This window comes from Artibeus jamaicensis, unplaced genomic scaffold (genome assembly GCF_021234435.1).
Source record: "Artibeus jamaicensis isolate MK-2021 breed Jamaican fruit bat unplaced genomic scaffold, CSHL_Jam_final contig_729, whole genome shotgun sequence".
Lineage (NCBI taxonomy): Eukaryota > Metazoa > Chordata > Mammalia > Chiroptera > Phyllostomidae > Artibeus > Artibeus jamaicensis.
In genome coordinates this window covers 7,246,367-7,311,321 of record NW_026521939.1, presented here as the reverse complement: position 1 = coordinate 7,311,321, position 64,955 = coordinate 7,246,367, and the positions used below count along the sequence as shown (strand labels likewise).

The 64,955-nt window shown below is 46.3% G+C and overlaps 1 protein-coding gene across 1 annotated transcript; it reads right to left on the bottom strand.

Annotated features, from left to right (window-relative positions):
* Positions 1-16,634: 16,634 nt before the first annotated feature.
* On the bottom strand, positions 16,635-52,743 carry EMP2 (epithelial membrane protein 2). Its single transcript, XM_053672167.1, has 5 exons — positions 52,598-52,743; positions 29,559-29,677; positions 27,329-27,419; positions 22,903-23,049; positions 16,635-20,225 (listed from the first exon to the last, which is right to left on the bottom strand). The coding sequence occupies exons 2-5, from the start codon at positions 29,634-29,636 to the stop codon at positions 20,038-20,040; spliced, it is 504 nt and encodes a 167-aa protein (XP_053528142.1). The 5' UTR covers positions 29,637-29,677; positions 52,598-52,743; the 3' UTR covers positions 16,635-20,037.
* Positions 52,744-64,955: the final 12,212 nt, after the last annotated feature.

Below are 64,955 nucleotides of genomic sequence, written 5' to 3'. Positions count from 1 at the left end.
TTCAGAAGCTTCCCAAGCCATTCTATAACCGAACACAGGTCAGGCTGTGAAAGCCAGCACTCAAGAGGCAGGTGCTGATGTACAGCAGAGTGGCTTACTCAGGTGCTGGCCATCTGGAAGACAGGGGACTTGCCCATCTCCTGGGGAAAATGGGGTCTCACGTCTCAAAGACCATCCTCCTATCTCAGTGGAGGCAGAAGTTTTTATAAGGTGGGGAGGGGAACAGAACAAAGAGCTCAAGGGAGGGGCTTGCAAAGTTCTCTTTGTGCAGCGGAACACAGCCCTTTCTGATAAGGCAAGAGATGTGCCTCGTCCTGCTTTAGTCGTCCCGGCTTCACTTCATCCCAGCTTCACTGTTGAAGGTCAGCAAATATCCCAGAGCCAGGATGCCTGAAGGCTGGAGTCCGTACCTTTTGAAGTTAGTTCCTAGGGTTCTTATACAAACATGCTGTTCATCTACAAGCTACATATTAGTCAGAGTCAGCACTTACAAAAACAATGTCAAAAGAATGGTGGAGTGGGTTACAACTGCCCATTACAATTTTCCCCTGTTACAGTTCCAGCGTGTGGTGAGGTTGAGAACCCAGGATTCAGAGTCAGAAAATCTAATTTCAAGCCCTGCATCTGCTACATACTTGGTAGGTGGCCTTGGCCCCATGATTTGACAATAATAAGGGATTAATAGCCCTCAATGAGCACTGACTATCTGCCCCTTGCCATTTCTGCCATGGCTATTCTCATTTTCCAGGGAGCAGAGGCCCAGAGTCATCAAACAATTTGCCCAAAATCACACAGCAGGGAACTGCTGGGACCAGATTTGAATGTAGGCAGCCAGCTCAGTGGGGTCAATGTTTCCTCACCATCTGGATATCACAGCTTATTCTGAGAAGGTCTGAGGGGCTTTCAGGGTCCTTCTTATCAGGACAAAAAGCTTTTCTGTAAGATGACAAAGAAGAAAAGCAAGCTCCAGGAAAACCCAAACCCAAACACAGCTAAGAGGACAGAGGTGTGGTGGTGGTCTTGTGTTTTGTTTGATTCTTTTCTTTTTTTTTTAAGAGAGAGAGGGAGGGAGAGAGAAACACCAATTTGTGTTTCCGCTTATGTATGCATTCATCGGCTGAATCTCGTGTGCACCCTGACTGGAAATTCAACCCTTGCCCTTGGCATATCGGGACAACACCCCAACCAGATAAGCTACGTTCCCCATGCTCAACTCCAGGTACGACCAGGAATGTGAGCGCTCTCCTGGCTGGGCTCTGGTCTCTCCATCAGCGCGCTTCCTCACCGCCATTCCTTTCTGCACCAGGTGATGGCGTGTCAGAGCAGTTTAACTGCCCTCCGGATTAAAAAAATTGTATGTTTAAGGTAACCCTGTGCCAGGGCCCCATTGTCACAGGTGGGCACAGGTAACCAGGTTCTTGGTGATCGGGACAAAGAAATGAACCGAACACCCACAGTTTATAGCAGAGAACATGGGAGCCGGCCAACTGCAAGCAGAGATTGGCCTCATGGGCTGGAGGGACTCTATTCTTATAGGGCGGATCCTCCCTGGCTAGTTTTGGCAGGCTTTTATTGCACACGTGCAAGTAGTTGTATTACTTTAAAGCTACTGCACATGTGGTCTCCCATGGTTTTCCTTAATTGGCTACCAGGGAAGGGGTTGCACAATGTTACCGAATGGACCCCCCACTTCTGGGTTAGGTTCTAGGACTAGGACCTACTAGGTCCTAGGTTCCCCTTGCTCCTAAATTTGCCTTGCCCACAGCCAGGTAATTATAGTTCTCAATGTTACAGATGGGTGAAAAGGAAAGGAATTATTTATTCAAACGTTATATAGACTTAAGAGTAAAGATTTAATGTCTTCATTAAAATCCCAGAGTCCCTTAAAACACCCACAAATGCACAAAGTCCTTCCTCCCCCCTCCTCCCTTTGCCTGGTCTGGGTTAACATCTCTCAGGAAAAGAAATAGAAGTCCATCGCTCAGGCAGCCCCCAGTTCTTCCCAGTAATCCGTGCTTGAATAGCAGACTTCCCTCAGTTCCCAGCACCTCCAGCTGTGTCACTGGGATCTCCAGTCATTAATCCAAACCCACGTGGCACCTTCTCATGGCCCTCCAGCATGAGTCCTTTCACCCCTTTCCTTCCTGCAGCTTCTCTCCTGCCTTCTTCCACACTGCTAAGAGAGAGCTCTGCATCACTGCTGCATCTTGCTTTCTGGCTTCCTAAACTGAGTGGCAAAGGGAGACCCAAAGCCTCATGGTGCTTCCTCTCATGGATGCCACACCTGGGTTTAAATCCCAGTGCCAGTCCTGGCTGGTATAGCTCAGTGGATTGAGTGCGGGCTGTGAACCAATGGGTCACTAGTTCAATTCCCAGGCAGAGCACATGCCTGGGTTGCAGGCCAGGTCACCAGTGGGAGCCACATGAGAGGCAACCACCCATTGAAGTTTCTCTCCCTCTCTTTCTCCCTCCCTTTCCCTCTCTCTAAAAATTAATAAAATCTTTAAAATTTAAATAAACTTCCCACCAAGATAGAGGCATAGGTAGACACACTGTGCCTCCTCACACAGCCAAAAAAAGGACAACAACAATTTAAAAACCAAAAACAAGCCTGGCTGGTGGAGCTCAGTGGATTGAGTGTGGGCCTGCGAACCAGGCAATCGCGGTTCCATTCCCAGTCAGGGCACATGCCTGGGTTGCAGGCTGGTTCCCTGCAGGCCAGTTCCCAGCAGGGGAACCACAAAAAGCAACCATACATTGATGTTTCTCTCCCTCTCTCCTTCCCTTCCCCTCTAAAGATAAATAAATCAAATCTTAAAAAACAAAAACAACCAGAACTGACCGAAAATGGAACTGTGCGAAGGTCCGACGACCAAGGAGTTAAAGAAGACACACTTATCCAGACCAGTAGGAGGGGCAGAAACAGGCAGCCGGGCAGAGAGGACTCTCAGCAAGGCAGCGGCCGGAGGACCAGGGCAGGCAAGGCTGTGGCTGGTGGACCCAGAAAGGTGGCGGCTGGTGCAGCGGGTGGTCCCACATTCGTGTGCCAATAACCAGGAGAAACAACTGGGGAGCTGAACAGTCTGCACAACCCAGGACCCCAGCTTGGAGAAATAAAGCCTCAAACCTCTGATTGAAAACACCCGTGGGGGTTGAGGAGCCAGCAGAAGAAACTCTCAGCCTCACAGAACAATTCACTGGAGAGACCCCACAGGCCCCTAGAACATACACAAACCCTCCCACAAGGGAATCAGCCCCAGAAGGGCCCAATTTGGTGGTGGGAAGCAGGGGAAGTGACTGAAAATGGCAGAGAGTGAAGCAAGCCCCTTGTTCCCTCCCAGACCCCTGCCCCACATGCAGCATCACAACCCAGCAACGTGGATTGCCCCTCCCTGGTGGACACCTAAGGCTCCTCCCCTCACTACATAACAGAAGTATCAAGACAAAAAAAAATGGCCCAAATGAAAGAAAAGATCAAAGCTCCAGAAAAAATACTACAAAGTGACAAACAGATGACCAACCTATCAGATGCACAGTTCAAAACACTGGTAATCAGGATGCTCACAGAATTGGTTGAGTATGGTTGCACAATAGAGGAAAAAATGAAGGCTATGCTAAGTGAAATAAAGAAAGATATATAAGGAACCAACAGTGATGGGAAGGAAACTGGGACTCAAATCAATAGTTTGGAGCAGAAAGAAGAAATAAACATTCAACCAGAAGAGAATGAAGAAACAAGAATTCAAAAAAGGAGGAGAGGCTTAGGAACCTTCAGGACATCTTTAAATGTTCCAACAACCAAATCATACAGGTGCCAGGAGGAGAAGAGGAAGAGCAAGAAATTGAAAACTTATTTGAAAAAATAATGAAAGAGAACTTCCCCAATCTGGCAAAGGAAATAGACTTCCGGGAAGTCCAGGAAGTTCAGAGAGTCCCAAAGAAGTTGGACTCAAGGAGGAACACACCAAGGCACATCTTAATTACTTTACCCAAGATTAAAAATAAGGAGAGAATCTTAAAAGCAGCAAGAGAAAAGGAGACAGTTACCTACAAAAGAGTTCCCATCAGACTCTCAGCTGATTCCTCAAAAGAGACCTTACAGGCAAGAAGGGGCTGAAAAGAAGTATTTGAAGTCATGAAATGCAAAGACCTACACCCACTACTGCTCTATTCAGCAAAGCTCTATTTAGAATGGAAGACAGATAAATTGCTTTTCAGATAAGGTCAAGTTAAAGGAGTTCATCATCACCAAGCCCTTATTATATGAAATGTCAAAGGGATTTATCTAAGGAAAAGAAGATAAAAAATATGAGCAGTAAAATAACAGCAAACTTACAATTGTTAACAACCACACCTAAAACAAAAACAAAAGCAAACTAAGCAAACAACTAGAAAAGGAACAGATTCACAGAAATGGAGATCACATGGAGGGTTAGCAACAAGGGAGCAGGAGGGGGAGGGAGGGGAAAATGGTACAGAGAATAAGTAGCATAGGTGATAGGTAGAAAATACACAGGGGGAGGGTAAGAATAGTATAAGAAATGTAGAAGCCAAAGAACTTATATGTACAACCCATGACCATAAACTGAAGGGGGGGAATGTGGGTGGGAGGGAGTGTTCAGGGCGGAGGGCCATAAGGGGGGGGCAAATAGGACAATTGTAATAGCCTAATCAATAAAATATATATCTTAAATTTTAAATAAATAAGTAAATCCCAGCACCAATTTTCCTGCCGCTCCACTTCCAACTCCCCCCACAATTGGCTACACTTGCCAGCATTCCCGCTTTTTCCAGCTTTTCTGGGCTGCCATAGTAAATCTGGGCAGGCATGGCCCCACGGCATGGAGCAAACCATCTCCGAGCTCTGACACAGGTGCTGTAACCAAGGGAAGTTGCCTACCAGTTACATCCCGGGTCAAAGTCACTCCCATTTCTTTGGCTCAAGGCATAGCCACAGCTATTTAACATATCCATGAAACCAGTTAAAAGTTATAGATATGTTAAATGACCATTCCTGAGGTTATTTGCAAAACTGTTGCTATGCAGAACAACTCTCAATGGCCCTGCACCAAGTGTCCCTTCCCCCAGCTCAGACTCGTGGGGGTGAGGACATCTTATATTTTTAATACTTCTCAGATACCCTGAGCTCTGGACCCCATTACAAATCTCTCTTTGGGGGGCCCCCTGGCTGCACCCTCTTACATCATACCTCCCTTTTCTCTCATGTGTCCAAGCCCCTGGCAAAATTACACTGTTGTCTTTCTACAAGGGAAGAATTTCTTTTTGGTTACTCAGGTCCTGCTTTGTTTTTGTTGATAACAAATATTGCACAAATGTACCGTTTAAGCTTGGGACCAGGAACATCCAGTGCCGTTCTCCTGAGAGTTCAGAGATGCACTGCGGCCTTCGTAGGGTAGGCCGTCACTGGCTTTGCCCCATTTCCCTCCAAAAGGCATGAGATGTTTTGGGCCAGCCACCTTCACTAGCAATTCCCAACAGCACCCTCTCAGGCCCCTGATGGTTGCCAGTTGCCATATTTCCTGGTCTGTAGAACTCTCCAGCCGTGGTCGCCCAAATGAGAACCATGTGCCTTCCCTCCCCAGGGGACACTTAGCAACGTCTAGAGATATTTTCCATTGTCAAAATTCAGGGGATTGTGTGTGCTCCTGGCATCTCCTGGGTGAAGGCCAGAAATGCTGTTAAATATCCGACACACACAGGACAGCCCCACGACAGAGAATTATCTAGCCCCAAATGTCAACTGCGCCAAAATTTAGAAACCCTGGTACATAATATGGAGTTCTTACAAGGAAGAAAAAAACTGAAACAAACATTCACAAGTACTTTTTATAATACAGTTATTTAAAGTGACTTCAAAATGCTTTTTTGCACTGAAAATATATTCTTTCTCTCAGGTAAGAATAGTACATTCTACTCTGACATCCAGCTGCAAACTGTAAGTCTGTCTTAATGTAGTGATACAGTATTATAGTAACTGAAAGCAAGGTTAAAAAAACCACATGGCTAAAAATTAATAAATTGAGCACAATGAAAATAGGTACCTAGAAATGTTTTGGTTATAATGAATTTAAATATAATGAGGGAAAACTCGCATTACCTTGTCAGCTGTGTCGAATTTGGCTAAATTGGATGTGACAGGATGTAACCTTGGCTGTTTTATATTGTTTTGCTGTGTGGCCACACAGCACCACTAGGAGGCGATAGCATTGCTTGCTCATTCACTGACCACTTGGCCTTCCAATGTACATAAAGCAAATACATTTGAAAGAGGATAATTTTTGTATACACAGTTTTTGGGAGTAGAGATCCATAGACATGTCTGGATACAAAATACTTCTTGTTCCAGGCTTACCACCAAAGGTAAAATGAAAATCCATCTGACACATATATATATAAGTCTGGTCCCTTGAAATGATGGTTTGCAAACTTTTGTTATCATCAAAATAAACTGAAAGGCTTATGAAATTCAGATTCCAGGTCATACCCTCAGAGATTTACGAGTTCCAGAATCTGCACTTTCACAAGTATTACACCTGTGCCCTAAATGGTTCGACTGTTGCACACACACACACTCCCTTCTCTATTTTATGGCCCTGGGTGGAAATCTGCAGTAATAGATTACATTCATGGCCTCAATCCTTTGCTCCCTCTCTCACCTCTGCACCCCCATCCTGTTGATATTGGGTAAACAGAAGACTGAATGGACTAGCTTCAGAGCTAAGCTATATCCCTGTTTTCCAGCTTGGAACATGGATTTTAGGGATTCTACGAGATATAGGCAGCTCGCCTAAGCCTCTTGGCTCCTAATCGCAGAGTTAGAATGGAGCTGAGGCCTATCTGGTTCTGAGTCCCATGCATTTTACATCATACAGCAGCCTGCTTCCCAGGGAGAGTTTGGCTGGTGACAGAAGTATGGGGCTGTGGCCTTGGGTGGGAGCAAGAAAAGCAGTGATCAAAACAGAAAAAGACCAATCAAAGCTCCTGCCCCACAGGCGATGAGTCAGAAACCTCAGCTCCTTAAAGCAGACACACTCTATAATTATTGCACTCCAGACACCTGTCAGAGACGTTGCTCCAGCAGCTGCTGGTGCCAGCTTGCACACGGCCTCCTCCAGCTCCTCCAGTCCTGGGCCGCTGCAGTTCCAGAAGCTCCAGCGGGAACTGCGGTCAGGAAGGGGTGAGAGTATGAGGCGTGTTGGGCTTTCTTGAAGGGATGTATTACAAAACCAACTTGAGAGAGGAAACCCAGTACAGAAAGAGGAAATATGGGGGAAATCTGACAAGGAAGGAACAAAACACACATCTGAATTCCTTTACACCAATGAGGACACTAGAGTTTAATTTTTAACTATTACTTGTATCCTCCCTGAATGCACCCATAGAAGGAAGACAAGATTGGAATGGGAGATGGACTCATGACCCCCCAGAGATGTCTACAAACTAAACCACAGAAGCTGTGTATATGTTTCCTTATGTGGCAGGTGTGATTAAGGATCTTGAGATGGGAAGATTATCCTGGATTATCAGCTCCTTGTAATCACAGCGTCCTTCTTACAGGCAGGCAGGAGTTCAGGAAGGAGAGAAGATGCTGTGCTGCCAGCTTTGAGGATGGAGCAAGGGGCCATTCGCCAAGGAGTGGAAGTGGACTCTGAATGTTGGGAAAGGCATATAATCTCCAGTGGAGGAAACAGACTCTTCCCCTAGCGCCTCCAGAAAGAACCAGCCCTGTTGACACCGAGCGAAACTGATTTGAGACTTCTGACTTGTGAGATAATAAATTCATGTTTTTTTAAGCAATTAAGTTTATATTCACAGTGGTGCCCAACTGACTTAGGTGGCACTTAAAGTCACATCAGATAGGAGGAAGTGACTGTCATCTCTCTTCTCTACTAGCTTTCTGATTACATCCAGCAGGTGTGGTCCTGATCATTTTTAATGCTTACACATCTGTTACTAACCTGCTTTCTTAATTAGGAAAGAACAATTCTAAGGCTCAAACCCTTCTGCAGACAACAGTTTGTAATAAGCAATAACATGCCCTGTTACTTTTAATCGTATCTAGTTTTGAATTGGGTCTCTTGTGACAATTAGTGCTGATTTTCTTTTTTAATTATTTTTTTTACTTTAAATAATTTTTATTTTGCAATTACAGTTGACATACAATATTATTACATATTAGTTTCAGGTGTGCAAACTAGTGATTAGAGAGTATATAATTTACTAAGTGATCTCCCTAATAGGTCTAGTGCCCATCTGACACCATGCATAGTTGCTAACAATATTATTGTCTGTGTGTTCTATGGTGTACTTTACATCCCCATGACTATTCTGTAACTACCAGTTTGTACTTCTTAATCCCTTCATCTTTTTCCCCCAGCCCCTTAACCCATCTCCCAACCTCCCATATGGCAACCATCAAAATGTTCTCTGTATCTGTGAATCTGTTTCTGTTCTGCTTGTTCATTTATTTTGTTTTTTAGGTCTATTTTTTGTGGTATAAGTATCGCTACCCTAGCTTTTGCTTGTTTGCTTGTTTCCATTTTTATGAAATATTCTTTTCTGTTCCTTTACTTTGAGTCTGTGTGTGTCTTTGATCTGAGGTGAGTTTTTTGTGGACAGCAAATGTGAGGGTTTTGTTTGTTATCCATTTAGCCTCCATATGTCTTTTAATTGGAGCATTTAATCCATTTGTATTTATCTATCAACAATTCAAGTGATTGTTGGTAGATATGTATGTTTTGCCAGTTAAAATGTTTTTATTTACTGATTTTTTAGAAAGAGAGAGAAACATCAATTTTTGTTCCACTTCTTCATGCACTCATGGGTTGCTTCCTGTATGTTCCCTGATGAAGGATTGAACTCTTAACCTTGGCAGATCAGGACGATGCTCTAACCAACTGAGCTACCTGGCCAGGGCCTTTATCACCATATTGTCATTTATTTTATTAATCTTTTCCCCCTTCTTCTTCTTAAAGAAGACCTTTTAACATATCTCGCAATACTGGTTTGGTGGTGATAAAACCTTTAGCTTTTTCTTGTCTAGGAAGCTGTTTATGTGTCCTTCTATTCTATATCATAGCTTTGCTTGGTAGAGTAATCTTGGTTGTAGATCATTGCTTTTCATCACTTGGAATATTTCTTGCTAATAACATCTTCTGGTCTGCCAAGTTTCTGTTGAGAAATCAGCTGAAAGTCCTGTGGGAGCTCCCTTGCGGATAACTAACCAGTTTTCTCTTGCTGCTTATAAGATTCTTCCTTTGTCTTTAACCGTTGGCGTTTTAATTATGATGTGTCTTGGTGTGGGCCTCTTTGGGTTCATCTTCTTTGGGGTTCTCTATGCTTCCAGGATTTGTATAATATGTCTACTTCCTTCACCAAGTTAAGGAGGTTTTTCATCATGTTTTTTACAAGATTTTCAATTTCTTGTTCTCTCTCTTTCCCTTCTGGCACCCCCATGATGTGAATGTTGGTGTGCTTGAAATTGTCTCAAAGGTCTTTATACTATGCCCATTTTTGGATTCTTTTTTCTTTTTGCTGTTCTGATTGGGTGTTTTATGCTTCCTTATCTCCCAAGTCTCTGATTTGATCCTCTGCTTCATCTACCCCACTGTTAATTCCCAGTAATATATTCTTCTTTTCACTTAGTGTATTTTTAATTTCTGACTGGTTCTTTTTATGTTTTCTAGTTCTGTTTTTATGTTTCCAATCTCTTTGTTGAAGTTCTCACTAAGTTCACCTACTCTTCCCCAAGTTCACTGAGCATCCTTATAACCAGTGTTTTGAACTCTGCATCTGATAGATTGTTTATTTCCATTTTGTTTACCTCCTTTTCTGGAGTTTTGTTCTGTTCTTTCATTTGGAACATGTTTCTTTGTCTCCTTATTTTGGCTGCCTCCCTGTGTTTGTGCCTATTATTAGGTATAGCTACTATGTTTCCTGGGCTTGGGAGAGTAGTCTAATGTAGTAGGTGTCCTTTAGGGTTCAGTGGCACAGCCTCCCTGACCAGTGGAGCTGGGCATTCCAGGTGCACACCCTGTGGGGGCTATGTACTCCCTCCTTTTGTAATTGAGCCTTGATTGCTGTTGGGATTTTCCCCCAGGGAGGGATTTTTCCCCAGGTCAATTGTCTGCAAGGACTGTCTATGACCACCCTGGAGGATCAGCTGTGCAAGGGCTGACCCCATGGAGCAGGACTTACTTCAGCAGGGCTCTGGTCCCTGCTGGGTTTACTCACTGAGAGTGTCCCTTGTAGAAAAGGTTGGGTGGTGCTTTCATGTGTCCTAAAGCTGTCTACTGGGCACCCTGGCTTTGGGGTCTCCTTGGAGGTCAGTTGCCAACTGTGGCCCGCACTGGGACACCAGCATAAGCTACAAAGCAATCTGCAGATGGCTGCTACTTGTGCTGGGCTTGGAGATTCCCAGGAGAGGCCAAGCTGCAAACCACAGCAGGCTGCTGCTAGTGCTGGGCCTGGGGCCACTTAGCAAGATGTACGTGGCACACTGAGGCCAGATGCTGCTTGTTTGAGAGATTTTAGGAAAATCCAAAGCATGAGCCAAGACAGTTTTTTTTTGTATGTAAATGACACTGAAAATGGTTTGGGTTGGGCCTACAAGTTGGGTGAGGCAGAATCTCAGGGAATCACCAGGGTGGGGTGAATATCGTGAGCCAGGCTGATGTAGTTTCAGATATGGTGCCTGCCTGCCAGCTCTTTGTGGGGGGGGGCTCTGCCAGCACTTCTGTCTTGGAGAAAGCTGCTCCTCCAGCTCTTGCCCCAATGCCAGACAACTCAGTTCCTCCTCATACATACATCCCTAGCACCCCAGTGCTGGCACTCAGAGGGAGTGAGTCCCAGTGTATCTCCATGGGCCCTTTAAGAGGATCTCCTGGGACACAAATGGTCCTCTATCTCACTCAGTCACAATCCAGTTGCTGGTTTTTAAAGGCAGAAGTCATTGGGACTTCTCTTTCTGGTACTGGAACCCTGGGCTGGGTGCCTGGTGTAGAGCTGGTCCCCTCGCTCCTCAAAGGGCACATTGTTATGTGAGATATTCCTCCAGATTTTTATCTACCACCTCTGGGTGTGAAACCATCCCATTCTATGCCCTCCTAGCAGTCTTGATGTGGCTTCTTTATATTTTTAGTTGTAGGACTTCTGTTCAGCTAAATTTCAGGTATTTCCGAATGACGGTTGTTCTGTACTTTAGTTGTAATTTTGTTGTGGTTGTAAGAGGATTTAAGTACCATGTTTAAATATGCCACCCCAATGCTGATTTTCAACTTACTTTATAGTTTCATTTTGAATAAATGTATATAACATTTACATAAGTGTTTATATTTGAAAGTTGATTTAAAGGAAAAATGTTCAGTAAATAATAGTGCAGGCTGTTCACACCTAAATAAAAGAGAATATAGGTGGGATGTGAATAAAGTTTGGGAAGCACTAGCTTAGCTGTGGGTAAGTAGGGAACTAACTTCTAATGGTATTAATGGGCATTTACATTCTGTTCAATTGCTCAGTATCTGAACTCCTTCCTTTGTTGAGGAATTCCCTTCCTTCTGAGTCTTGATGGGTGGGAACTTACCACCCACCACATAAATTTAAAATGCCCAGTCGCTGGGAACTTCCCTGCCTTGTTTCAGAAGCTGTAACCCTTCATGGCTTAAGGCTGAGTGAGCGACCTTCAGACCAAAAGCCACTAAGGAGACAAAGCTTATCTCCCTGGCAGGAGCACCGCTTCTGCTCTTTTTACTTCATCTATAACTGGCCCCCAGTGCTTGGTCGGTTAGCCAAGAGGGGAATGATTCCCCAAGAGGGGAATGATCTAAGACAAGCATGATCATGTGGAGGCCCCAGGGAAGGACTTGGGGGCTACAGCAAAAGGAGGTGATGGACCCTCACCCCTTGTCTTTGACATAGCCTGAGTCCTCATTCTGTCTGCAAAAATCTCCTCATCTCTTGGCTGCCTTACTATCCCTGCCTGCTTTAAGCCTGAGACAATGCCTTAAGCCTGAAAAATAATGCTAGTGGTGGGTATTGCCCTGTGCTGGAAAGGGTGGGTTCCCTAGGGCAATCAGGCCTAAGAAAGAATATGTAAAATCCTATGGAACCTTCTTTGTTTAGAATGCTCTCAATTAAATAAGGCTCCAAGCAAGAAGTGAGTTTTTTCCTCAAAGTTTTATAGCTCTTTAGCTATCTGACCCTGACTCAAAATAGGCCCTCAGAATTCTTTGTTATCTATCGTTTGATCCTTACTGCCCGACGATGATTAATGAGCTTTACCTGTATTTCTGTGCAAAACAAACCCAATAAAAGCCCATTGAGGAAAAGGCTCTTGGCCCATATCCTTTCAGAGATTGGCCACCTTTCCTCCCCAAAAGATCTTGTCTCAGTAGACTTATTCTCATCTGTGGCAGCCAGGGAGGCCCTGCAGGCAGAGCCCTTCCACACCCAGTAATCATTTTCCAGCCTCCTTTGCCACAAAGACATGGACACCTGACCCAGCCAGGTTTAGAATAAAAAAAAAGTAGAGGTAGCACAGGTGATTTCCGTCAGAGGTATGGGCTGTGTAACATCAGGTTCCTGGTGCATGTGGTACCATCTGGTCATGGCAGTCATCTCCTTACTAAACTCTTCTGTGAAAGACTCTGAGGCAATCGGGTGAAGTGTGGTTGGCTGCATACTTCCAAGCCTGCATGCTACATGATATCCTCTTTAAAAAAAATCTTCACCTGATAATATGTTTTATTGATTTTTAGAGAGAGGGGGAGTAAGAGAGAAATATCCATGTGAGAGAGAAACACTGATCAGTTGCCTCCCAAACGGGCCCCAACCAGGGATCAAACCTGCAACCCAGGTACATGCCCTGACCAGAAATCAAACCCACAACCTTTAGGTGTATGGGACGATGCTCCAACCAACTGAGTCACCTGGCCCGGGCTGATTTCCTTTTAGTAAATTCCTTTCCTATCTAAATCACCGCAGCCACTGTTGCTTGCAACTAAAAACCCTAATCCTAAATTTGGGTGCGACAAGCAACAGGCACTAATGTGGAATTGGCCGAGGGGAGGTGGCAGAGCAGAGGGCAGTGAAGACCTGTATTCCAAGCTGGGAAGCAGTGGCCTTCACAGTGCTATTGTAAAACATTTCGTTTACACCAAGGTTTGGCCAACTTTTTCCATAAAGGGCCAGGTAGTAAACATTTTAGGCTTAGTGATCCATATAGTTTGTTTCTTTTTAAATTAAATATATTTTATTGATTATGCTTGAACATTACAATTGTCCTATTTTCCCCCTTTTATTCCCCTTTGCCCTGCACACACTCTCCCACCCACATTCCCCCCTTCTAGTTCCTGTCCATGGGTCGTACATGTAAGTTCTTTGGCTTCTAGATTTCCTATATTATTCTTAACCACCACCCCCCATCTATTTTCTACCTACCATTTATACTACTTTTTGTCTGTACCTTTTCCCCCTCTCTCCCCCTTCCACTCCCCCACTGATAACCCTTTATGTGATCTCCATTTCTGTGAGTCTTTTCCTTTTCTAGTAGTTTCCTTAGTTTTTGTTTTTGTTTTAGTTCAGTTGTTAATAACTGTGAGTTTGTTGTCATTTTAGTGTTCATATTTTTTATTGTCTTTTTCTTAGATAAGTCCCTTTAACATTTCATATAATAAGGGCTTGGTGATGATGACCTCTTTTAAGTTGACCTTATCTTGGAAGCACTTTATCTGCCCTTCCATTCTAAATGATAGCTTTGCTGAATAGAGCAATCTTGGATGTAGGTCCTTGCTTTTCATGACTTCAAATACTTCTTTCCAGCCCCTTCTTGCCTACAAGGTTTCTTTTGAGAAATCAGCTGACAATCTGATGGGAACTCTTTTGTAGGTAACTGTCTCCTTTTCTCTTGCTGCTTTTAAGATTCTCTCCTTATCTTGAATCTTGGCTAATGTACTTTTGATGTGTCTTGGTGTGTTCCTCCTTGGGTCCAACTTCTTTGGGACTCTCTGAACTTCCTAGACTTCCTGGAAATCTATTTCCTTTGCCAGATTGGGAACTTTGCCAGAAGTTCCCCTTCATTATTTTTTCAAATAAGTTTTCAATTTCTTGCTTTTCCTCTTCTCCTTCGGGCACCCGTATGATTTGGTTGTTGGAATGTTTGAAGATGTCCTGAAGGTTCCTAAGCCGCCCCTCATTTTTTTGAATTCTTGTTTCTTCATTCTCTTCTGGTTGAATGTTTCTTTCTTCCTTCTGGTCCACACTATTAATTTGAGTCCTGGTTTTCTTCCTGTCACTGTTGGTTCCCTGTATATCTTGCTTTATTTCATTTAGCATAGCCTTCATTTTTTCCTTTACTGTGCGACCATACTCAACCAATTCTGGGAGCATCCTGACTACCAGTGCTTTGAATTGTGCATTTGATAGGTTGGCTATCTTTGTTGCTTAGTTGTATTTTTTCTAGAGCTTTGATCTTTTCTTTCATTTTGGCCTTTTTGTGTGTGTGTGTCCGTGCACTCATTATGTAGTAAGGGGCAGAGCCTTAGGTGTTCACCGGGGCAGGGCAATCCACAAGCTGGATTGTGATGCCGTATGTGGGGAAGGGGTCTGCAAGGGAACAGTGCAGCTTGTTCTGCTCTCTGACAGTTTTCAGTCACTTTCCCTCCTTCCCGCAATCAAATTGGGCCCTTCTGGTGCTGATTCCAGGGTGGGCTGGTTTGTGTACATTCAAGGACTCTGTGGGTCTCTCCAGTGAACTCTCCTGTGAGACTGGGAATTTCTTCCACTGCCACCTCAACCCCCACAGGTGTTTTAAGTCAGAGGCTTTAAGGCTTTATTTTCCCATGCTGGAACCCCAGGTTAAAAGGTCTGTCTCACTCCCCAGTTGTTCCTCCAGGCTTATCTGCACACAAATGTGGGACCGCCCTCTCTTCCCAGCTGCCCTCTCTGCCCCTCCTACAGGTCTGAATGAATGTTTCTTTTTTAACTCCTTGGTTGTCAGACTTCCATACAGTTTGATTTTCTGTCAGTTTTGGTTGTTTTTTGTTTTTAAATTTGTTGTTGTCTCCGATGCCTCCATCTTGGCTGGAAGTCCCATATAGTTTCTTTTGTAACTGCTCCACTCCGTCTCTGACAGCAGACAGGAAGAGTATGTAAATTAGTGGGTGTGGCTGTGTGCCAATAAAACTTTACAAAATCAGGCAGTGAGCTGACTTAGTCCATGGTCCACAGTTTAACCCGGTTTAAATTACCACCAATTTTACACCAACCATGTCCCTGTGGGTATTGTAGTAGCAGAAAAAAAGCTATAGAAACACATCTGAATGTTGCCATTTCCCTCCTACAAGAGAAAGTCAATCTTAGGGCAAACATGGTCCATCTAATGGCAAAATGGAAGAAAAGATGGCTCTACTGACATTCTTTCTGCCTGACGCTTACAATTTAAATGGATGGAGACTCCAAGGATTTGGAGATTTGCAAGGATGGGCAAGGCAAGTTCTAAACTGGACATAGAATTTCATACTCCAGAATAAATCATGCTAGGCCACAAAAATTTGGTGAATGAAAAAGATAATTTCCTGAATGGAAGAAATATGAAACTGAGTTGTCGGAAGTGCCTCCATCCACCTGCCACATGGACAAAAATCAAAAACCCAGAAATAAAGAATATGGACAGTGGCCCCTGGAAGTTTGAGTTTGCAACCCCTGTGTGGAGATAAGGACATGTTGGTTTCCTAAATGGAGAACTTTTATTACTTTTGGTATTCCTTAAATAATAATTAAAGATCTCTCAATCTCTATTTTTTTTGCTGAATTTTCCTTTTGTTCAGTGGAGTGTATGCTGTGCAGATAGTCATATTTTCTTCATCACTCAACCTTTTAAAGCAGAAGACTATTAAATACAAACTAAAGAACAAGACTGGCTAGGAAATATCAGGGGAAACACTTTGTAAAGTATGATCATCTAATCACTGTGCTATATACCTGACACTAATACAAAATAATATTGCATGAAAACTGTAATTGGAAAAAAAAAAACAGAACTAGCTCCGTAATTGGCAGAGACTATTGCAAAATGAGAATGTGAGGCTGTTTGCTGAAATATCATTAAGAATTTTAAAATGGCCCTGGCTGGTGTGGCTCAGTGGATTGAGCGCGGGCCTATGAAGCAAAGGGTTGCTGGATCAATTCCTAGTCAGGGCACATGCCTGGATTGTGGGCCAGGTTACCAGTAGGGGGTGCTCAAGAGGCAAACACACATTGATGTTTCTTCTTTTTCCCTCCCTTCCCATCTCTCTACAATAAGTAAATAATATCTTTTTTATTAAAAAATGTTTAAAGATGATAGCAGATCATTAACCAAGTGTGGGACCCTTTCAAAGCACAGGTTCTGTGCAGCTGCTGGTTATTCATCTAGGACCCCCCCCCCCACAACACCTCCCCTCACTGGAGGCAAAGGCAGTGGAGGTTGTCGTGTGATAAGCTGTCAGATATCAACTGCTTGCTGCAAAAACCACATTATCTCCTTGATTAGAAACCAAATGACTCCTCTGCCACTCAAAACGGCAGCATTTTAACTTAGACGTTGGCACAGTTGGGAACATTAGAGTCTGTTTCTCTGGGTTCTTTGGTCTTAAACTTTATTTTTCATGTACAGTTTCAGATTATACAAAACATAGAAAATGTACTATTTTTAAGGCACATTAAGTAGAAAGTATCTAACTACCCTAAGAATCACATTTGTCCACAAACCAAGATCCAAACTTAACCTCTAGGCCTTTCCCTGCATTTCCCGATCACCACCGCTCCCCCGGTATACAAAACTGTCCAATGCACTGTATGGTAAGTAGCCTTTGAATCATTAGCGAGTTTAGTAATTCCCCACCCAGGCAGATTTTAAATGATGCTACAGCTCCTATCTAACCTACTGTGTTTAGTGTGTCTACATACAGGCATGGGGGTCCAGGTGTCCTCATCATTAGTAATACAGAGCATCCCAGGACCCCAGCCTGTTGATTAGGGATGCACACAGGCAAATAACCTGTAGCAGAGCATGGAGGAGTGGGGGAAGTCTCCGATTTTCCTGTATTCAGGTATAAATATCTACATTCACTCAGAGCAACAAATCAATTTTCCAAACTCATTTGAACAGAGACCCAAAGTAATTTTAATGCAAATAACAAAACGAGTTAGTCTGTCTCCATCCATAGCCCCTCAATGAAAGAATTACAGTACTGTATAAAAATGTCCTAACATGCGCAAACTACAGCTCCTTCAAATACAGTTGTTACCAGTAATATATTTGGCCCTAATGTTTGCTTCTTGGATGTCTCAGTTAATTTTATTTGTTGTTCTTGAATAACTGATAGTAAGCACCAAGTGAGGGCTGATTCTGCCTACAGGTAAAAAATTTGGGTGTTTTCTCCCTCACAGCCTCACCTTCCCCACCTCCCCAATGCAGGGAGGCAGCGCTCACGTTTCACAAAATCTCAGCATCGCAATGACTGTGGAAGCTGAATGCTACACAGTAGTGGCAACTGGCCAGGAAAATCCACGGGGTCATTTCAGATTCTCAAGCACCCCTGAAGCTTTGGAGAAGGAAATTCATGCACTGATTAGGGATTAGGCTTTCCATATAGCTGGTTCTGAGGGTTGTTTGTTTTCCATTGTGGCCACCAGGAAACTATAGAAAAGCCCGCTGGGTAGAAAGCTTGGGGCATGAGAGACCCACCTTCCTCCAGAGGCCTCATGGAGCATCCTGCAAACCCCAAGGGTGTGACATGCTCCTAACCACCACATGCCTAATGAGTCTGCCAGGAGGTGGCCATCAGTCTTGTCATTGGCCCAGTGTCACCCTGCACTGTGCCAGTGGCCTCTCTGTGGAGAGGGTGTCCTGTCTCAGGGAGGATGTCTGGGTTTACTCCCTCCTGTGTTTTCAGAGCTTCACACAGTGCCTGGAGCATAGTAGGCATGGAGTCCTCTGTTGCAAATGAACAAATGATAAATGAATGAATGAGTAAATGGACAGAAAAATCAAATCCTGCACTGAAGAGGAGTCCACAGTGGCCCTAATACTATTCAAAACAGATGCCTCCCCAGCTACAGTGGAACTGGGCTGACATCATGCCACTCAGCAGGTCAAGTGCAGAAACATTGAAGTAGCACCCGAGCTCTGAGACATGGCCGAGGTCGCACGCCAGCCCAGGCATGACTCCTCAGCAGCATGCTCAAAACACCAGAGGGAAAAGGCAGTGAGGTGCAAACAGCTTCTTCAGTAGGGCACTTCCCAGGGTCCCCAACAGAGCCCCACATCTCATGGTGCTCTTACACCTAAAGACAAACTCCCCAAAGCTGACTTTCTCAGCATGGTCTCAGAATTGTCTGGAGTGTTCGCCCACCCAGACCCTGGCAAGGCTGATGCCCATTAAAGTGAGCACTATGGCAATACGAGTTCCTCTGCTTCAATGGCTGTCGGGACCCAGGGATGCTCCACGGAAGTAAATGTTCTCTTGGCAGAACAGATGATGCTGCCCAGCAAATGCCATCCGTAGGGGCTGAGTGAGTGCTATTTAGGCTGACCTCCATGCCTCCTGCAGAATTTAAAGATAGGCAGGCACGCAGCATGTTCCCTCCCACCCCACCAGCCTCGATTTTCAATCCTTGGTTGCATTCTTTGCAGCCTTCATCAGTTTTCAATTAGTTTTCCTAATTAGTTTTTAATCTCTCCTCCATTAAACAATGAGCCCAATAAGATTATCTCAACATGGTATCTCCATGCCTGGCACATACAAGCATTCCATAACTTTCGCTGATGAAGGAAGGAAGGAAGGAAGGAAGGAAGGAAGGAAGGAAGGAAGGAAGGAAGGAAGGACTGAATGAATGAATGGTGGATGGGTCCTCTGAGGCTCTAGAAAGGGGGTTAGTAAAGCCCAGCCAGTTTAATAGGCAGGGCAGGAAGAGAAGGGAGAGGTCCTCTGACTTAGGGTTATAAGAAGGCTGCGCTCCCCAGGGTGGCTGGCTATTGGGGTGTGTGGCCTGGGACTGGAGTTCTGGTGATCCAGATGAGAACAGCTGTGGAAGAGACAGTGAAGGATCAAGAGCTGATGGAGACCAGGACTTTGGTCTGCAGTGGGGTCTAGACCCACCTCCCTAGCTTGATATGATGAGATCCTTCACATTTGTTAGGCAGCTCTGCTCCCTTCGCCCAGGGGCTGTGGTCCTTGACTTTAAGGCATATGAGCATCACAGAGGAGCTTGTTAGAAATGTAGGCTTCCAGGCTCCATCCCTGAAGACTGTGATTTTGTAGGTTTGGGGTAGGGTTGGGGAGGGGACCTGATAGTCTGCATTTTACGAGATGTGCTAGTGATCCCAGGTTGAAAGTCTTTGCCTCAGGGTGAGCCCACGTCTGACCACTGCTCCCCTCACTTCCCTAAGGCAAGCAGGTGATGTTATCTGCAAATTTGGGTGGAGTTTTCTGGACCCAGCCCACTCTAGGCAATTAGGGGCTATGGTCTGGATATAGACAGAACAGCAGGGTCCGTACGTGTTATTCACATGGAACTTTGCTAAATACCTGAGGTTTCATCCCTCACCTGTTACCCCCCTACCACGGCCCACCTTCCACCACCAACACCAAGAGATTCGGGAAGGGAAGCTGAGGTGAAAGGAGCTTGGTGTGGCCCAAACCTAGGGGAAGACACGCCCCAGACCTGGCTTTCTTGGTCTCTTGTTACCCCATCACATCTCTGTGGTTAAGAAACATCCTGCTGAACATTTTTGGATTTGAGCACTGCTGGATTTTTGGCTTTGTGTTGTTGAGGCCTTAGGATGGGCAGGAGTTCTGAATTCCAGCTTTCATAGTCTATCCTCTGATCTCAAGAATGCAAAAACTCTTCTCTTTTTTTGGCTTTTAAAGGAAACAGTATGTTTGCTAGAAAAACCACAAAAAAAATGATTATATACAAAATGGTTATCTGAATGTGGATTTTGTACTGCGGTGAAATCAACTGAGCTTCTGGCGTCTATTTGCGCTTCCTCAGTATCAGGTACATGAGGCCGCTGATAAAGGTGAATGCAAAGGCCACCCACGCCAGGATGAAGGAGTAGCCATAACTGCCATCCGAGGTCTGGCTATAGAGATAGGCGTTTCCCTCGTGAAGATCTTCCCGTCGGTCTGTGTAGATGGAAGCTGCAATCATGACACACAGACCTGTCAGAGAAAGTGAAGACACCAGTAAGTCACGGACTGTGGTGTGTCCCAGGCACCTCAAAGGACTTCGGCCAGAGGGGAAGATCAATTTAAGCTCTTATTATTATAGGCATTTACTTTAGTCTGTTGGAAATACTATAACTAATATTTGCAGCAGATTATCACTGCCTCCCCTATTACCATTTTTCTTCCCATTCTTGCTTCGCTGAACCTAATTTTTATTTGGGCAGCCTTGTGCCCAGCCCAAAGGGTGAGTCATAATTGATCTAAGCCAGAGGTCAGCCTGACAGTAAATGGTTTAAGCTTTGTAGGCCCCGTACAATTTCTGCCCCAACTACTCAGCTCTGTACTTTCCCTGGAATATGACTTTAGATACTGTTAGGTCAGGATGGAATGTCTGGAGCTGTGGCAGCCTTTGTGGGCCATGAGAGTGTTATCAATGACACTCTGAAGATAATAACATAAAGGAATGAAAAGAATGGGGGGTTGTGATTCTGCTGTTGAGCTGCCAAACAAACTCTGGCACCTTTCACCTCCAGGCTATCTGTTGTACAAAAAAAAGCGAAAGTCTCTGCAGCTGATGTCATTGTTACCCGGATTTTTCTCTTATTTGCAGTCAAAAGCATCTTACTTGATTTACAGACATTAATGCTAGGATGAAGTTAAGTACCCTGATTTTCCTTGGAGGACCTATTGCCTCCGTGGCCAGAGGTAGGACTGTCCAACAGGGTGCCCAGCCTTTGTCTGGCTCAGGGTTGAGTGTATGACAATCTGCTGATCAAACTGTTGTTTCTGGAGATTTCAATCTAGAGCAAAGTCACACTGTCTTCTGATCTGCACTGATTCTGCCAGCATCTCTCTGAAGCGACTGCCCATCAGTTTCTGCTGCCTGGATCCTCTACACAAGGCCAGGTTTTCAGCTCTTCCTTTGCTTCTTGCAAGCTGCCCTAGCATCGCATCTCTTTGGGAAGTTAGAGCATCTGGTGCTCGCACAGGAACATCACTGATTGCTATGGTGTCTAAACACTGCAGGGTTGGGCAGAAGGAGGGGGGCAGGTCCTTGGACCAGAAAATGGTCAAATGAGTTGTTGTGGATGGAAAAGGAGGGTGTGACTCTTGTATTAAAACCAAGGAATTTTCCTATGTAGGTATATATTAGGTAACAAGTTTTCACTAAATGGCCTTAGTGACAAATAGACAAATAGAGACATGACTGAAAATAAACTTCAGTGGGTAATTCCCCAACTCCCCCTCTGCCTGTTAAGTGATGAGAATCACTTGCCTTTCATGGGGTGAGTAGTGGGGTATCCATGCCTCTTACTGGGAGATACAAAGAAAGTAAAGGGAGAGGCAGAGCAGACGTCCCCCACTGGTGTCCTTGGGCAGGTCGCATTGCTCCTCTGCCTCACTGGGTCTGGGTCACTGCTCCCAAGTGCTGGGCTTATGGGTGAGAATAAAAATCCTCAGGTTCTAACCTAGCAGAGTCTGATTCAAGAGGTCAAGATGGGGCTAGGGGCCTGCACTTTAGACAGGTGCGCAGAGGGATCCTTGCAGACTGGGGGCTTGGGGACCAAGTGACCTTCCAGGGTCTTTTATACTCAAAACGCTTTAATCCTCTGCCTGTGCCCTGGGTTGTCAGTCAACGTGCCTCAAGAGGATGTTGTGTGTGACCAATCACCCCACTCTGCCCAGGACTGAGGGTTTCCTTGGGATGCAGGACTCAATATTAAAATAGATTGTCCCATGCACACAGATTAGCCTGGTGTGCTGGTAATGTACTGAGGACTGGACTTGACCCTGGGATGCAAGCAGTGAAGTCTGGGAGGCAGTCAGGTAGGAGGAGGTGGGGGTTAGAACCAGGCAGCGGGCTGGTTCCAAAGCCCAGATTTCTCATCCTCATCAAGCCACCCATCGACTCCAGACTGGAAAGGACAATGGAAGTGGCTTCCAGTTTTGTCATCAGAAAGCTTTAACTCGTCACTGAGAAACAACAGCAAACGATGATGTGGCACAAGGCTTCTTCACCTGATTTCAGCCTCATTAAATTCATTAAGTAGAAAAAAGTGCTCTGAGACACCTTTTTCCTATAAGTCACTCCAGGATGGAGGCTATGTCTTGTTTGTTCATCTCTATATCTCCAAGTCCCCAAAGGCCTGGCCCACAGTGGGCACTTCTAACACCAACTAGCCTTAAAAACAGACAAACAAATCTGTTGATGGCTTCCCACCAGCTTGGAACAAAGACCCCCATCCTAGAAGGCTTGCAACATCCCAGGAAGTCCGGCCTCAGCTGCCTCTCTGGAGTGGTTTTGCAGCCCCCACTCCCTCTCCCACAGCTCCACACTCCAGCCCCACAGCCAGCGCTCAGTCTCTCCTGTCACAGGGCTTTGGCTATGCTGTTCCCTCTGCCTGACACACTGCTCCTTCCCCTCTGTACCAACACAGCACATTCTATAGCCAACTCCTACTCACTGGTGAGATTCAAACTCAGAAAGGATGATTTGTCTGACCCCCTAACTAACCTCCAAATTCTGAAATATAAAACGTCCCATGGTGGCACCATGGCACAGCAGCCAACGTCTCCTTTCCAAATCCTGACCTGCCATGCCACTCCTGGCTTCTTTTTGTGGGTGGCTGCGAAGGGAGTGCTTATTCTAGGATGCCGTCGTTTCACTTACATGACATGAGCTGGATGATGGAGGTTAAAACAAACCTCTCTCCCTGCTTGAGGCGGAAGAGCTGGAGCAAGAAGATCAGAAAGGCAATGCAGCACAGAATGGTGGACAGGATCATGGTGGCCTGGACTGCCTGCATCGTGGAGTAATCTGTGGGGAAGGACAAGAGCACACGACTGAGGACCACAGGCCGCCTGGGCCCCCGGGGTGCAGTGACAGTGACAGCTCGAGTGGGTGCGATGAGACAAAAGTGCAGGTTGTCAGGTTGTGGTCTGCACAGCACGAGCACAGGGTGTCCAAGAAGTCTACCCAACCCCTCTCCCTCCAGTGTCCATTCGCGCACTTGACCTGATGATACTGCGTCCTTATCTGGACCTTATCAAGAACCACCTGCACTGCATTCCCCCTGGGCTGGGTCACTGCTCCCAAATGCCAGGCTCTTCGGTGGGGGATTTTTTTTAAAAAAGTACGAATCCTCAGGTTCCAATCTGGCAGATTCCAGTTCAAGAGATCAGGGTGGGACAGGTCAGGACAGGGTGTCTGCACTTTAGAGAGACCTCTGGAGGGATTCTTGGGGCTCATAGGACTGAGCGACCTTCTGTAAGCACATTGAAGAGAGTGAGCCTTCCGCTCTTGCTATTTAAGAAAATGAAAGTTATGTTTCTTTCAGTTGGCCTTAGAGAGTGGGGCTGAGGGGAGGCAGGTTGGTACAGGGGAGTTTGACCAGAGAAAGGAGCCAGTCTTGGGGGAGGGCGCTGCACAGGGAAGGACGCAGCTGGAGCCCTGCAACACAGGTGTACATAGGGGTCAAGTACCAGGACTGCATGGGCCTCAGTTTACTCACCTGTGAAATGGGGATAGTAATAGCTTCTGCCTCAGCAGGCTGGGAGAGTGGGTAAACTTACCCATGGAAGGGTTTTAGAGGTGCCCCCCAAAGGAAGTTTTTTATAGAGGCCGGATGTTATCACCAGGAGACAGTAAGATGGGTGAAGGGACAGAGCCCAAAGCAGCAGAGGAAAATCTAAGGAAAACCTTTTTGTTTTCTTTTTTCAATCTTGTCTAAAAAGTGACTAGAGGAAGGCATAATTCCCAGTACTTAATGACCTTTTAGAGCAATGGCTCTTAGTGCATTCTGGCTGCACGTTAGGATCACGGGAGAGCACGGGGCCCCTCCCCCATTGCTTACAGTCAGAAACGAAGCCAGACCCCCCGCCCCCCTCATACCACATGATCGAATCATATGAAGTCCAAGAACAGGCAACCCGGAACTGTAGTGACAGAAGTCAGAGTGGTTGCCCTGGGGGCAGGGGTGGTGAGAACTGAGCTGAAAGGGGCCCAAGGGAACTTTCTGGGGTGATGGAATGTTCTCTATCTTGCCTTTGACAGCAGTTACATGGGTATATACATAATTGTCAGAACTCTTTGAACCGAAACCTTAAGAAGTCTGCATTTTCTTGCTTGCAAATTATAGCTCCGTTACAAAGCTATCCAGCAGACTACACTGAAATGAAATAAATGAGAATCTTTGGTGGGGTTGGGATCAGACATGCAGGGGCCTGTCAAGTTTAATGCACGGCCAGGAGAATGGCCCTCTGGCTTCCAACGCTGCTTCCTAAATTCGCCCAATTCTAGGAACCACCTGGGGGCTTATTAAAACTGCAGATCCCTGGGCCTGTCTTCCTGAGGTTGTGATGCAGGCAGTAGGGCGGGCACCAGGAGTCTGTTTTGAGCAAGTACCTCGGGTGATGGGACAAATATGGAAAACATGGCTGCTGTGGACTGAATGTTTGTGTCACCTCCCAAATTCATAGGTTGACATCCTCACTCCGAGTGTGAAGGTGGGGCCTTTAGGAAGTGATTATTAGGTCATGAGGGTGGAGCCCTCAGGAATGGGATTAGTGCCCTTAGAAGAACAGACACAAGAGCGTGCTTCCTCTCTCTGCCCTCTGCCAGGAGAGGACACGAGAACCAGGCTGTCTGCAAACTAGGAAGAATGTCTGCTCTTCCCAGACACCAGATCTGCCCGCACTTGTGAGATGTAAATAAATGTCTGATGTTTAAGCCACCCAGTCATTGGTGTCCTGTTACGGCAGTCTGGACATATTAAGACAATGGCTTTAGGAAAAAAAGGGCACAAGATCTTAAAATAGGGTTTCTCAAAACAGGGGGGCAGGTGCAGAAGATTCTGCTGGTGGCCAGTGAGCTTAGTATAGGCGGAGTACAATCAGCTCACCAACCCACGAAACTCGCCTAAAGAGAGGATGTTCACTTTGCCCTTGTTTGAATGTCTAAGGACCTGAAGAAAAAGTTTTCCAGCCGCCACTTTAGCACTTTTATAACACTCGATAATATCTGGGTTCAGTGGTTGTTTTGTTTTTAACAGGAAAGAACCAGAAACAATGTTAGGGCCTTCAAGAGGTAGGTACATCTGGTGAGGATTTAATAACATTTGGTTTTCAGTGTGGCATTTTAAAAATATTTTATTTATTTCTTTTTAGAGAGAGGGGGAGGGAAAGAGGGAGAGCTGCCTCTTGCACACCCCCAGCTGGGGACCTGGTCCACAACCCAGGCTTGTGCCTTGACCAGGAATCGAACCGGTGATTTTTCAGTTTGCAGGCTGGTGTTCAACTCATTGAGTTACACCAGACAGGGCCAATGTGGCATTTTTAATAAATTTTCCTTCCTTTAGAGTACCAGTGGTACTACAGAGAGTGGTAGGTACCAGATTACCATTTATGTGGGGATGTAAATTTCCTTTTGAAGTAGATGAATGTAAGGAAAAAGTGAACTATTGTAAAGTAGGGGTCGGCATGTTTTTTTCTGTAAAGATCAGACCAGTAAATACTCCAGGTTTTATGGCCATGTAGTCTCTTGTTGCATTTTCTTGTTTTGCTTTTTTGAGTTTTTTTGTTTTGTTTAAAAAGTTTTTTTAAAGAGCTTTTTTTGTTTAGACAAAAAAACTTAAAAAATGTAAAAGCCCCACTTATCTAATTGGACTGAACTGGGCTGGCAGTTTGCCAACCCCTGTTATTTTAAGGAAAAGTAACTGGGAATTAAATCATTCCAGGTAGAGACTATGGAGCACACATAATAGAGGCTTGGAAACACTGCCACAGAGCACAGCCAGCCCTCCCAGCTGACCACACACACTGGCGACAGCTGGGGCTCGCAGAGCACGGGGAAGAATGTTTGCTCCCAGGGTCAAGGCTTAGCATAGCAGATAGACTGATACGGGGAGGGTGTGGCAGGGACCACATGATGAGGTTTAAAATGCAGGTTGCAGAATCGATCACGTCTAGATTGAAATCCTGGCTCCATCGCTTATTCCTGGATATGTATCCTTGGGTTTCCAGTCTGCCTCAGTTTCCCCATCTAATGCGACCCATGGTCCCTGCTGGATAGGGCTATGAGATCACTTATGTAAAGGACTTAGCCCTGTGCCTTGCAGTAAACCTTTAGCAAATGATGCCTTCTGTTGCTATTTTTACTGCTTGTATAATGAGTGTTGACATTGTTATTGATGGAAGGTGAGACTTTAGGAGCCAGTGAGCAGGGTCCCTTGCCCCCTAAATAAGATTGCCCTAATTTGGCAAACAAGCAAAAACCAACACAAAAAACCAGGATGCACATTAAATCTGAATATCAGCTAAACAACAAATAATTTTTTTAGTATAAGTATGTTCCGTGCTAATAGTTAGGGCATACTTAAACTAAGTTACTTATGGTTTATCTGGGATATCAAATTTAACTGGACATCCAGTATTTTTTCAGGCAATAGGGCCCAAAGTGCCTCTTCCATCAGTTTTATAACAGAAAATTGAACCATCCTCTCCAGAGTGAAGGAGAGTGGTTGGCATATTTTGAAGTGGAATTTTCTGCATTTGCAAAGCCTTTTGGAAGTACTTCAGCTTATGTACAGAGGCAGGCAGGGCAGGTGCATTGCTATTACCTACACTTACAGCTGAGGATATTGATATTCTTAGTGCTCAGATGACCTGCCCCAAGTTAAGATCACACAGCTCACAAAGGAGCCAGCTCTCAAGGCTCTTAAGGTGCAGGGAAGTGACACAAATATCAGAGACAGTCTCCGAGTCTATGTAAAGGGGAGGCTTGGATAAGTGAGAAGGGGGACAAGATTCTAGATGAGGGCTGGAGTTCAGAAAGCATGAGAAAGGAAGCTCCACTTAGCCGAGAAACAGAGAAGGGTGGGCACGGCATAGGTGGGGTTGGAGTCCCCTGCAGCCCCTGCCTTCTCCACACCCCTCCTGTCTCCAGTCCACGCTGTCCCTGCTGCAGCCTGCTGAGCCCCCAGCCAGGCCCCTCCCAGAATGCCGGGTGAAGGAGAGGATGAGAAGTCAGACAACATGGGAAGCCTTTCTCCTGAGCATTCTCTTTTTCACCCAGCCTTCTCAATCAGCTTTACACTCACTTGAATAGTTGTCACCGATTTCTGTACAATTTGAGTTGTTGACGCAGACTTTCCAGACATCTGCAAAAAATCCTTCTCCTACCCACCAGGCCTGTAACACAAAATGGAAACAAAGGGAAAGGCTGATTGTTCATTATGAAAATACTGACTCCTGATAAAGTGTGAGGCACTGGGGTAAATGAATGTTTGGGACCAGTGCTTCTCAATCTGCAGTGTGCATGCAAGCCACCTGGGGATCTGGTTAAAATGCAGATTCTGATTCAAGAGGTCTGTGATGGGGCCTGAGATTCTGTATTTCCAACAAGCACCCAGTTGATGTCCACACTGCTGGTCTCTCCATGTGATGGAGGAGAGAAGATGAGGCTCAGTGGGTGGTAATAAATACACAGTGGTAATAAATTCCACAAGCCTTACAAGCCTGAGAAAAGGATGAAATTGGGGAGGGGAGAAGCCTGTCATGGATGCTCTCCCACCTTCAGAGAGAATGTTTCATTCTCTCTGTCCTTCTGCTGTCTCCACCTGCCCCAGAAGGCCATCCTTCTGCTTTCCATCCCCCCAAAGCCTGGAATCTCCCCCACCCATTCATCCAGTCAACAGAGGTTCATTGAGCTCCCACTATGTGCCCCACTACAGCACCAAGCACTCCTAACTCATGAATTCCCTGTGACTCAGGCTGGTAAGAAGACTGAGTCTTCTCAGTGAGACACTGTGACATAAATACACGGGAGTCTTCCATAGTATTAAGCAGTGCTGTGGCTTATAGCTTTTCTGCCCCTAATGTCCGTCTATCCTGTTCACTATGCCTGCAACCATTTCAGAACCCCAAAGGACCCAATGCAAGAAATAGAAAAAGGAAATTCTAAAAGAACATTCAGTACCATTTATTTCACTATGCATGGGCCTTTCGGATAATGGCAAGGTGCAAATCCTTTAACCTATGGCATCGATGTGATCCCTGCCCTACCCACTCAGGGCGGCTATTCAAGAACCTGCAGGAACCCAAACCTGATCGCTGTACTTATTTGCCCTTACAGGATATAAAGCCAGGAGGTCTGGAATGGGTCAAATCCCAGCTCTGCCACTCACTGCAGTGAGTGGCAGGTACCCTCACTGCCCTGAGGTCCAGTTCCCTCATCAGAAGCAGTGCTAGGAGAGGACCCATCTCAAAAACTTAAGGTGCAGATCAACCGAGATGCTGCATGTAGAAAAGGCCTAGCCTAGACCAGAGTAAACGCTTTCTAAGTGAAAGGAGGTCTAATGGTCTATGTTATTACTGTTAGGATGATTAACTGTATACAGGCAGAGCTGATGGCCACTTGCAAGGTGCATTTTTTAGCTTCTACAGCAGTGTTTCTGACTCCAAATGTTGCTGCAGTCTGAAATTATTAGGATTGACACCAGGCATTTGGATCGAGGTGTGGGCCATAGAGGACCTTTGGTAAAAAGCTTATTTCCTGCTGGGAGGGATATTAATGCCAATAGGTTACTTACCAAGTACATTCTTGCCATATAGCTGAGAGATTGATACTAAAGGGAAAGAGTTAACTTTTTCATAGGAGCATGGGCAGAGTCGAAGAAGTTCCCAGTGTGGGCTCTGCTAGGAGGGCATGGCCAGGTGGGCCAGCAACAAGGGATCCTGTCAGTAAGGACACATCCGAAGCAGGAGGACCAGAGATTGCCTGGGATGGGTCACCTATGGTGAGGGAGGGGTGTCTAGGGTATTGGTCCTCAACTAAGGATGATTCTGCCCGCCACAAGACATTTGGCAACGTCTGGAGACATTTCTGGTTGTCACAAGTAGGGGTGGGAGGGCTGCTGGCATCTAGCGGGTAGAGACCAACAATGAGGCTAAACCTCCAATAGTGCACAGGATGGCCCCACGACAAAGAATGATCCAGTGCAAAGTGGCAACAGTGCCAATGCTGAGTCATTGACCTCAGTTAAGAGGGCTGAAATTATGCTGAGTCCTCAGATGGCTTCCTACAACCATGGCATCATGCCAGGCTCTCTGGAGGAATCAGGGATGAGAGGACAACGTCCCTGCCCACCAATATATGGATGCGCCAGACCCCAACACTTAGGCCAGAGCCCTCAGGCCCAGGTTATGGGGACAGGCATGCCTTGGTAGGCAGGACAACCCCAGATTGTAATCACCTTGGGCAGTTCTCAATCCTGCTATTGACTGTAGGATGCAGGGGTTCTGGGATGGTCAGAAGTAAAGGGAACTTACATTGTCGATGGTGGCGATGAAAAGCAAGGCCGCGGAGGTGATGTGGAAGATGATGATGAAAGCCAGAAGCACCAACATTTTCACAGGGCACGGTAGGGCGAGGGAGAGAGAGAGATGTGCTAAAGAGGGTGTGAGAAATTCAGATTTGTCAACAGCAAAATTGAAATAAAAACATAAGCAACTTTGAATGGGGTTTTGGAAAATAAAAAACAGCTCTTTCTGCCTTTTCTTGCTTGCAGACTAAGGTCTAGCTCAGACAAAGTCTAGCTCTTCAAAGCTGTTCTTTGTTGCACCCAAACACCAAATATTCCCTGTGGAGGATCTGGGGTGAGGACCAGTTAGAATCCCTCATTCAGAAAGGCATCACTGTGTGTGAGCTAAAATGCTGTTTGGATCTCCCACCCACCAGGCAATGCTCTGGGAATTTTACAGCACCAGAGGAAGCTCACCCTCTGAGTTGAGTGTTCATTATCACAGTCCCTGCTGACTAATAAAGCAGAAGTGATCATGATACAAAAAGACTTCCTAGTAATCTGACAGTTTATATAATTAATCCCCTCTCAAACACCCCTCCTCTTAATATTTATTCTCATTAGAACATCTGACCACAAATGCACCATGTGGCAGACAGCTGCCATTCAACTTTTCTCCTTGGAGCATGGGAAGACTGCATTTCCCAGACCACCTTGCAGTTAGGTTGGACCTTGTGACTAATTCTGGCCAATGGGCTGCAAGCAAAGGGTGACATTGCTGGTCTGAAGCATTTCTGGGTTGAGAAGCAGGTGAGAGTTCTTCCTGCTCCCTCCCCCTGATGAAGTAGTTGGGATGGTGCAACCACAATACATTGAAGCCTCACACTTTGGACAGATACCATGATTGAGAAATAAGCCTTTAGATATTAAACAACTGAGATCTCAGAGTAAATTTTTTACTATGGCTGGATAGTCTAAATAACATACAACAAGAAGCAACTGTAAAAACTAAAAATCTTGCAAGAGAATTAGGGTTGTACCAAGTTGATGAAAGTGACACTAGAGAACCACTCAGAAGGCACTAAAGGCATTAATAAGCAAGGACTTGTCTGAGGTGGACTTGTTAGCAATAAAAGAAGAAAAAGATAAATATGGATGATGTTGGGGAAAAAAGCATTCAAAAGAATGATTTAGATATCAAGGAATTAAAAGTCACCCTTGGAAAAAGTGGCCAAGATTTCAAACATTTTCACAAACATTACTTTCATCTTGGCCGAACGACAGGCAAAGGTAAAGATGTCACATCAACCAGTCTAGTTGGAAAAGTGAACACTACCAAGCCCTGAAATCAACACTTCATTTCATTCGTTCTTCATTCATTCCAGTAATTTGTGATGAGTTACTATTACTAAAGTTTTATAGAATGTAACATTTTTAATTTCACTTACAAAAATATTGTCCAAATCAGACCTTGGTTTCATTATTTATGATGTCATAGTGATACCAGTTTTAAGTGGATTAGTTTTATTTTTTAAGTCTCTCTCCCTCCAAACACACACACACACACACATACACACTTATTCTGAATCTTTTGAGAGTAAGTTGCGTACATCATACTTCTGTGTGACTAAATATTGTGGTGTGACTCTCTCTGAAAAACAAGAATGTTCTCTTACATAACCACAATAGATATGCACGATTAAGAAATTTCGCATAGCCCAAACTGTTGTGGCTCAGTGGGTTGAGCACTGTCCCTCAAACTGAAAGGTCACCAGTTTGATTCCTGGTTAGGGCTTATGCCTGGGTCTCAGACCAGGTCCCCAGATGGTTCTCTCCTTCTCCCTTCCTTCCCCTCTCTCTAAAAATAAATAAATACAATCAAATTTTTAAAAAGAAATTTTGAATAGTATAATGCTATTATCTAACCTACAAACCATATTCAAATTTCTTCAATTATCCCAATAATGGCCTTAGCTATTTCTTTTCTGCTTGAGGACAAATCCAAAATGATGATGCATTTTGTTTTCATGTCTCTTTAATATAGAATGGTTCCTCAGCCCTTCCTGGCCTTTCATGACACTGATATTAAATAAGAGTACTGACCTTTATTTTGTCAAATGTCCCTCAATCTATCTGATGCTTCATAACGACTGGACTTGGGGTTTGCTCCTTTGGTAGGAATACTGCATAAGCAACGTGTCCTCCGTGTACGCTTATCCCACCAGGATGCACAAGATGTTGGTCTTCTCATTAGTCGTTATGCTAACTTTGATAAAGTGGCTAAGATCCACCAGATCTATCCGTTGTATATTTCTCATTTGTAATTAAAAAGCAATTTGTGTGTGTACGAGGGCATATGTTTTATTGAGGTAAAGTGTACATAATATAAAAGTTATCATTAGTGACCTTTAGTATATTCACAACATCCAATGGCTGTATATCCTTCACCATTGTCTAGTTCTAGAACATTTCATCACTGCAAAAGAAAACCCTGTACATATTAATTAGTAGCTTCTTATTCATCTCTCCATTTAGCTCCTGGCAACCACCGATCTACTTTCTATGGATTTGCCTATTCTGGATACTTCATGTAAATGAAATGATAAATACCGTCCTTTGTGTCTGACTTCTTTCACTTAGGACAATGTTTCATCCATGTTGGAGAGGTATTTTAAACAGCGTAGAGATTTGATCTCTCATTGAAATGTCACTCCACTAGTTTGAGCATCCACTGATACTTCTGAAATAGAAGCATGAAAAAAGCCTTTTCCTCATACTAGCTCTCCCACCTAGAGAGCTGCACTGCACAAAACCCTCCCCACTTTATCTGTTAACTCTCCTCCCTGACCTTGCTCACTCCCTCCTTCCCTGACCAAGGCCATTCTTTGAGACCCAAGAGTCACTAACAATGAGCCAAACCTGTGTGCCTGCAGAGCTCAGTCTGGGCAGTTGCAGCTGCAACTCGTGCATTGTCATTTGGAAGGACCCGGTGAACTAGCTCAGATTCTTCCAATTCTTTTAAAAAGAACAAATCCCCCTTTGTTTAGGCCTGCGTCATTCTTAGCTGCCAGCATATGCTGCCTCCAAAGAGATGTGTTTCTGACCCTCACAATAATAAGGGCTCATGTACCACAGCGTTGTTATTTTAATAACAGCTGGAACACCAAAATGCCAATCTCATCCGGCAAGGCCATAAACTTCAGGGTGATAATGGCCTCACATATTGTGCAGCTCAGATGACACAATACCTATGGACATATAATGAAGACTCAAGAAAAGGGGAAAAAAGGTTTTTAACTCAGTCTTTCCCAAAGTGTGGAATTCATGTGTTACAAGGCATAACTTTGGGTGGTACATTGGTATGGCATCAAATAACATAGAACCATCTGAGGAGAAAGTCCTCATTCTAAATTTTCTGAGTCCACCAAAGAGAAAGACCCAGTCTGGTGCTAGTCTGTCTCTAACATGTGCTATTTTGTTTTCAAACAACAAGAACAATACTGAGAACTTTGGGTAGGCCATAATGTGTACCTAGAATTAAACAATGTTATTTTGATAGTATAATGTTTTTGTTTTTGTTTATAAGATTTTATTTATTTATCTTTAGAGGGGAAGGAAAGGAGAGAGGGAGAGAAACATCAATGTGTGGTTGCCTTTCGTGCATCCCCTGCTGGGAACTGGCCTGCAGGGAACCAGTCTGCAACCCAGGCATGTGCCTTGACTGGGAATCGAACCGAAATTGTCTGGTTTGCAGGCCCGTGCTCAATCCACTGAGCTATACCAGCCAGGACCTGTATAATGTCTTTTTAAGGTTCTTTCTTTAGAAGTATCATTTATACTAGTGATATAAAGTCTCCTTAAAACAAATTTACTGAAAATTTTAAAGTCACTCATTTAAGAAAAATACTATGTAAATGAAAGGACAGGTGGTCTTTGGTGTTAGGAAAAATCCTGGGAGTGGTTCTCAAATGCCTAATGTCTGGAAAGCATTGCTTTAACACCAGAGAGTGATTTCAGTTGAATTCCACACAGTAGGCATAAGCTCCTGCACAGAAAAGGGTGAGTTTTTACAAGGGGTCAAGTTTTGAGGCCAGTGTAAGAAAAAGGCCTTGGGGCATACAAAGGTAGCTAGAGATTGGTTCAAATTGTTCAGCATCCAGGAAAATTGGGGACTAGGGAACTCCTCTCCCATGATGACTTCTGGAATTCAGATCTAGTGACCTCACCAGAGCTTTGGAGGAAATTATTCATAAGTAGAAGAGATTCCTTGAATCTTTAAGAGGGACTAGAAATGACCCTTTACTCTTGCATCTGTTAAGTCCAAGTAAGTCTCCCTGTTCCCTTTCTATAGGCAACCACTCTTCACAGTTTCCTATGACCCCTCACAAGAATGTTTGTTAGGTGGGAACACTTACTCCCTGCTCCTCATGTTTCCCTGTGGAGGAAGTTGCACCAGATTAACACTTCTGGCCTCATGCCCCACCCCTCACTCACTCTTTCAATCCTGATTGGAGGAGACATCCAGCGTTCACTTTTTGGATTGGTGGAATTCAGCCATCAAGGGGCCACTGTGCAGAGCTTTGCCTTTCCCTAGACCTCTTCTCTAGACTAGGGAGTGGGTGTGTCTGATCTTCCAGAATCCAAATTTCCCATGGTTGGCGGGGCCTGGAGGCTAGTAGGGAACAGGGGTGTGGAGCTGAGAGCTACACCAAGCTCATTTGGCCACAGTCTAAGCTAAGTCAACCTAGCCTTTCTCACTTAATAATATCCTCCAGAGATCATTCTTTTCCATATGAATCTACCTTATCCTTGGAGTGGCTACCTGAAGTTGCACTGTGTGATTATGCCACAATCTACTCAACTCGTTCCCTACCCATGCCCATTTTGGTCATTTCCAAATGTTTTGCCACTCCAAACTATACTTCCAGTGAGCATCCCTGAACTTCTTTGCATGGACAGATTCCTAAAAGTGGAGGTGCTGGGCCAAAGGATATGGACATTTAATTTATCTTATTTTTATTTTTTATTAAATTAAAATTTGATTTACTGCAAAGCACCCTGGCAACTGTTAGTGCTGTGTCAGCCTTGATCTTAAGAAAATCTTCAGTGGGTAGAAAGTATTGGACCAACTTGTGCATGACCTGGATGAGTGGGCAAGCCTTGATGTCATATCTTTGACTGATTAACATCCCTTATTTTCCCTGGAAGTACATTCCTGGCCACTATGGACCAGCCTCTGCCACCCCCGCCACTTTTCCCAGCAGTGCCCTTTCCTTCCCACATTCTACTCCTGTGCAGGGACTCAGTAGGCCCTCTCAGGAGGTACCGAAGAACAGACAACTCCCTGGGCTGGGTATTGGACGAAGGCTGGCCCACCAAACTCCAGACAGCATCAAATTTATCCTCGTCATGCACAGAAACTTATTTTCCCTTAAAAATTTTTGATTCTGAATGCTGACCCCATATCCCTCTCTTTGTCCTGGCAGGACACACTGCTCTGCCAGACTGGCCTGGCCTCAGTGCCTTGGACCAGAGTTCCCTGGAGCACTGTCTCCTGCCACCCCCCCCCCCAGCTGGCTCTCTCACACAGTTTAGGTCTCCACTCAAACATTCCCTCCCCAGAGAAGAGACCTTGGCCACCCAGGTAAAGTACCCATGCCCCTGCCAGCAATGCCTATCCTATCATCATCTATCCTACGCCAGCATCGTCTATACCACCCTCGTTTATTTTCTTGGGAAAACTCTCACTGTCTCAAAGAAGCTTTTTTTTTAATCCCCATCTGAAGATTTCTTTTTTCATTGCTTTCAGAAAAAGAGGAAGGAAGAGAGGATGGTAGAGAGAGAAACATCTGTTAGAGGTTAGAGAGAGACATCAGCTGGTTGCCCCACATATGCGCCTGGACTGTGAATCAAACCCACAATGGAGGTAAGTGCCCTGATAGGGAATCAAAACCCCAACCTTTTGGTTATGGAATGACGCCAACCAACTGAGCCACACTGGCCAGGGACCAAAGAATCTTATTTGTTCACTTGTCTGTTATCTATCTCTCCCTCTGTTCCTTGCTGTGCCCAGCGAACAGAAAGCTACTTGCTGTCATTTTCCACTTAGAGAAATGCACAATTGTAAAAGCCCTTGGAAAACTCAAAGCTTGGATTGTCCAGCAACAGGAACTGAGAGGCCATGACTTGCTCTAGTCCCACAGTGAAGCTGGAGACATGCCAGGACTGGAGGGTCTCCTGGCTTGGCCCCCACTCCAGTTTCCCTTTCAACCTTGATGGGAGACACCTCGTGGGCACATGACAACCTTTCAACAGTCAGTGATCATTTCCCAACATTCTCTGTCACTTTCAAACACACCTTTCACCAGGCAGTTCAGGCCATAGTTGTTTTTCTTTTGGTAATTTCTTCAGGGGTTGAGCAGGGTGTTCTAAAAGCCACCTGGGTTGGGGCATTTACCTGTCCACAGGTGGAAACTGTACTAGAGGAGCTTTTTCAGTTCCTGTCTAGAAATCGAAGTCTTATGACTGGCAGAACTTCTCTTTAAAAAAATGTTTTGGTCTACATGCATGGGACAATTAATAAAAGATAATGAAACCAAAAGACATAGGCTGAAAACCACAGCCTTCTGCCCTATCACAGTCCCGATGCCTGGAAACACTTTTAACCCTTCACCTGTCTTTTTTCCTCCAGAGTTTCATACTTCCAAATAATACTCATACACTTCTATTTCCCTGTTTATCTGTTGTAAGCATTACTGACTTCTGCCGAGGGGAGAGTTTCTTTAACCCATCATCCCAATATAGTCTTGTCACACTCACACCAGTAACTGTCACTTGAATTATGACCATGTCAGCTGTGCACTGCAGAGCCAGACAGTGTACTGTGACCCTGTTCTTTTTCTTAAAAACTCTTTTCTCTAGCTAGTTACCTGTTCTCTTTCTCTCTCTCTCTCTGAATCATCTATTTTCCACATTTTTATCATCCCAAGTCTTCTATTGCAGAACCCCAGATGCAAGGCAAGTACACAATTTCACTTGCTAGTTTGGGGTTAGGCTCATCTTTTGCAGTATACTTGACCCAGCCCATCCCTAACACCATCCTCCTCTGCTCTCTGCCATGTGCAACCTCAGCAGCTGCTGCTGTCACAGAACAAGAAAGACAAGCCTTCTCCAGGGAACACTAGCAAATTGGCTCAAGCTGTGGCCAGGACACAGGTTGCTGACATAACCTCGAGAGATAAAGGAGATAAAGCAAATCCCTGGGGAGGGGATGCCCAGAGGGATCACCCCACACGAAAAAAGACTCCTTCTGATTAAAGGTCAAGCAACAGTTTACACAGCCTGTCTCGTGTTGGATCTTCAGATCAACTCTGTGAAGCTGGGAGAACAAGGTATCATTATTCCCTTTCTACAGATGAAATGCTGAGGCTTACAAGGGCTTCAGGTAACTTGCCAAAGGTCGCAGAGGTAGGGCGACTCCAATCCATGGTTTTCCAGTTCTGAATCAAAAACATTTTTCTACGACCCTCGTTCCTGCTCACATGCTTAGGGCTTATGAAAATCACATGGTAGCTTAATTAAACTCAGGCAGGAGGGCATGGGCAGCATCATTTCTGTTTTCATTCCTTTAGCTGGACTTCCCTCATGCTTTGCACCAGACACGAGCGATCTGGGAAGGCAGCATCTCTCTGCATTGGCCCATTAGCTGAAACTGAGATATGACTGGGCTAATTAAGAAAGGGCTTGATGGAAAAGGATGCTTTAGTCTTCACTTGTACGAAAAATAGAGTTTTCTGCCCCTTTAAAAATGTTTATTTATTGATTTTAGAGAGAGAAGGGGGAGAGGAAGAGAGAGAGAAGCATTAAATTGTTCCATTTATTTATGCATTCATTTGGTCACTTCTTGTATGTGCCCTGACCGAGGACTGAACCCAAAACCTTGGTGTAGCAAGACAACGTTCTAACCAACCAAGCTGCCCAGCCAGGGCAGAGTTTCCTGCCTTTAAAACCTGTTGGCTCACTGGCCAAGCTGAAGCACATGTTGTCTTTATTAACCTACTCTGAGATTGGTTTGGATTTTGGGCCCTTAATCACTAAAAGAATTCATCCTGACATGGCAGAACGGATTACATTCTGTTTCCTAAATGTACTGCAGCATGCCCCCCCCCCCCCGAAACTCAGATGGATCTGGCAGAGCACTACGCCTGGACTCCTCAACCCTGGTCTAGGGGCATTGCAGGAACCACGGAAAAGTATCTTCAGAGTGAAGACCCGAAATCTCTCCATTCCATGAAATACCCATAAAACAACCACAGAAAATAATATAGAACATAGGATATTAGAACTTACTAAAATCATTTCTTAAAATGAAAAACAGTCAGTGACCAGAAGAGGAGGAGCAGTACATGGGCTTCTGATTCCTCTGGGCATGGGAACTGGGATGAGGGGTCAGGAGGAGGGCGAGGAGAAGAGGCACTGGGAAGTGTAAGTGGGGCCATGGAAAGTCTGCACACAGAATGGAGTGTTTGCTGCTCAGTGAATTTCAAGCTCTAAAGTGCTGGCTGACAGGATGAGAGATGGGACTGCCCGGAAATCTCCATCTAGACCTCAGATGACAAACAGGATACACGAACAACTGCGATCTCCTCACTGTCTTCAAAGTCCTAAGTTTGCTTGAAATGCATGTGTGTATGTGTGTGTATGTGTGTGTGCACTACACATCTAGCCCTGGGTATGAAGAAAGTCCTGCTGGTGACTCACTGGCCCCCTACTCCACAGAAATAACCTCTGATTAACTGTTGATGGTACAACATCACCGTCAGGATCTTACAGGTGGAGAGAAGGCCATGAGCCTGCCATTGACAGTGTCAGGGTCCCTTCCTCTCGTCCCTTCATAAAAATACAAATCTCCACTGCAGGCAGCCCGGCCCCAGCTGTTGCTAAAAGGAAGCTGCTCTGGCACTGGCTCCTTTTTGTGCAAGGGAACAAGAGCCGCCTTCCCGCGGAGAGAGAACACGATGTTAAGATGACCACTCAGCCCACCCAATTTTATTCCCACCCTCGGGAGTTCTACAATTTACACCACAGCCTATTCTCAGCCTGAGTTGGAGCCTTTTCCCAGAATTGTATGCAAGAGGATAATCCTGAGGTGTGGAGTCTTTCAAAACAGACCTGAGATGTTTAGCATCTGGAGGTCTGAGCCATTTCCCCCAACCCAGAAGTGCTCCACCCACAGCTCCTGGTTCCAAAGGCCTGGGAAGCTCTAGGCCCTGATGCTGGGGAAGGCCAGCTGGTAAGAGGTTGCCCAGGCCATGCTGCCAAAGAGATTCCCAGGCCCACCCTGGAGATGGCAGTTCAATCGCAGGCTGGCTGGAACCTATGTCCCTCCCACTGCCCACAGCACTTGGAGGGGACAGCAGTTTTGGTCTCTGTTTTCAAGGAGGCAGAGGTCAGCTCAGCCTCCTGACCTGGTATCTAGACAGCAGCCAGCCCAAAATATCCAGGCCTCCAAAATGCCCTGGGGATCACGGAAGCCCCTTTGCCCTGGGTTGGCCAGCCTTGTGCTCACTGTGGCTAGGGCTCCTGGGCACAAAGACAATACCTGACTCCATTCAGAAATGACAAGAGGCAGGACACTGGGATTTGGCAGTACTTCAGGACAGAAGCCACAGAGGATGATTCTGCCTGCTCAGCCCTGGATCTTTCAGCCCACTGAAATAATAGCCACAATATCAACAATAATGACAGCCAACATTTATTGCCTAGTATGTGCCAGGCACTGTTCTAAGCTCTCTACATGTATTAACTTACTCATTCCTCAGAAAAATACTATGCTGTCACTGTTATAATTAGACTCATTTTACAGGTAAAGAAAATAAAGTTCAGAGAGGTTAAGCAACTTCCCCAAGGCCACACAGCTAGTGAAGGCTACAGTTGGGATTTGAACCCAGGCAATCAGGTACCATAGAAACAAACCAGCATGTTGCTCAGACTAAATTTTAATTTCTGTTCTCTTTTAGGGTGCTGTTATTTTGAGGCCTGATCAAGCAATCAGTCCAAAGTCCTGGGGCCACATGTGGCTTTCTAATGCTGGTCATCACTAAGGGTCATTACTCCAGGTCCTACCAAGTGGTATACACTTTGTTAAGCAGGCTGGGGACAAAGGAAGCAGAGAACACAAAGTCACCCATGAGTCCTGAAATCACCTCCCTCCACTGAGCACAAGGTAAACACCTATCAGTAAGGTGGTGGCCCTGTTACAGGATGGGCAAGGACTATGATGCACTTTGCAGGTGACAAATTGAAATTAAGGGGTTTGGCTACATGGTTCAGTTACCAGGGGGGAACCAGGGCTCAGACCCCAGCCTTCATTATTTTCAAGTGGAACAATTATTCACTCAATGAGCACTCACTGAGTGCTGACCGTGTACTGGGCCCTAGTGATACACAGATGAGTAAGGCAGGCTCCATGTCCCCTAAGAACTCCCAGGTACAAGAGGAACAAACATGTACCAATAAATAAACACAATGTGGTGATGTGCATGCTGTGAGAACACAGCGGAAGGTGTGACGAGCCCTGTGTTGGGGTGAGAACAGTGTCAGAGCCTTCCCAGAGGAAGTGACATCTGAGCTGGCTGTCAGAGGATGGGCCAGGTAGGGCTGAGGGGGCAGGGTGTAAAGCATTGCAAGTGTGAGCAGGGTGTGTGCTGGGCAGGGTCCGGGGCTGAGCCAGAATCCACGCGGGGCCAGAACCTAACGGGCCTTGGGAGTCTGAGTATTATCCTGGACGCAGTGGGATATGGGGAAGGCTTTCAGGGAGGGCAGTAACAAGATCCACGTCTGCAAGAAAAACATGCCACAGTCAGGCCGATGGATTAGAAGGTGATGAATGGAGGGAGTTGCTGGAGCAGCCCTGGTAAGAAACGATGAGGGTCTTGGCTGAGGCAGGAACAGGGATGTGGGCAGAAAAGAGAGATCAAGAGTTCTTCAGCAGAACCTACAGGACCTGGTGATGTGCCAAGGGATCAAGCAAAGGATTCTGGGGGCCACCAGCTTGTGCCAGAGTGGACACTGGTTCCACTTAATGCACTTGGATTGGAGCAGGTGGAGCATTTGAAGGACAAGGAAAACAGTTCATTTCCTCTTAGAGATGTCTAGTTAACAATGACGGAAAGTGTCGGGCAGTTGGAAATGTGGGTGGGACTGTCACTTGGGAGAAAACAGGAGCTGGGAACAAAATCCAGTGTCATGGGTGTGTGGATAAGAAACAAAGCCACTGGTAGATATGAAATGAAATATTACCCAAGGAGAAAGTGCTGGCACAGGAGAGGATGGGGGGCAACAAAGGAGACAGAAATGTGGGGGCAGTGTGGGGAGAAAACCAAGAGTGGGTGGGGGGACCCAGAAGGTGAGAGAGGAAAGACTAGGGGAAAAAAATCACGATGGAAAATTAGCTCATTGGCAAGCTTGGTAATAATTTCAGTGAATTAAAGGAAAGCACTTTATTTTTCTCCTTGTGACCGATGATTATATTGTAGCTGTGTACTTGGGCATTGTTATTTCTCCTGCTGGTGTCAGGGACCTGGCGTGTGTTTACAGGATGGTACTCCCAACACTGACAACAATGCCTCGTTTATAGGTAGTGCTCAATAAATGTGTATTGAATGAATGGCTGAAGGAGCCAGGTTTCAAGGAGCAAAAGGGCTAAAAAGGAGTCAAGAAATGGAGTTAGACTTCCTTTCAATTCTGGCAGCAAAAGAAGGAAGGAATATTTATCAACAGCCTGTAATTCCTTCCCAAAGAGAAAATGCTGGGTCCAGAAGCCTTCACTGGTGAACTCTGCCTCACATTTAGGGAAGAATACTACCAATTCCACATAAACTCTCCCAGAAAATTGAAGAGGGAATAATACCTCCCAACTCATTCTACGAGGCCTACAGTACCCTGATCTCAAAAGCAGGCAAGAAAAAATATAAGAAAAAAATACAGTTCAATATCCCTCAGGTTTATAAGCACAATGGGTTTTAATAAAGTTTTAACAAATCAGATCCTCCTATTCAGAGGTGGAGTGCATTTCTCCATCCACCGAACCCCGGCTGCTCCTGAAGGGCTGGAGACTTTGTGGAGTAGAGATGAGCCTTTCCAGCCACGGCCACCCTAAATCAGCCAGCCACCCAGTGACCCAAGCCCATTTTGCCCACCTGCAGGATCGTGAACTAAATAATTGTTTTCTGCTGTAAGCCACTGCATTGCACGGTGCTTTGTTACACAGCAAGCACAAACGGATACAGAGGAATCACTGCTTTATGAGACTCAGAGTTCATCAAGCACAGAAACCACATCTTATCCATCTTCATATGCCAGTGCTCAAGGTTACTCAGCACATACTTGGTGAATGTCTGCTAGTTTGGGCAGCTCTTGCAGAAGAGCTAATAACCACCACCCTGCCAATGACTGCTGCCTGACCCCCTCAATTAAAAAGCTCCCTGCTGGCTCCTGGCATCCACCGAGCTCCCTGTAATTACACCGCCCAGCAAACCCACACCCCAGCCCAGAGAGGGTTGGTGTTGCACCTGCAGGCGCACATGTCCGCGTGGGGGTGAGGTGGACTCGGATTAGGTGGCTCAGGGTGAGGCGGGTGACAAGAACTGTCCTTTCTACAGATCAGTGGTTTTCAATGTTTCTCATCTCATGGCACACATGAACTAATTACTCAAGTCCTGCAACACACCAAAAAATATATTTTTTACCAATCTGACAAAGAAAAGGTATAATTCTGATTCATTCACACTAGATGGCTACTGTTGTCTTGGCTACAGACAATGTAAAGGAAAAGAGATCAGTGCCCCTGACTAAATAGTCAGGTATTGCATGTTTTAAAAATTCTCGTGGCACATCAGTTGAAAATCGTTGCTACAGATGTATTTTGCCAGCAAGTTAGGGGTCTACAGCTCGGCAGGCCCAAGGGTCTCCAAACCAGAAAGCCATGTCTCCACCTCTGCGTAAATTCACACAGGAAGGAGACGAGACAGAGAAGACCAACAGGAAGTAATGTGAGGAAAACTCGATACAAGCTCAGATGGAGCCAAACTGGACTGTGACCTTGCAGCTTTACCACTCATTGCCTCAGTTTCCTCATCTGTAAAATGGGGATGGCAATGGTACACCTACCTCCTAGGACTGTTGGGTAATAAAAAGTGAACAAACTTAGAACAGCATCTGCATATAACAAGTGCTGTACATGCACCAATCATGGCCAAAATCCCAGCAAAGGAGTTTCTCAGAACTGCTACCTGCAGTTCCTTCTCCTCCCCAAGGGCCAGTTGGCACTCTCTCCTTCTGTCCACTGCCACCACTCTCAGGGGGAAGCCACCTAGTGGAAATGAACCACCACAGTTGTCTCCAAGCGGGGAAGAAGTCCAAACAGACAATTAGGGGATATTTCGTGCACCATCCCCACTATGCTTACATCAGTGTTTTCCAAGTCAGTCATTCCTGCACCACCTTCAGAATTTCAGGTCTGCCTGGGTACCACCTGTATCACTAGTAACTTAGTTTTTAAACTCACATCTTTACCAAAGGAATCCTTATATCACAACTGAAATGGAAAGTCAGGTTGCCTGCCATAAGTAGGTGGTGCTGGGGAAGAGAAATACAATGAAAACAAAACAATGTTATTAGACTCTGGCTGGAAACTGCTGCTGCTGAAAGCTGTGAGTCCAAGCCAGCTTTCTCTCTTTGCTGAAACAGGATGTCACTCATGTTTGAGAAGTTTTAAAGACACATTCACACAAAACTGAGATCTTCTCCTTGGGAGGTCTAGAAGGGAATTTAAAAGGGAATATTTAAAATATTCTATTTGGTGCAATGCTGTGTGTCTGCACTGCCTAAAGCATCTGTGATCATTACTTTAATGTGTCAGCTTGGCTGGGCCACCATGTTTCCATGAGGATTTGTTTTAGATGAGACCAACATTCAGACCAGTGGGCTTTGAGAAAAACAGATTGTCCTCCATAGTGTGGGTGGGCCTCTTTCAATCAGGTGAAGGCCTGAATAAAACAAAAAAGGCTGACTTTCCCCCCCTCAAACTGCAATATTCACCCTTCCTTAGGTCCTGCCAGCCTACCTGGCAGATTTGGGACTTGCCAGCCTCCATAATTGTGTGCACCGATTCCTTAAACTAAATCTCTTTAAAATATACGTCCACTGGTTCTGTTTCTTAGAGAACCCTGCCTTACATAGCACCTCTCCATCAGGACACCCAGCTCACACAGACTCCCCAACCTGAGAACAGGCAGGTCACGCCCCTTAACCGGGGGCTCAGGGGGGCTGACAGGAAGAGATTCCTTCCGTGAAACACTCATGACCAGGGCAGATGCTAAGTCAGCTGGGGAGCCATCCCAATGAACTTGGAACCACACCATAACATTTCCTCACTGGCATGCCCAGAGGCCTTCTAGAAAGAAAGGCAATCCTAACACCTCCCCTTTCCAACTGGGGCACCCCTGCTGACATTGCATCTGCAGTTATGACACCGTCCACCCATGGAACTGGGAAACTGACCCCACATGACGAGAACTGTGAACTCATGCGGCCTCAGCTGAAAGGCACTGTGTGATCAGGCAGGACTGCCCCTGCCCACAGCCTCCGCCTGGGTTATTTTCATTGCTTCCAGTTTCCATCTGTATGTGCCCCAGGGTTTGGGACCTTGCCCTTCCTGACACTGCATCTGGTTTTGGGATCCTAAACTTGAGAACAAGGCTTTCCAAACTTCAGTCATTTGCCTACTACCTTCTTGAAGTATCAGTGCAGGGTTTTACTTTATCTTTGTCTTTAAACAAACGCACTGTCTAACAGAAATACATGTGTTTTAAAGAGAAATCTGGCTGCCTGGAAATGGAAACTCATCATCGCTTGCCACACAAATAGACCGTAAAATAAAGAACCTCCCCCCCACCCCCAAAAGTTCACAAGTTCTAGTTCATTGTTGTGACCTGCCAAAGGACCAAGCTGAAGACCTGCCCCATCAGGTGAAAGAACATCAACTAGACTCAGAGAGGCATCAAGAGTTTAGCAGCAACTAAGTGTTTCCCTCTGATGAAATCTGAAGATTCAAAGACAAGTAAAAAGGGAACCATACCCTGACCAGGTGGCTCAGTTGGAGCATCGTCCCTGTACACCAAAAGGTTGCTGGTTCAATTCCCAGTCAGGGCACACTGGTATGACTGGGGTCTGGGTTCAATCCTGGACAAAAGTGGGGGCACAAATGGGATGCAACTAACTGATGTTTCTCTCTCTTTTCCTCTTTTTCTAAAATCAATAAACATATCCTCCCATGAGGGTTTTTTAAAAAAAGGAAGCACACTCTCCCTGAGTTATACAATGTCATTTAATGTTGTGTCCAGAGCCACCCGAAATCACTCCAGCATCAGGACTCCCACCCTGCAGTATCCATTGATTCTAATTCTGTCTCTGGCGGTCCCAACCCAAGGAACCACAGAGTACGTGCCTTTCCTCCCTTGCATGAATCCCCCCAGTCTACTCAGCTGGACCCAGCCTGTCCCAGGGCCTTTAGTTGGGCCTCAGTTAGACCCAGGAGCCCTGAACCCAGGACCTGCTCCAGACTATAGGAATTCCACCCATGAACACTTCTTAGGAAACCAGGACAGGACTGGGCATTGAATTAAAGCAAAGACACTGGAATGCCCGTGCACTGCTGGTGGGGAAGTAAAACAGTGCAGCCACCGTGGAAAGCAGTCTGGCAGCTCCTCACCCGTTAAACAAAGTTACCACAGGACCCAGCAATGCCACTTCTAGGTATGTGCCCAAGAGGAATGAAAACCCAGGTCCAACAAAAACTTGCACGAAAGTTTGTAGCAGCATTATTTACAACAGCCAAAAGGTGGAAACCACCCACATGTCCATCAGCTCATGAGCGGATAAACTAAATGGGTTATATCCATACAGTAGGGTATGGTTAGGTCATGAAAAGGAATAAAGTACTGATAGGTATGTGCTACAACAAATTAAGGTATCACACGAAGTTGAAGAAGCTAGACTCAAAAGGCCACATAGTGTATGATTCTGTTTATATAAAATGTTCAGAATAGGCAAATCTACAGAGACAGAAAGATGAGTGGTTAATTAGGGGGGAGGGGGATGGGAAAATAAGGGGATGATATCTAAGGGGCACAGGGTTCCTTTGTGAGGCGACAAAAATGTTCCCCCATCAACTGTGGTGATGGTTGCCCATTATCTGTGGCTATACTGAAATACACTGAATTGTGCACTGTAACGACCTCATTTAAAAAAATAAAATGAGGGAGCTCTGAGTTTCCTGGAGGCTGGTATTTCAACACCTCCATCTCCTTGGATCTGACACCATGAGGACACCTAAGAGCGCTTTGCAGCCCCTGGTATGAAAGACAGTGGGGGGTTCGGGTAAAAACCGCAGATCAGGTAGTCGGGCCTTGAGCTGATCTGAGGGGGGACGCTTCCCAGCCCCGACACGGCCCAGAGGCCAGACATCATCATGCCACAGCCTCAACAGATCACCTACCCCCAAGGCCTGGGACTGAAACAGCCCCTTGCTTTCCAAGATATTAGAAGAGGGGAGAATATGTGGCCCCATTTCCCAGCAATCTGTCCTGAGTATAGAGAGTATACAGTAGGTGCTACTTGAGGACATGAGGACATGGACCACCCAGTCCCGGTCCTCACAGAGTGCCCCCCAAATCTCTCAAGGATGGGCAGTACTCCAAACCTTGCTTAGTGCTTCTTTCTTCTCCCCAACAGACCCCGCTTACCTCCCACTCAGAGCAGCGTGATGTTTACAGGAGTCATTCCCCCCTTTCTGGAAAGATCTTTGGGGTGCTGGTGTATCTGGCTCCTTCTCTTTGTTCAGCCTCAACTCCAAAGTCCCCTCCTTAAATAAGCCTTCCCAGGCCATCCAGTCTACGTGACTCCCATTTTATTTTCTTTATACCACTGAACATCATCTGTATTTGCTTGTTTTTGGTCTCACCTCTCTAGACTGGAGCTCCCTGCGGATGGGGATTGTCTGTCAGGTCACTGCTGTGTCCAGTGCCTGGCACCTGGCAGTAACTTTTCGGGGGCTCTGCTCCTCACTCTGGGCCTCACCAGGAAGCCCCAGATGTGGGTGAAAATTGGAAGAATCTCTGTCAAAAGGGTCAGAGAGAAGGGCTCAGCATCCTCTCATTCTTGGGGGTGGGGGCAGGGCATAACTTCCCAGACGAACCTAGCGAAGAGCTTCTTAAAATTCTCTGGAGAAGCCGCGTGTCCTTGGCAGCCAACACTCACTACAGCTGAGGGTGGGGGGTGGGATATGGGCACATCCATGAAAGGGACTGGGGCTGGACACCAATAGTGTCACCGGCACCACCACCGTCATTTCTGCCTGTGTACCAACCGTACTATTCATTACCAGAATTGTCTTTAAAACACATTAGCTTAACTCAATTAATTTTAAAATGTGTATTATTCCATAAATGAAAAATTGGTACCACTTGACAAAGGATTGAGGTTTTAGTAATGTACCTTAAAATAAATATGAGCGTATTACAGCTTTAAGCATTGTCTGTATGCTATAGAAATCATCTCTAAATGCCCGTGGGTATGCATCTGGGTGTGTCAAAGATGAAGCCTCCTAGGGCTCTGGTCCTAGAAGAATGTGACCCCACGTCATGCGGATATAGATGGACACTGACCATACACCACTTGGGCCTGATGTGGTACCAGACACGACCAAAGGCAGGAGGGAGAGGGAGCGGCTGCCCCATCCCGATTGTTTCTCACAGTCCCAATTTTATCTCCTGGTCCCCAAACCCTTCTCCACTCCCCTCCCCTCCCCTCCCCATCCCTGGCAGCCTCCAGCTGGCTCCTCACTGGGGTTGGCTGAGAAGTAAGAAGCAGCCTCAGACCGCAGGAAGACTCCTTCTCTCAGTTATTCATGTGACAGAGATTTATCGAGCACTTGCTGCACGCTTAGCTCTGTGCTGGATGTCTGAGATGCCCTCCCTGGTGGACACCACAGATGGGTCCCTGCACCCAGCAACTCTCGCCTCTCTTAAGCAAAGACTGTCCGAGATAATAGAATTGGACACCATTTAGACCGGGGGTTCCCATCTAGAGTAGTATTCCCAGAATGCCCTCCTTCATTCCACACAGGCCCGAAATAGAAGGGAAATAAGATAGCTTTGGCCAGGGTAGGATGGGCGTGTGGGTCTGCTCCCTGCGACCAGGTGACTGAGAGGAACTCCAGGGCTGCGGTGGCTGACCCTGGAAGAAGAATGCTGAACTCCAGGACACTCACCTGGACACCTGCAGCAAAGAAACTTTCTCAGCCCAAAGGACCAGGATTGTTTCAGGAGGTGAACACGGGGGTCTGTTTTAAAAGAGAGGGATGGGACAAGAATACATGAAATGGAGCAGGGTCTGTGGGGACCGCAAGGCTTGGATTCAGATCCCAACACAGTCCTTGTGTGTACGTTTAAGCAACATTTTTAAGGCTCCATTTTTTTTTTCATCTATAGAACAGGGATAATGGGAGTCCCTACCTGGAGGGTTGTTACTCATTTTAATTAATCCTCCCCAGAGGATATGTTTATTGATTTGAGAGAGGGAGGAAAGGAGAGAGAGAGAAACATCAATCGGTTACCTCCCAAACACACCCCAACCAGGGATGGAACCCTCAACCTAGGCATGTGCCCTGACTGGAAATGGAGCCCAGAGCTTTTTGGTGTACTACCTACAGGACGACGCTCTAACCCACGGAGCCACCCAGTCAGGGCTGTGACTCACTTTAAATGAGATAAAGGAAGTAAAGCACATGGCCCAGTAACCTGCTTTGCATCCTATAAATGCTGTAATAATAGCAATGGTAATCACTTTCACTGCTACTGATAACACTGGCAAAACCTAAGTCCTTCTTTCCTACTCTCACAGACCAGCCAGCCCCGGTCTTTATGTCTTCCTAAGTTCTCTTCAAAGCTCCAGACTCCCATGCACAGTGGCCTCCTGGAAACCTTGCTGGGGAATCTCATGATGGCGCTACTAACCCACCCCAGCTGTACTCACTGTTGCTGTCTCTTCTCCAACCACCCTGTCTACTAACAGCACCCAGGGGGGAAATCCATTACACCCACGGGGCATCCACAGTGTGATGTTCTGAGGGCGATGTTCCATGGGACCGATGGCACCCCTGGATTTAAGGCCCCATTACTTGGCCCTGGATTACCGCACAGCCCTACCTAGATTCTCTGTCCGTGGAGCCTCCACCATGCAACTCATCTTCTAAGGCCCCCCATCCCCAAACCTGCAGAATGCCTGCTACTATTACTGAACTTCAGGTACACAAGTAACTCACGAACGTACTCTCTGTGATAGATGACACTGGAGTCCCTTTGCCCATTCCCTTCATGCCAGCCTCTTCCTCTCCCCTTCACCAGAACCAGCCACATCAGTCTGTTCTGATACACTCTCCCAGACATTTGTCACTGTATACATGTAATACATATGAATTGCAGGAGCACATACAAAATATTGCTAGTATTTGTTTGTTGCTATAGATAGCATATTTCCCACATATTGCTATACTACTTGCTCTTTTAAAAAAAAATTCAACTATATCTTTACAGATCTTTCTATATTGGTAGATAGAGATGAACCTGCAGCCAACTTGCTGGGTGACTTCAGACAAGTCACTTTACCTCTCTGAGTGTCCTTAGCTGCCACCATGGGATGTTCTTAGGCCCCTGAAATCCTCTGATCTTAGCCCATGGCTGCCCTGAATGAAGAGAGCTCTTACCCATTCCAGGCATCCACCTAAGGCTTAGCTGCCTGGAAGAGCCCACAAGGGACTCTGGTACAGAGCAGCGTCTTACAGGCACCACCACCAGCCCCCACCGAGGGTATCAGGTTACCAGCCTGCACTCACCCTGGGTGGCAAGCTCTACCTCTGATATTTTTAGACTCCCCCCACCCCACCTCAGCCGATCCCTAACAAGAGCCAGATGCATCTGCTGATTCCCGCCAAAGTTGGTCCTGCTGAAATTGCAGTCTTTAAGTAGCTGCTGCAGGAAGCCAGACTCTACCACTCCTGGGGCGGAAGGGGGGGGGGCCTCCTTTTCCCTCCATCCCCACCCCTGCCCCGTTCTTTCCTTGGATAAACTGAAGCTAACAACCAAGAGCCAGGCCTCTAGTTCTGTCCGTGGTGCCAGCTGTCCTCTTTCCTCATTTCAGCTGCTTCTGCCAATCGCCCGCTTTTCCAAACCCAGTGAGATGTCCCTGAGCCCTCCTCCCACACCGGAGTCCAGTCATCTTTAACTGCTTCGTCTGGAAGAGCTCTGCTCCCCAGTCCCAATGCCTGGGACCCCACCACGCCTCTGGGTGATGGCTGCCACCACTTCCCCTCTGAAGTCTACCCTCATCCCGTGTTAGCCCCGGGAGCCTGATGTCAGACGCCCCACTTGTCCACAGAGCTGGGCAGAGGCCGCATGTTGCAACACACACAATTATCTGCTCCCCAGCCAGGTGGCTGGGTTCCTGTCTCCCAAACAAATCCCGCCAACCAGCCAGCAATCCACTGCCGTCCCATTTGGCCTGGAAAGACATTTATATAGTTTTGTCTGGACAGACTCCCCTTTCTCTGTCTGGTGGGTTGACTATGACAAAGAGAGGCCTTCACTCTGTCCCTGTCAACCAGGAAGGCCGCAGAAGGCAGGGCTGTTAGCACGTGCCTGAGATGACACATTGGCCAGTTGAGCCTCCCTGTGAATCAATCACCTGTTTTTGGAAAATTGAGAGTGTTGTGCCAATGCACATGGTTTTAGCTCATGTGAAAAAGATATTATGTGAGGGGCAGAGAAAGGAAATGTATGTGAAATGTTCACTTCCATTCCAGGAAGAAAGGGCCTTACAAATTACTTGTGTGCCTAGTGTGAAGGGGGGTGGCAGGGAGAAGTGAATGGATGGGCCCTGCATTTATAATCAGTTGCCATGGAGTCCTGCTAACTCAAGAGCTGTGTCCTGATCTGAAGCCCTGCCAGCCAGACAGGGCACGGCCCCTCCCGTGTGGGTGGGGCTGTTCAGTGTCAGCTCAGAATCTCCCAACGTGGCCCAGGCTTACCCACCTCTGTGGCTTCCAACACAAACACCTGTCCCCAGATTTCAGGCAAATCAAAGTTTCCCCACTGAAGGGACAGAGGCAGCTCCAGGCTGTGTGGCTTGCTCTCTACCTCCCACCCTGACTCCCCAATTCCAGGTGGGGGTAAAGGTGGCAGATTCAAAAACTCTCAGTGGGAAAACAGGTTCTGCACCTTCCTGCCACCCCCACACACCTCCTTAGGCTGTAGGCTTGGCATCTGGGCCTTGATTTCTCCAAGAGGGTCTCCCCGATCCCCACAACTCACCAGGAGAAAAGGGGAGGTTCTTGTGGGGGAGGTAGATGGAGGTTCACGTCAGGTTCTAAGCATTACTAGCTCAGTGACCTGAGATTCTGACTTGCAGCCTCTGGCCTGGCTCTCCCCACCTAGGAGTGAGAGGCTCCCGGGGAACTGGAGAGCGGGGCGCTCTAGCGCGCTGCAAAGGCTCCGCCAGCTTTGATTTTCATCCTTGTCCCTGAGGACTCCCGGGGAAACAGGATCCTACCCCTTCCTCATCCTCCTTCCACTTCCTCGTCCCAAGGCCAGATTCTAGGGAGAGGTGGGCAGCAACAGACAGCTCCTGGGATTTCTAACTAATTCGATGTAAAGGCAGCTGGAGACTTTTTTAAAAATTATGGTAAAATATTCATAACAGTATTTTAATCACCTGTACGTGTACAATTCAGTGGCAATAAACGCATTCACAGTGGCATATCACTGCTATCTATACTCAAAACGCTTTCACCCTTCCCAACAAAACCCCTGCCCCAATTAGGCCATATTCCCCACTCCCCTTTCCCCAGCTCCTGCTGAACTCTACTCCACTTTGCGTGCCTATGCGTTTACCTGTGCCAGGGGCCTCACGTGAGTGGGATCGTCCAATATTAGGGCTGCTTGTTCTTCAGACCCTCTCCAAGGGCATTAGCTTTCCTCTGCCTGTCACTTTTCAGGCCGGTCTCTGCCTTTTAGAGGCAGGTAAGTTAAAGGATCACCCTCACCACCGCCCACAATCCCCCCCACACACATCTGTGGAATTGGGAAGGGGCAGTGCCCCTTTCCCCAAACCTGAAACCAGGCTTTCGGCCTTGTTCCAAAGTAAGGGCCACATGTGGCCCGAAGGGAGGGCCTTCCTCTGTGGTGTCTCCCTCAGGTTCAGGTTCAGACGAGCCTCCATTTATGAGGCCCACATGTGGGCCTCAAATGAGGACCTCACGCAAGTGTATTCAGCACTCTGTATAGTCCACACCCGAGTTCTAGTTTCCTCTTTTTCTGGAACCCATGGGTGCGGCCCTCGAAGTCCCGCGAGCCCCACGAAGGCTAAGTAAGGTGAGGAGGGGGAGAGGCGGCATCCTCGCAGCGCCCTGAGGCTCCTCCACCGCCCCAGATCTAAGACAGCAGCTCCCCGCCGATGGGGAGCGTAACGGAGCCGCCACCCGGGCCAAAAAGGGTGCGCTACGCCGCACGACCCATCCATCACCCGACCTGGGCGCAGCCAGTCCCACGCACTCGGAGAGGTGGGAGACAGTGCTGAAGGAGCTGTGGACCCTCATGCGACGAGGGGGGCTGCCTTGAACTCCTCCCCTAACTTTTCCCGCCCGCCCCAGCCCACACCGAGAAGGAAGCTGTCCCAGGGTGCGGAGGTGGAATTCCGGGTCCCAAGCTAGTGAAGCACCGGCGGGAAGCCTGCCCCATCGTGCTCTGGCCGGGGAAAAGTGGATTTTCCGCAGGGAGGGGCCTCGGCCCTGCCCCCCCCCAACAGCAGGGACCCCCCCCCCCCGCAACGCCCCAAGCCGCTGCCCGCTGCCACCACCACCCCAGGTCCACTGAGTGCAGGGCCCCAACGCACGCCCAGTGCCGCCGGGACCCTACAACTGCCGCGCGGCCCTCGGGCGCAATCTCAACTCACGGGGCACCGGCGGCGGGACTGACGGACGGGCCGGGGCGCGAGGCGAAGTAGCCGGGCTGTTTTGAAGCTCTGGGCTGGGATTGAGCGCCCTCCCTTCTCCCTCTCGGTGGCGCAGAGCCTCCTCCCCACGTCCCCCTCTTTCACGATCCCGCCTCCCGCCTCCCGCCTCCCGGGGTGTGATGTCAGGAGCGGGGAGAGCGGAGTGGGAGGGGCCGCCGAAGGTGGGTGGGGGGGCCCCCGCGGAAAAAGGCTGGAGTGGGGGGGGCGGTTACCCCCAGCCTCAGCCCACCCAGCCCGCCCGACTGCGCAACACTGCCAAATTTAGGGCGGAATCCATAGCGTAGCTGGGGAAAGCGGGAGAAAGGAGAAAGCAACTCCTCGGAGCTGGAAGTGTCCCTGCGCAGCGCTCGCCCTTATGGGTTCCCAGCTCTCTCGCCCCGCCTCGCCTCGCTCCTCTGCCCTTCTTCTCCACCTCTTCTCTCCCTTCTCTTCCCTCCTCGTAAGGGTTAAGAATCGGGTCCTGAAATTCGACTCCCTGCTTTAGGACCCTTCTCTGATACTTTTCTTAACTTTACGATCTTGCCGGTAATCTTCCCTGCTTGTTTCCTCTTCTGGAAATGGAAGTTTTGTAGGACCGCTTTCCTGGGGTGTTGTAAAACCTGAAAGTGAGAACACACGTCCAGTGCCTGACACACATAGTAAGTGCTCAATAAACGTTAGCTACTATTATTTTTATTATCAGACACAGGCCTGACCTTTGTGGGAGGCAGGCTGGCAACCGGAACCTAGTGTTAAGGGTTCCTCCCTAGCCCGCCATTCACTGAACCCCCCCAACCCCCCCACACACTGTCACACAAACCACTACCCCTATCCTTTGAACCCACAGCCCTGGAATTTATCGTCCCTGGAAATGACAAAAAAAGAAGAAACTGCCTATTTTCCCAGCCTCAGTTCTCCCATCTAGGAGTGGGGCGTTGGGGAGAAGGGGAGAATTTACTGTGCTAAAAAATGGAAGAAAATGCAAAACAGGGCCACAGCATATTAGAGCAAATTTATAAGCTTTTAATTTAACAGACTGTTATTTGCTCACGCCCAAAATATAAGTCAGTAGACTTTTGCCAGTAATATGAGAATTAGAAGCTCTTTTCAGAGATGCCAATCTATTGCTCAGTTGCAGGCCCTGCTGGGAGGCCATGTTTAAATTTTCTGATGGCTTTCTTCAATCCCACTGGGGGGCTTTCCAAGGCAATAGTCTCCAGGTCTAAACTAGAGATCCTTACAAAACTTGGGGCCTCCTCCAAACGGCCATACCACCCCCAAGGTCCTGAGGTTTCCCAGTGGGTCCAGTGTGTGACCCTTCGCATGTCTTTCAATTCTAAAATTCTACGGCAGTAAGGTGCTCATTTGAACTGTGGCCCAGTATAAAAGGGGAAGAGAATGGGGTCTGGCTGCTGCAGAGGAAAATCAGAAGGGGCCCCCCCACCAGCAAGGACAGTGGCCCCTGCATGTCTGACAGCCACCCATAGAACAACAAATGCATCCTCCCCAAGGGTCTCCCAGAATGCACAGTCTAGGTGGGGGTGAAGTAGTCCTGCCATTCATTCGCTGAGCACTTAATCTACCAGTTGCTGTACAAACATTGTCTTCAATGTAACGCAACAGTCCATAAAGAAACTGAGGCTGAGAAGCTACCTAAGAAACTTGCCCAAAGGGATGAAGCGTTGATTCGAACTTAGACCCTGCTCTCCTCTTCCCATTATATAGCTATTTGCCAAATGCTAACCACAGTCAAGCCATTATTTCTGCCATTTCCACATGCCAGCTGAGCTAGTATTCACTTACTATTTTCCTTTGAATCAACTGTTCATTTAATTATGTATATTTATTTTAAAAGGAAGCTCTATATCATCATGGTAAACAGGAAACCAGTGCCATCTGCCAGGAAGAGAAGATAAACTTACTAATTTAAGTTTGTTTAAACCAGTACATTCTAGCCAGATACTGTTGCCTGAAAGAGCCCGTGAACCTGAGGTTTAGGAGCTATTGCAAAGGGAGGTCAGCAGGTGTGAGAGAGGCATTAGATACACGCTAGCCCAGAAGGAGACTTTCTCTTTCTTGTAACTGATGAAAAGGGAATTGCATTCTCAGTCTGTGATTCAAAGTTGGGCAATGCCTCCTCCCTCTGTCACCTAAAACTGCCTGCCCTGTGCCTGCTGGTGGGGTGTGCCCCACACTGGGAAGAACCTGGCCAGACACCAGGTTGCCTCTCCAGGACCCAGAGAAAGGAATGGATGGATTGTTCCTCTCTCTGGTTTCAAAACCCTCTCCAGAGCCCCACCTCCCTGTCCCGTTCACCTGCCAGGTGTGCCTCTTAAGCTTTCTCTCTTTAAATATATACCTGTCTCTCCAGTAAGATGGGAGGCAGAAATCTGCTTCCTAACGGCCTATATCCCCCACTCCTAGGGTTTCAACAACAAGTTTGAGACCTCAACATGGTGTGAGGGAAAAGTAAGATTGTGTTGGATTGAATGTTGAGTTCCAATTCTTCATCCCTCTGTAGCTATATATATATATATATATATATATATATATATATATATATATATATATATACATTCACACTCCAGATGTAGTTTCCTGGCAGTTGGAGCACTTTCCCTCCTTTCCTTTGACCTGGGCCAGGTGACTGGCTTTGGTCAATGAGATCTTAGCAGACGACCCAAGCAGGGGCTGAGAATGAGCTTGGATGGTGGGGCTTGCCTTCTTATGCTCTTGCCATTTCCATAAGTTGGCTATACCTCTGATAGCCCACTGGCCCCAGGAAAACTAAAGAGCTACTCTAGGTGACCATCAGAACTTCCATCGGGGACACAGAGCTGCTCCAGCCAAGCTGCAGACACGTGAACGAGAAAGGCATGTCCGTTTTTGTCTGTCACTGAGGCATCATGGTTGTTTCACAGCATAGCTGGTTAATAAAGGGACCGTCTTATATTTGGAGAGAGAAAGAACTAGAAGGAAGACATCCGAAGGCGTGGAAGGCCATGGAGAATGCCGAGGGGATTGTTGGGAAATTTCGGGGTTGGGCAAAGGAGGTTAACGGAGAACGCAGTGATCTCTTGTGTGTCTTTCCCAGCCTAAGTGTTTTAAGATTCTGACAATCTCTTATAACCTGCTCCTGTTGACTCTTTTCTGTTCTCAGAAGAAATAACTAGAGGTGTCCATGCCTGGGGGAAAATCTGATCCCATCCTTAAGAGATCCTAACAGGACTTGTGGCAGAATACATAATGGAAAAGAAAGTGTGGACTTTTGCCAGGAAGGATGGGGATCTAAATCCAAAACATCCTAATGGAACTGGATCAAATACAAACATAACTGGACCACTGAGCCTGCTTCTGGTTGGTGGGTCAATTTCATCTTGACAGCTGACAGAAGTTTTACACACTTCCATTCAATGACCATTTTCTTTGGAAACAAACAGGAGCACAGGCTGCTAGGATGGCTCGCACGTGATCCTGCTGCCTGGTGTTCACACCCTTGTGTACTCCCCTCCCCTCAAGGTGGACCGGACATAATGGCTTGCTTTTAACGCATAGAATGAGGCAAAAATGATGGATGTCACTTCCATGATAAGGTTGTAAAACTGTGACTTCTGTCTCATTACTAGACTCTCTCTATTGCCTTCTAGGTTTGCTTGCTTTTCTGAAGTAAGCTTCCATGTTAGAGAGGCCCACATGACAAAGAAGAGATGGAAGTTCTGGGCAAAAGCCAGAGAGGAACCAAGGCTTTCAATCCAGCAGCCTCCAGGGACCAGAATGCTGCCAACCACCATGTGGGCTTGGAAGCAGCTCCTTCCCCCGTTGAGCCTCAGATGAGACCTAGCTCCGGCTAACACCTCAACAGAACCCTTGTGAGAAGGCCCAAGATAGAGGACCAAGATAAGCCATGTCCAGATCCCTGACCCACAAAAACCGTGATCTGACAAATGTGTGTTGCTTTAAGCTGCTGAATTTTCAAATAATTTGTTATGCAGTAATAGATGACTAGTGCATGAATAAAAATGATTTAATCTCCATCAGCTGAGATTGCAAAGGCTAGGTTGTAGTTGTAGCTTTTGTATCGGTCATGATGGGCTAGTTTATGCCATGATAAAAAATAATTCCCAAATATATCTGACTTACGATGCAAATGTCGACATATCTTGCTCATATTAAATGTCCATTTGGGTTTGATTGTGACCGTGTGTCTATGTCACCTTTACTCTAGGACACAGACTGATGGAGCATCCTCTATATGAACCATTGTTGGTCTCAGGGAAGTGAAAAGTTAAGAGGATGAACCACACATTGGCTATTAAAAGTTTCTGCATACTCGTATTTCAGTGGCAAAGCAAATCATAAAGCCAAGTAGCAAAAAATTCTGCCACTAGCCATTTTAACTCTATCTTTGAATTTGGCTTACAGCTCTAAATGCTTCTGGATGTAGGACCATAGTAAGAACACTCAAAGGCTTCACAAGCATCATTTTCTCATGGCTACTCTTACAGATAAACAGGATCCCCTCTACCAAAGCCCCTGCCATCAGCACGTCTGGGCATGGCTCTGCCAGCTGCCCATCCTGCCATATGAGAGACAACTGGGAAAACCCCTAGTGCCTGCTGCATGAAGAGTCAAGAAATCTGAATTCTGAGAGTGGGATCTGAGAAACATGTTCTCTTGAGACCGTTTTCCCCTTGTCACCCACGTCCACAGACTGGGCTGGGGGCGGGATGGAAACAATGGTTTCCAGCTGAGGAAGAAGCCCTGGTGTCCTGCCACTTAAAGCTGGGAGCTCTGGGTCTCGTTGCTGCTTCTGGTCATAGAACTTCCTGCAAGTGCAAGAAGAATTCACAGCACTAATTACCAAAGTCGACAGCCACAGGATCTCCAAACCTCTGTAGATACAGCTTATCATGATGGTGCATCAGGCTTTCGGGTACCACACACAAGCGGACTGAGTAGAACAAACTAAGGAGTGGTGTCTGTGTTTTTCTTGACCCAAACACCTGGCTACTTGACTGTAGTCCCAAGTTTTCATCAGGAGGTTTGGCGTCCGAGTTCTCCCAGGTCTGAATTTTCCTAAATACAGTCAGAAAGAGTACCAGGAAGCGGGAGAGTTCGCTCCCACCAGTATCACTACCACCCAGACGTCTGGAGCCCAGGAAGGCCCATGGGCTGCTCTGGGCAAGCCCCAGAAGAATATGTATGCCCAGGTGTTTCTCAGCGTGGCAAGATGAGTAGAGGCCAGTGCTCTTGGCCTATCTTCTGAAGAGGATGGAGTACAGTTTAACACTGGAAAGGAAAGCGAGAAAAAGAAGTTCCTGTTAGTAATAATGTCCCTCTCATTTTCCTGAGATCTTAAGTACAATTATGAATACCGTTCTATCAGTCTATGAAAATATCCTTTATATTTTTCTAAATCTTTTTAATTCCCCCCTCCCCAAATTCTTCTTTCCCTTTCTTTCTGTCAAACAATTGCTTAGGGAAATAATATATTTTTGTTGTTGTTATTATTGTTTTTATTTTTATTTTTTAAATTTATTTTTTATTGATTATGCCATTACAGTTGTTCTATTCCCCCCTTCATTCCCCTCCACCCTACCCCCATCCTCACCATTACCCCCCTTTAGTTTATGACCATGTGTCTCAAGTTCTTTAGATTCTATATTTCCCATACTATTCTTGCCCCCCCCATCTATTTTCTATCTACTGTCTACGCTACTTATTTTCTGTACCTTCTCCCCCCTTCTCCTCCTCCCACTCCTCTGTTGCTAACCCTCCTTGAGATCTTCATTTCTATGTTTCCACTCCTGATCTAGCTGTCCTTTTAGTTTGCTTTTGTTTTAGGTGTGGTTGTTAATAACTGTGAGTTTGCTGTCCTTTCACTGTTCATGTTTCTTATCTTCTTTTTCTTAGATAAGTCCCTTTAACATTTCATATAATAAGGGCTTGGTGATGATGAACTCCTTGAATTTGATCTTATCTGAGAAGCACTTTATCTGTCCTTCCATTCTAAATGAAAGTTTTGCTGGATAGATCAATCTTGGATGTAGGTCTTTGGATTTCATGACTTGGAATACCTCTTTCTAGCCCCTTCTTGTCTGTAAGGTCTCTTTCATGAAATCCACTGATAGTCTGATGGGAACTCCTTTGTAGGTGACTGTCCCCTTATCTCTTGCTCCTTCTAGGATTCTCTCCTTCATTTAATCTTGGCTAATGTAATGATGATGTGCCTTGGTGTGTTTCTTCTTGGGTCCACCTTCTTTGGGACTCTCTGAGCTTCCTGGATTTCCTGGAAGTCTATTTCCTTTGCCAGATTGGGGAAATTCTCCTTTATTATTTGTGCAAATAAGTTTTCCACTGGTGGCTGTTCCTCTTCCCCTTCTGGTACCCCTATAATTTGGATGTTGGAGCGTTTAGAGATGTCCTGGAGGATCCTAAGACTCTCCTCATTTTTTTGAATTCTTGCTTCTTGACTCTTTTCTGTTTGGCCATTATTTGCTTTCTTCTGGTCCACTCCATTGATTTGAGTCCCAGTTTCCTTCTCATTGCTATTGGTTTCCTGTGCAATTCCATTCATTTCAATTAGTTTCACCTTCATATGTTTGTCTAATTTGTGGCTATAATCAACCAGTTCTGTGAGGATCCCAATCACCAGTGTTTTAAACTGTGCGTCTGAGATTTTTGCTATTTCTTCATTGCTTAGATTTATAGGCTCTGAGGCTTTGAGATCTTCTTGAGCCATTTTTGGTCTGTTTGCACCCGTTAAGTATGAGGAGCAGAGCCTTGGACTCCCACGTCGCTGGGTTGTGACGTTGTATGTGGAGGCGGGGTCAGAGTGGGGAAATGGCGGCCCCCTCTGCTTGGGGGCGCTGGGGGTCAGAGGGGGGGGGCGCCTTCCGCTGCTGCTCATCACAGGGACCCGCTGGGTCCCGTCCAATGGCCCACTCCCTCAATTGTCTATCCACGCATGAATGCGTGACCACAGTCAACCCACAGCCCTGCTCCCTCGCTGTCTCCCCGTGGTCGCTGGGTCTCTCACTAGGTCCAACCCTGCGCCTGGATTCCGTGTGCCTGAGTCCGTCTGACCGAGTTTTCCTGTGCTACCCCACTCTGCCAACTGCTGGTTTCGCCCCTCTTACCGGTCAGGCTGAAGAATTTGTTGTTAACAGACTTCTGAAAAGTTCAATTTTCTGTGTTCTGGCTATGTTTTCTATTGCTAATATTTAGTTGTCTCTAAACTTGGTTGTGTGAGAAAGCACGGTATCTCCACCTATTCCTCCATCTTGGCAGAAGTCTAATATTTTCAATTATTTACTTAACATATACTTAGTGTGACTCTCCCATGCACCACATACAGCTTAAGGCAACAAGGATAGGGCAGTGAACAAACTTGTCAAAAAACCCTGATCTCATGGAAGTTACTAACAACATTGGTCAGTTCTACTCATTCTGCTTGACACTGATACAGCTTTGGTTTGCTTTGGTTTACCAAGATTCTTGGGTACCTTTGTATATGTGGGTTTCCTCTTAGGCTATAAAACTATGGAAACATCCCCGATGCTGAGTGACCCTTGGCCCAGCCAGGCAACCCCAGCCTCAGACTCAGGCCAAACCCACGATTCCTTATGGATCTTTGGGTATGGGGGAGAAAGGATGTCTTCTGTTCCCACTGGAAGACACACCCTCAACCCTCCACAGTTCAAAATGTGATGAATGGCAGGGCAGGCAGGAGGAGGGGAAACTTACAAGTTCTTGTTCATTCCTATGCTTCCAGGCAGGAAGTTATTCGAAGCATTCTGGGCAAACGAGACTCTTGATCTTAAAGTCCCTACACCTGAACATTCTGGAATTCCCTCCTTATGTGGAATTGAAATCTTTTGGACATGGCACATTTCTGTTGGCTCTTGTTTATTCCTCCCCTGCATAACGTCTCCAGAGAGGTGGTAGCCCTAGACAAGGCAGACTTTCCCTCCCCATTCTGACCTTTGCCTCTTGCAATCAGCACAGGGTAGGTGCTCAGTAGTGGGACTTTTCCATAGCACTGTTTACGATCTGTAATGTATTTTCAAATGTTTTATTCATGTGCTTTCTTACTCATTATCTTCATTCCCCAATAGAACACAAACGCCCTGAGAGCGGAGGTCATAGCTGCCTTGCCCATGGCTTTGTCACTGATGTCTGATACATAGTGGGTGATCAATCAGGGTTCCTGCTAGTTTTCACAGTACCTTTATGAAAATCAGAAAAAGGTGCCCCTTCTGATTTAGAAAAAGGTGTCCTCGCAGTGCTCATAGCTTGGCATAGAGAAGACACTTCTCTGAAAAGAGAAAATATGTGCCTTCCTCAAGGCAAAATACTATCTCAAACCAGACATATGGCTTAGTGAACAGTTTGTAGGTAGCATCTCCTTAGCTCTCAGGTAGGAAATCTTGTGCCATCTACAAACTATGCGACAAGAGATGGGAGTACTGGACCAGTAACTTTGGATGAATGAATTAATGAATTAGATAAAAGTTCTTGAAGCTATGTGGTGGTTTTAAAACATGTCTGCCAATTCTTTGACACTCAGCCCATTCAGAGCTTAGGCTCACTCATTGGTTTCCAGCTGCCCAAGAAAATATGGTAGAAGTAAGGCTATACGACTTCCAAGGCTGGGCCATAAGCAGCCAGACAGGTCCTGCCTGGTTCTCTGGAGCCTGGTACTCAGAAAACAATGGTGAGCTGGTGTTCTCATGGGGTTTACTGTCTGATGGAGTGGACCATCATTGGGATGGCCATCTAATTTATCACCTAAAGCAGAACACTTCTGATAGTAAAAGGGGCACTATTCATAATTATAGTGGAAGAAAAATCATTAATAGGAACCTTCCTAAGGGAACAGATGCCCAAAGACATCACCCTCATTATAATGAACTAATGAATTAAGTAATCACTCAATTCAACGTGAACATGTCACTGTAACAATCATGCTCTGAAGCAAGGGGAAGCCAGTGCTCTGTGAGCCTGCAGCAAGGTGAGTTTGACCAGGCAGAAATGTCAGCGAGGGCTTCCCTGAGGAAGTGGGGCTGGAGCTGAGGCCTTAGACCTGAAGGAGAATAGCAGTTGGCTTTGGCACTAAGGAAGGGAGAGGGCTCCAGGTGGAGGAAGCAGCACATGGTTAAAGGTCTTTTGGGTGGGAACATGGTCGGTGGGAGCATCTGAAAGGAGCCAATGTGGCTAGAAAGGAGAGAGCAAGGATGAGGTTGGGGGAGGCAGTTGGACTGGGTTTGGCTGGGGGCTCCATTCCAGGCAACGGAGCACTGTTGGAACACCACTCCTCACTGCTCCAACATGCTGAAGACTTCCTCTGAGGGAGAGGGAGATGAATGTCACATCAACGGAAGCAGCATTATTCAGCAGCATCAATTCTTGTTTGAGCCTTGTACTGTTAGAGGTTTGAGGTTACATGGCATACTTTATGCTTATAACCTAATGTGGCTGTAGAACTGGTATTGCATTTATAGCATCAGCAGAGCAGAAAATGTGATGTTTTTTATGCATGTCAGTGAAAGAATGACCAGTTCTTGTTCACAGACAATGTAAATTGAAAATCAAACACCCTTTGCTTTCTATAAGGTCTCAGATGTTCATTACTTTCATTTAAATTGTTAGGAGGCTTGGAGCCACTAGTTACTCCATCTTGCACTGTTTAACATAGCACGGTATACATGGTGCATGTTGCCAATGAAAGATCAACTGGTAGCTCTGCTAGTGATTTATTTTACTTTAATAAAGTTGCATAAACAAACAAACAAAAAAGTTAGCAACATGGCATGGCTGACTGGTGTGTGGAAAGGTTAAGGAGGGCCAGAGTGGGCTCAAGCGGAGAAGTAAGGAGGTAAGAAAGGATAGTAACTTCAGATCCATCATTCCACTCACACTTTAGAATGACACTGGGTTTTTGGAGAAGAATATCCCAAAGGTGACTTAGAAGTCCCTTCAGGCAGATGTATAAGGAAAATAACATTGCATAGAGGTCTGAAGAGTCTGGGGCTCTGATGAAATGGTCCATTGGAGGGTCCAAAGGTGCAGATGTTTCCTGAAGAGCCTGGACTCGGAGACCAGTTGGCTTGATTCAAGTCATAAGGAAGCGTCTTTGGGCAGCTTTTATGTGGGCTGCACTTTGATGGTGCTATTGTTGGCAAGCAGATCATCAGAGGGGCAAGGGTGGTTTCCTGGGGCGCCTAGTCATGTATGAAGCCCTTTATCTACTCTATCTGGCTTCCAAAGAGATTTAAGGCAGCTGATGATCAGAGACATACGCACGATAGAGCTGAGACGAAAGGAAATAACTGTACAGACTGAGGAGGAAGCAAATACATAAGCCCAGAGCTTTTGAAAGGTGGAAGCATGTATGAATCATCTGGGGAACCTAAGAATTATGCAAATTTCTGGGTCCCGCTTCCAAAGGTGCTGGAACTCTAGGTCTGGGCTGGAGCCCAGGACTTGGCATGTTTAATAAACTTTCCCCACCCCTAACTGCAAAGTGATTCTGACACCTGTGGCATATGGACCACCCTTTGAAAAACACCACATTAGTCCTTTAACTAGATGTGGTAATAGTCATTGAGTACCACATTTAACGTTGGATTTCCTGACACCCTGGGCACATGGTGAGTTGACATCCTGGCTGATGGAGAGCCACCTTACCTTCCCACAGAGATGGACCCATGGAGACCATCATCAGCTCAGCTGAACTGCCTTGTCCTGCAGTTGTGTCTCTCTGCTGGTAGAGAGGGCTTTGTATGAGTCCTTGGGTGGGGTTAGGGACAGATGTTGTCACCAAAGCAATGTGGAGCACTTACCACTGGAAGAGCCAGTCCAGGTATGTTAAACAGCTGGGGTGTGCACGGTGAATTTTGCATTGAGAGTGGAGACAATCTGGTGAGGCCAGGGTTAACTTTTCCTGGAAGAGTCCATCTTCCTGTTGGGAGAGCCCCTGGACAGGCAGGGCAGGGTCACCTTTGTTCAGCACCCCCGGGTCATGTAGGCTGGGATACCTTTGAAAGCCCAGTGTGCTCTGCTTGGCTAAGCTTCTGGGCTGAGTTAATTCTATACTCCTTGCACTTTGTTCCTCTTCTTTAATGAGTTTTTCTTGGGTTTCAATGGTCCCTTCATTGCTTCTAAAAAGCTTGAAAACTCTCCTAGGTATCAAGCAATTAAAAAGGAGATAATGGATGGTGTGGTGGACGGCTGAAAAGGACAGACTACCTAGGTCACTGCTACCTAAGGTGTGGTCCACGGACCAGCAGCATCATTGTTTCCTCAGACTCACAGACTCCACCCAGACTTACTGAATTGAATCTGCATTTAACAAAATCTCTTGATGAATTTCATGCATGTTAAAGTTCAGGAGGCTGCTGTCCTTATTTGTTCTTCCAACAACTATTTATCAAGGGCCACCAAGGGCCAGGTTACATACAAGGTACTGGGAGATTAATATAATAACAGATGAGTGAAAATGACACGGACCCCCCACACAGTGGAAGGTACAATTAGCCATGAGATAAATAAGTAAAAAAACAAACAAACATATAATTACAAGTGGTGGCAACTGCTAATATGCAAGTAAAAAATATCAGTGATCACAAATTTAATTTTAAAAAGTTATAAGGCAAACAACAGACTTAGAGATGGAGTTATCATAGACAGAGTAGTTAGGGGGATCAAAGGGGGATGGTCTCTCCAAAGAGGTGTCTTTTAAGCTTGAAAAATAGGCGATACTTAAAGAAGGAGTTGGAAGATTAAAAATGGAAAACCAAGTCTGATCCAGCATCACGCAGTGTTCAGAACCTGGGGAGTCAGAGCTCAGGTTGTAAGTTCCCTGGTGAAGGAGGATGCACTAACCATGCAGCATGGTTAGTTCATGTCTATAGGGTCCTCCTCAACTCACCCAAGTTCAGCGTGGCACTGAAGAACCTATGCTGAGTTCCTTCCTTGTTCCAGGGTTATAAAAGTCTAATAGACACTGGTCCTATGGCTTAGAAACAGTTATTCCAGGGTCTCCTTCATGGCACATCCCAATTTATGGGCCAGAAAACTGGCAAAAGATTAAATAAGGAGAGGCTTTGTTTTGCTTTTTCTTGAAATGGCCTCAAAATGTTCCCACTCCCAGGGGTACTAAGCACTTCTCCAACCATCAGATTCTGATGTGTGGGGGGAACCCACAGCATCTGTTGAAGTCTTCACATGACCCCAGCTTCTGAGTCACCCTTGCTCCCTGCCAGCAGCATCAGCACCACCCATTGTTGAAAATGCAGCATCTCAGGCCCCGCCCCAG

Bases quoted from the DNA above. Each gene is read 5' to 3' on its own strand.
- EMP2 (XM_053672167.1), bottom strand. From the start codon at position 29,636: ATGTTGGTGCTTCTGGCTTTCATCATCATCTTCCACATCACCTCCGCG. The intron at 27,420-29,558 runs GTAAGTTCCCTT...TTTGTGTTACAG, and splicing joins TCATCGCCACCATCGACAAT to GCCTGGTGGGTAGGAGAAGG. The intron at 20,226-22,902 runs GTAAGTGAAACG...TTTCTCTGACAG, and splicing joins CATCATCCAGCTCATGTCAT to GTCTGTGTGTCATGATTGCA.